This window comes from Carcharodon carcharias, chromosome 7 (genome assembly GCF_017639515.1).
Source record: "Carcharodon carcharias isolate sCarCar2 chromosome 7, sCarCar2.pri, whole genome shotgun sequence".
Taxonomy (NCBI): domain Eukaryota; kingdom Metazoa; phylum Chordata; class Chondrichthyes; order Lamniformes; family Lamnidae; genus Carcharodon; species Carcharodon carcharias.
In genome coordinates this window covers 65,160,373-65,232,461 of record NC_054473.1, presented here as the reverse complement: position 1 = coordinate 65,232,461, position 72,089 = coordinate 65,160,373, and positions in this window count along the sequence as shown.

The window sequence follows — 72,089 nt, the reverse complement described above, 5'->3', positions numbered from 1 at the left end:
TTGAATGGCGGAGCAGACACGATGGGCCGAATGGCCTATTTCTGCTCTTATGTCTTATGAAAAAAAAATTGATGGGCCTTCAATTGATGGTAAAGGGCATCTGTGACCTCCTTTATGCAGCGTTGTGTTGCAGATTGAGAGATGCCACACATGTCACCTGTTGATCCTTGGAAAGAGCCAGAGGCCAAGAAATTGAGTGTAGCGGTCACCTTCAAAGCCACTGCAGGGGATACCCTCCAACACCTCATGGTACCAGGTCTTCACGAAGAATGTGGCATATGTGATCTACAAAATCATGGGACAAGTGCAGATGTGCACAGCATTATATCTCACTCATTTGTAAATAGGAGACTCTTAGACGATAAACCCTAGATCTGGCAAGTTGCCCCCGTTGTCTGGGTCTCTCCTCCTGACCCTCCTGTTCATCTGTTGCTCTGCTTGGCCATGTTCCTCCTGCTGGAGCTGTGTGCGGAGTCACCTCTCCCTCCTTCACTTCCTCCATCACATTAGGACCCTGACAAAGGCAGCATTGAGCCATGGATCTATATGTGCTTTTGCCTCCTCTCTGAAAGGAAACATTGAAGACATTAATGATTCAAGGGCAAGAAAGCAAAGCTCAGAAGGTGACATGTTTGGAAACTGTAAGGGTCTATATCTTTTCCTGCCCTACTTGCATGGTGACTGATGCTGCCTTGTCCCTGAGACACTGGCACGCACATTGAGGGGACCAAGATGGCATCGCAGCTATGTAACAACTTGAGCCCTGCATGGGATGTTAAAGTTTAAGTGAAAAGATTGACCCAGCCTAGCTCTGTGCTCCAATTTCTGATGTGGCATATTAGTGACCAATCAGTTGCTCATGGTCAATGAGTGGATGATCTTTGGCCCATTAGGAGTGTCAAATCTGATAAACACGTGACAGGCCTTCATTGATGGAATGCCATATTTGATATAGCTGTGCATCCTTCACTATTGCCTGCATTCTCAAATTCTACATTCTCCTTGAGATGCAGCGACTGTGATGTGAAGTCACTCAAGTCTGAGCAGCACTTTAACAGTACTGAAGAAGCCATTGGCTTTAGATAGCTTTCATTGCATGGAGGTATTCCTCCTTCCTTTCTAAGCAGGCACCTGCTCACTCCTGAGGCAAAAAGAATTTAGAGGATGACCCCAGAAAGGCCCCCCTCATATTCTCCATTCCCCCTCATAGCTATTCCATAGCCTTCCCTCCCCATTGGCCCCCTCATGTTGACCCTTCCCCTCACAGCCCACCCCAGGTTGAAGTGCTAGCCTCTGAAAGTGGAGACCTGCGTGAGTAACATAGCACAGGGGTGATCCTCGGGACAATGAAAACAAAGAGAATGTGCAGTCCAACCCTACAGCCCCAGCAGGGTGGTGTTCATCACAACAAGGCCGGTGTAGCATTATGGCAGGCATGTTCCACTTATCTCGAAGTTACCAGTGAACTGAGGTCCGACTTGTGCACGCCACCCCTTTTCAAATGAGTTTGATGCCGACACAATTTCCCACTGGAAGATTGGAAGGCATGGCCAGATCCTGGTGAGCAACTGTTTTAATGAGCATTTATGAATACAAATGGTTTTCATACCACTATTAGGCAGGACAACTGATCTGCCACGAAAAGACCGTTGCGGGCAGGTTGGGAAAATTCCACTGAACGTTTCAGGTAGGTAGCCTTCCGTCATCTACTTTTCCATAAAGTGTATTCCTATTTATTTCTGTTTCTTCATATGTCCCATTCCATCATCAATAAGAAACAGAACAAATAATGACCTATAAATTGTTGAAACTTGAGAGAAGTTTAAGGTCTAGTTCAGTAACAAAGAAAAAACATGTTACATCTTTAGGTTGTTTTGAAATACAGCACAACCGTTGCTATTATGTAGGCAAACACACATTTTCCAACATTATATTCCAACTTCCAAATTATTTCCCACTCACTTAGCCTACTCATATCCATCTGAAGTTTTCCAATCTGCTGGGACCTCTCCAGAATCTTGGGAATTGCGGAAGATTTCAACTAATGCATCCACTGCCTCTAATGCAACTTCTTCTAAGATCCTAGAATTCAGGCCAGCAAGTTGAGCCTTCAGTCCCATAAGTTTGGCTAGTACATTTTTGCTTTGATAATGATTGTTTTAAGTTCTTCCCTCCCTTTCTCCTCCGATTTTCTCTTATTATTATGATGCTTTTGCTGCCTTCTACCATGAAGGCTGACACAATATATTTGTTCAAAATCTTTGCTGTTTTCTTGTTTCCCATTATTAATTCCCCAGTCTCATTCTCTAAGGGACTAATGCTTACTTTAGTTACTCTTTCTTTTTATATATTTGTAGAAACTCTTATTGTCTGTTTTTAATATTCCTGGCTAGTTTATTCTCATAATTTATTTTCTCCACCTTTATTCCTTTTTAGGCATCCTTTTCTGAGTTCTGATAACAAATTCCATCTCTAGATCATTGTTGCATCAAATTGGTCCCATGATTAATATTTTTTGAGTGAATTGAAAACATAATTTTGTTCCAATTTAGATAAGAATACCTTATCCTCTGAAAATAATATAACATGTACAGAGTGATATAATATACTGGAGTGTTCTTTCTTCCAGTTATTGCAATACTGGGGACAATTTTCCCTATGTCAGGCTGGCCGGTCGGGAGCAGGCACAGAGCCGAATGCCACCCATGATCGGCTCCGTGCCACCATTTTACGTGTGCGGGCCAATTAAAGCCAGGCCAGGCTCTTTCGCATGCACACGAAAGAGCGCAGAAATCTCCCTGACGCACAGAACTGCCTCAGAGAGATTGAGTTCAAATTGAAATCTTTAAATAAAGAAATATAAAAATTATTTAGACACATCCCCTCCTGTGACAATGTCACATGAGCTGGGACATGTTTATGAATTGTTCAGAAAATATTTATAGCTTTTATTAAACCTTCAGGAAACCTCATCCCGCCCATGGATGAGGTTTCCTGAAAATTGTGAAGGCCGCTTGGGCTCTTCGCCTGCCCGCCAACCTTAAGGTTGGACGGGCAGCCCTGTTAATTATCTGAATTAGTTTCTTAATGACCTTAACAGGCCTTTGGCAGTTTGACGGGTGCATAGCTGCCTCTGGCCCGCGCCCGCTGAACAAAAGATCTGAATGACCCGCGGTGACGCTGGAATGCACGCCTAATGTCACCACACGTCATTTTATGCGTTGGCATGCTGGGCCTGCCTCCGCATGCCTACGTGAAAATTCTAGCCTTAGACACAAAGCAGCAGCAGAAATAGCTTTGAAGTTATCATTGTAAAGAGCCTGATTTTGTGATCTTGCAAAGTGAATTCAAACATGGATTAGGATCCCTACTGTCAATAGCCCAATTGTTTCTAAGTTCAACTAACAATGAAAATTAGAATAATTTCATACCATAATAATAACCAAGCTAGGTTCTTTTAATAACCAATCTTTCATTGCAATTTACCATTTTGAAAATATTTCAGTCACACTGTTTTATGAATTTTCTAAATATTTTCATTCATATTTAATCACATGTATATGTGTTATGTCATCAAATTAAGTGAAATATATCTGGTTTAAAGTTATAGTTGTCAGGAAAAAATGTCAGAACAATCCCATCAAAATGGTGAGTGTGATGACTGAGCAAAATGAAGAGTTTGTTTGAACCTAAACATTTTGCTTAGTAGATCCACAGTATGTCTTAATGGTTTTTGATTTTTTTTAAATTATCATTGGGTTAATAATTGGAAAAAAGAGAAGCTTCCTTAAGAAGAAATGATTTCATAAAATAATTGCCTATTGTTGTGCAAAAGACAGATGCTTGTTTGACCTTTGCATTTCTCATTGATGCTCAGAATAAATCATGTGGAGCCACGCTTTGTTCTGGTAATTACTACAACACCAAACATACTTATGAACTGTCATACTGAACGAACAAATGCAGACTATCCCTTGCTTTGTTCACTTCTCAAGGCATCTTGGGCAATGTTTGATAATAATAGGTTTGACTTCTACTAGGCAGTTTCTGACAATGCACTCTTCCTGTAGGTACATAGGAATTATTGAATTTCACATTGCAATGCCTCACTGTGGTCAGCTATTTAACTTTTGAACAGGTAGTGTCATCTTGAAATACAAACAAAAAAACTGCGGATGCTGGAAATCCAAAACAAAAACAGAATTTTTTCCAGTGTCACCTTGAATCCTAGTTGATGGCTATATCTGTGCTTGAGCTGTAAAGCATCTTTCATACTTAATTTGGTAACAAATAAAATTGTGCACATTTTTTCAAGAGCAAGAGTTTTAAGAGTAGTTTACAAGTTATCACCCAGATTTAAGTAGCTCACACATCATGAAAGGGGAGTAGAAACTTTTACATTTGATTGCAGCATCTGAGATACTTCTCCTTTAAGGCAATAACAGAAAGTGCTTTCCTTTCAAAAATACTCATACTCCCGCTGAGGAAATACTCGGTTTTGATATGTTTTTATTAAAGTCATTTGAAGAACAGTCCTAATTAATCTAGGACAGTCTTCTCCAGGAATTTTGCTCCAGCAGAGGGCTTCAATTGGGAACTTTAGTAATCAATTGATGATGAATTTCAATACCTAATACAGGTGCTGTTCATTGTAATGCCATAACCAAAGGTACCTATTTTTCAGCATTATTGGAACCTTAGCATACTGAGAATGTGTCCCAATAAAATACGGTGCTATATGTCAATAAGAATAAGGTTTAGAATGGAAATTGCCTGATGAATATAATAATACTTTTCCACTGCTAACTTACATAACGATTCTTTGAACAGCATCACATGGGATAGAGTGTGAGGAGTCATCTATGTCTTGATGTATGTAGCATCTGTGACCATTGCCTCAGATGACATAGGCTCTTTGAAATAAATGCTCATGGGTGAAAATGCAGTATCTGACTTCCCCCTGATGACTTAATGAATCAGAGGTGAAAAATGTGGTCCTTTATCTTTTCCAGGTCCCACAGCATGGTGCCAGGTCACCATCACCTACCCAGAAAGATGCACTATCTTTTGAGAAATGGGGCATGGGATGCTAAACGAAACAATCCTGGCCGTCATCTCCTACAGCGGCATCCTTCACCAGCAATAGAACAAGGTGCTACACCACTCCATCATGTGTCACAAGACTTGGTTTTGTCACTCAACATTGGACTTCTTATGACTTTATGTGTGCCTGACATTTCTTTCTCCCTACTAATCCACCATTTCCACCCTACTTCCCTCACTCTTTTATCCATGACAAAGTCAGCCAAGGAGTCAGAATGCAATTTGAGCCTTTTTAAATTCTGTTAGAATTTTTGCCTTTGCATTTCTGCTTATCTTTAAGTGGCTGCAGCCCCTGAAATTTTAGCCAAAGTGTCATTTTGTACCACCCCTTCACTGACACCTGTAGCACCCCTCCCAGTCAGTGCCTCCCACTCCTATTGCTACTTGGCCTGAGAATCTGTGGTTGGGCTGTCTTGTTGAACTGATGAATTCTTTGCAGTGGTTTGATTTTGATACAACTATTGTTGAAAAGACAACTGGCAGCATTGTAAGTCAAATGAAAGTCATTAGTTTTTAATGTTTAACAATTTTGTGACTTCTGCAGCATGAAGATAAGGGGAAATGGCGATGTAGTGATAATGTCAAGGACTAGTAATCCAGAGCCCCAGGCTAATGCCCTGGGGACCCTGGCTCAAATCCTACCATGTCAGCTGCTGAATAAAAATCTGGAATATAAAGCTAGTCTCAGTAATGGTGACCATGAAACTATCATCGACTGTCATAAAAACCCCGTTTGGGTTTCCTTTAGGGAAGGAAATCTGCTGTCCTTCCTTGGTCTGGCCTACATGTGACTCCAGACACACAGCAATGTGGTTGACCCTTAGCTGCCCTCTGAAAGGACCTGGCAAGCCATTTGGTTCAAAGAGCAATTAGGGATGGGTGACAAATGCCCACATCCCATGAAAGAATAAAAAAGGGACGAAACAGAACTCTCCTTACAAGCACTCAATAATGATAAAGTATTTTAAAAAGTGTCACAACTGAAAGTCAGCAGGTGCCAGCTGGGACATTATTAACCAGTGCACGCTATAAGCTTGCTTGCTAAGATTCTGGCTGATCAAAGATCCAACAAGCATTTTAAAACGTATATGAACACAAGCCTGTTGACTCCCCAGGATTCCTGGGGCTCCAGCACATTAATGTACAGTTACTGTTGTTGTTGTATCTGACCCCCTGCTGGGTCTATTAACGTTCCAAAGGAGTCATTCGATGTGATGACACTTTCCTGATTAGGTGACTGCTCGCCATCAGCAAAATAAGCAGAACGCAAGACCATCAAAATCAGCAGAAGTTACTTAGGTATAACCCAGCTATTGGTCTCATTGTTGACCATCTCAAACAGGAAAGGTTTGCTGGAATGTAGGAGACTTCTATGACTTGAAGAGTTGGTCATACTTTTGGTGATTAATACCTGCAGCTAAGTTGTCTTATTTTCTGTTTCAAAACATGTATTCATTCTCAGATGTCTGTCGTTTCCAGGCCATTAGAAAAGCTGAGTAAAACATGGAGTTTCTATTATGGAGTTCCTGTTAAACTGGTGTTGTCACTGGTTCAAAAGGCTGCTGAGGTAGTTTGCAGCACTTTGGAGAAGAGCAGCAGAATGGAATGTGACTTGTTGACACTTGGAAGGTTGTAATGCTGAAAAAGGTGAAGGCAATAATTTATATTATTCCCAAAGCAGAGGTGCAGCTGTGGACTCAACAAGCAATCTCTCCAGAGTCCTATCTTCGATATTTGAGATAACATTGGGACAAGATTTGTGTTGTCACCTGCTGCATGTGTTATCCTCTCATAGTTTGTCTTCCCTTGAGAAAAGGATACCTCTTCCAACACTTCTCTGATTTCAAATACACACCCAGGATTGTGTTTCTTCTGTATCACTATAGGACAGATCCAAATTCTGGAATCTCTTCTGGACATTGTTAGAATGATTTGCTTCAGGTATTTGTCAGAAGTAGTTTATTTGGGAAGGAAATGAATGTATGAATGAATGGCATCCATCTGTCTCAGGAGAAGATGGACTGCACCCAGCATGTATGTCACTTCTGAACAATGTCTGATCAGGCAGTAAAGGCTGATTCGTGAGTGGCAGCCCCTCCTGCAGCTGGCGCAGATGAGTAGAGTTGGCCCGAGGTCCACTGGTATTTTTACTTCTGGTGGGCTCTCCTTTTCACCATCTAGTCATTTCTTTTGACCTCTGCTTTTTCCATACCCTTCCTGACTGCTTGTCTGCAGGCACTCCAATCAGCAGCGAGAACTTCCCATGCTTCGACTCTGAAGCCTATCAACTTGAGGTCACATTTACAGACGTCCTTGTATCGCAGACGTGGGTGACCTGTTGGTCTGCTTTCAATAGAAGCTCACCATTGAGCGTATCTTTGAGGGGGCAGCCATCATCCATTGGGCTCACATGGCCTAGCCAATGGAGCCACCATAGATTCAAGATAGCAAACATACTGGGGAATCTCCACGTGCTGGTGAACTTTCATACTCAGCACTCTATCTTGCCAGGAGCTGCCCAATATCTGTCTGAGGCACCAGAAGCTTTCAGCCACTTTTCTTGATTTGCATAAGTTGTTCATGCTTCACTACCATAAAGGAGGGTGCTGAGAACACAAGCCTGGTACCCACAGAGATTTGTATTATTAGTTAGTTTGTTGCTGGTCCACACTCAACTTTTAACTTTGACATGACAGCTGCGGCCTTGGCAGTCTTGATATTGATTTCAGCATCAAGGAATAGGTTGCTGGTAATTGTTTGTCCAAGGGACGTGAAGCAGTTGATGACCTCCAGAGTGAGGTTGTCGACTTTGATGGAATGTGGAGTCGCTATGACCTGAAGCTGATTGTCAGTCCAAACTCCTTGCAGGCCCGGGAGAACTAATCTACAAACTGTTGCAAGTGAACTTCAGAATGTGATAATGGTGTGCTATCATCAGCAAACAACAAGGTGTAAATCATGCCAGTGTAAAATAATGGCAGGATCATCCACTCCTGCCCGCCATGGCGGGTCGCAATTCCTGCCAGAGGCTGGCGTGAAACCGATTTGCATCCCACGAATGGGATGCAGATGAAAGCCCAACCAGAATCACCCCAACATGCCCAATCATCCATGATGCCAATAGGAAACCTTGCCGGTCCAGAACAAGCCTGGACCAACACGGCATGTAAAAGTCAGCACTTACTTTAAGAAGGCCTTTGGCAGCTCACAGAGATGAGGACAAGATGGAGGCCTCCAGCGACTGGACCCTGGAACACCACTTGCAGCAGTGGGGGGGTGGAGCATCACCACATGGATCCTCTCTGCGCAACAGCATCAGGAGGTCATTGTTCTCGACACAGCAACTTCTTCCAGGGATCAGATCTTCAGCCACCAATTTCTTCCAGGTATTGGGTCTTCAAACCAGCAACTTCTCCCAGGGCTTGGATCTTCTAGCTGCAGATGGAAGGCTGCAGGAGGTATTGTAGGGTGGCAAGGGTCTGTGCGGTGGGGTGGGGGGGGGGGGGGGGGGTTGCGGTTGGGGTATGTGAAAGATGGGGAGGAGAGGAATAAAGAGGTGGGGCTGATGTGCAGGCCTAGAGTGGTTTTGGGGTGCTAAGGGCAAGAGAGATTAAGCAGAGGTCTGGGGGTTTTGCAATGAGTGAGCTGGTACGGAGTGGGAGCGTGGGAAGGACCATGTTGGGTTGCTGGCGTGGGGAGGGGGGAGTCCTTGTGCAGATGTGAAGGGGCATGGGGGCTATAGAGGTGTTAAGGGGAATGGGGGCTGTTGAGGTGTGAAGAGGTTCACTGTGAAGGGTTGGTGGAGTCAATGGTGGATTCCTGGGGAGAAAACTGAGGGTAACCATGGTAGGAGGGGATGGTGTGGGTTAACTGGGCAGTGAGAGGGTGAGGGTGCAACAATGTCGTGTGGAGGAGTGCCAAGGGTTTTTGATCAGGATGCAGAAAGTGACTCGGATTCAGGGGTTGGAAGGATGAGGGCAGGCATGTCTATGGTTACAGGGTTGGGATTCTTAGGAAGGAAGGGGATCTCAACATTAACCTGGACAGGATGGAAGGTGATGGGGGAGGGTTGAAGGGTGATGATCAGGAGGTCAAACGCGATTCTGTGGTAGGGGGGTGGGGGCGTGGTCAATAGTTATGAAGGAGACGGTGTGGGTGACTGGAGGAGGGGAAAATGGATCGAGTACAAGTAGAATGTCACTACCACCATGGCTGGTTGCAAGCTTCATTATGGGGATCTCCATATGCTGCATGGGGATGGGGTCATCGGGAGTGAGCAGAGATGTACGTCATCTCAACTGGACAACTGAAGGGGATCCCCAGCATCTAGTCTTTACAATGCAAGGGCCCTGGGACAGATGAGAGTGTGAAGGGCAAAGGTTCAGTGTGCACGGGAGAGTTCTTGCACATGGCTTGCAAGGGCCCTGGCAATTACCTTTGCCTCCCTACAGATGCCTCATCCCGGGGGATGGGGTGTCCCCAGGAAAATGAATTGGGTGGGTGCACAAAGGCTTAAGGACTAACCCAAATACACCACAGCAAACATGATTAAAGGGCAAATGAAGTATAGTTGCAAAAGTTCAATATGTGTGGCATTATTAATAGAAATTGGATCTTACCCAAGCCGAGGAGATGGGAAATACTCCATCATTTATCAGGGGGAAAAAAGCAAATCAAAACCGCCTTTCTGTTTACAGATGGGTGGTAAGAGAAGAAATCAGGGATGTTTAAATTAAACCCCCTCTTGTCCATACCAATCTAGCTTTTGTTTGCTCGGAACTTGCTTGCAATTCATGAGGACTGTCCTCTTGGTTGCAGCAACTGGCTCCATTTCAGTCCAATAAGCCTCAATCGATTTGTCGGATCTCTTTGCCTGTATGCAGTGAATGCAAAATTGTAGATAGTGTTGTACAGATGACCCACACCACACTCTGGCCTTGGGCATTATTATCCAAAAGAGCCTGATTGGATGCCTCTTCCAACACTTCTCCAACTTAAAATACAGAAAAAAATCTTAGGTCTGTATCACTTGCGAACCATTCGAGACTCCAAAATCTCCTCTGGACGTTGTTAGAATGATTTGCCTCAGGTCTTTGTCAGAAATAGTTTATTTGGGAAGGAAAACTCATCTGAAAATAAAAAGTTAGACAGCTTAGCAATAGATCATCACCACATGCCAGGAAATCATTTTAAATGATGGCTCTTGTGATTTGCCGTAAATCTTATGCTGAAAATAAGTTGAAGTCAAAGCTGTCACTGGTGAGATTTGCAACATTTATTGTGCGTTACAAATAAGCATGAAGTGTTGAAAATGCTTTGAATGTTAGGCACATTGGGCCAGAATTGACTATTAATGGCAAACAAACAGTGAAGAAAATGCTGCTTGGAATCTCTAATGTAATTATCTAAAGTAATATAAATGCCCAGAGTTCTTTTAAATTAAAAAAAAATCTTTAGCAGCTTTCATTTACAAAAAGAAAGCCCCCGCCTGCTCCTGCACCACTGAGATTGACAGGACATCTTGTGTAGCTTAGGGAAAAAAAGTCTTTTTTTTTCAGTTTCAATAGACTACATTGTTTACATTTCCCAGAGTTTATTATTACAGCAATCTTTGGCTGGGTTTCAAAAGTTCCAGATCTACTTATCTTGGCTGAGGGTTCTGTTCACATTTTGATTCACAGTTTAAGAGTTTATTAAAGGATTATCTGTCTTTGATGTGGTTAGTGAATAGATGTTTGTTCTTACACAGATTGAACACTTGAGGGGTTTTACATTTTTTGGGTGGGTTTTATGAGTGAAAGCTTTTTCAGTAGGGAATCTATTTGATTGTTAGTGGTTTAAAATTTTTTTCATCCCCGTTTCAAAGAGATGGCTCCTGAGGTCTGCCCATAGCGGATACTGGGTAAATGGTTATGCAGGATACATGGGGCATGGAGGAGATATGGCCATTCAAGGAAACATGGGGTATGAGGGAGCATGGTGGGAACATGGAGAGGCCAAGGTGGAGGGGACATGGGAGGCATGGGGGTATGGGTGGGGGAATGGGGGCATGGGGGAGTATGAGGGATATGTGGGATGGGTGGGGGGGGGGGCAATGGTGGTAAGAGGTGAGGGTTTGAGGGCCTGACATTCATCATTAAAACTGGGCAAATATCCCAGTAAACGGGAACAGAAATACCTGGAAAAACTCAGCAGGTCTGGCAGCATTGGCGGAGAAGAGCACAGCTGACGTTTCGAGTCCTCATGACCCTTCAACAGAACTAAGTAAAAATAGGAAAGGGGTGAAATATAAGCTGGTTTGGGCGGGGCGGGGGGCGGTGGAGGAGAAGTGGTGGAGGGGGTGTTGGGACAAGCAAGCAGTGATAGGAGGAGATAACCAAAAGATGCCACAGACAAAAGAACAAAGAGGTATTGAAGGTGGTGATATTATCTAAAAGAATGTGCTAATTAAGAGAACAGTACAAGCAAGGTACAGATAGCTCTAGTGGGGGTGGGGTGAAATAAGACTAAAAGGGCATAAGTGGTATAGATAAACGATGGGTGGAAATACATTTAAAAATAATGGAAATAGGTGGGAAAAGAAAAATCTATATAAATTATTGGAAAAAACAAAAAGGAGGGGGAAGAAACGGAAACGGGGTGGGGATGGAGGAGGGAGTTCAAGATCTAAAGTTGTTGAACTCAATATTCAGTCCGGAAGGCTGTAAAGTGCCTAGTCGGAAGATGAGGTGCTGTTCCTCCAGTTTGCGTTGAGCTTCGCTGGAACAATGCAGCAGGCACGGACGGACATGTGGGCATGAGAGCAGGGTGGAGTGTTAAAATGGCAAGTGACAGGGAGGTCTGGGTCATGCTTGCGGACAGACCGAAGGTGTTCTGCAAAGCAGTCACCCAGTCTGCGTTTGGTCTCTCCGATGTAGAGGAAACCGCATTGGGAGCAACGAATGCAGTAGACTAAGTTGAGGGAAATGCAAGTGAAATGCTGCTTCACTTGAAAGGAGTGTTTGGGCCCTTGGACGGTGAGGAGAGAGGCAGTAAAGGGGCAGGTGTTGCATATTCTGCGTTTGCATGGGGAGGTGCCGTAGGAGGGGGTTGAGGAGTAAGTGGTGATGGAGGAGTGGACCAGGGTGTCACGGAGGGAACGACGGGGGCAGGAGTTCCAGCCTGCTGGTCTCACCATCTGCCCACCTCGGTTGCTACTACAGGCCTGCCTCTGATGGCAGCAGGCCCAACTCTATCCTACCCCTGCCTCCCTGATACGAATACGTGGTGACAGGGGCGTTTTTAAAGAAGAGTCTGCCAGGTCAAGAGGTTTCCCAACAACCTTCCCAACTCCTTTACCAAGATCCAGCCTAATGTTTCAGGACTTTGATCTTTCATCAGAACAGATCAGGTCTGCTGAAACGTCACAGACCTGATACATTAACTCTGTTCCTCTCTCCACAGATGCTGTCAAACCTGCTGTGTATTTCTAGCACTTTCTGTTTTTATTACCGCTAGTGGACAATCTGATCCATTAGCAGTTTAATGAGATCTGAATAGTCGCTGGGCTAATCCAATATTTATATTTACCATTTGACAACATCTTGGTAGATGGCTCATGTGTCTCTAAATAAATCATAGGGTAATGATATTGTAAAGGGATATCATCAAAACTCCAACTATGGATATGTTTCAATTGTTACATTGAAAAGAATAGAATAAGGTTAAAATCCTTGGAATTTTATGACAAGAAACATTATAAACCTTGAATGTTCCTGGTTTCTGAAACATCCAACTCCTTGCTCCTTCATTTAGTTATATTGAAATAAGTGAGATGCAAGGCTTCTCTTCATCAAGACAATGGATGTTATGATTCAGGCAGATGGGGAAGGCCAGCCTTTGGAGGCTTCACCATAAAGAGGAACATGTCAGAAAGCTGCTTGTAATGCCATGTTGAGGGACAATGAATATTCTGGTCCACTGTTCAATAATACTGAATTCTTATAACTTTTCCACTCAGTCACTGAAAGCAAGAACACTGTCTGCCTCAGATAACCAAACACGCTATCTGTCCAAAATAGTCAATAATGCATTTTCCGTGGACTGGCTTGGAAAGGAATGAGAATGCAAAGGTAGGAATATGGACAAAAATAGACTTGTTTGCAGGGAAAAAAACAGCATTTATAAAATGTAGACTAATATGATTTAAAATGTATCATTAAGATAGAAGTTTGGAGATCCCAGTGAAAAGTACTTGCCCTCATACTCGCTGTTGTGTTGTCAGCTGTGGTTTGATGTATTCATAGAAATTTTATCACATGACCACCCACCTTTAACTGCCCCACCCCCATGCTCCTGCCATAGGTCATCGTCATGGCACACTGCCTTCCCACACAAATTGGAAAGACTAAAGACTTTATTAACTGACAGTCAAGCAACCTCTTTCACAAATTTCAATATTTTTGTAATCATGTAAAATTGTTAAAAGAAAATGAAAAAACAAACATCTTTTCTAATGCGCCAGATTTATCTCCCAGCTTTCTCACAGTACTGTCCAGGAATTTAATCTTTTATTCCTGGAGGCTCCATGCACTTTATTTTAAAAACTTTCCCTCATTCCTACAAAAGACTTGTTTTTTGTCTTGGGTAAATGAGTTTGTTGGCCAACCGAACTCTAACAGCACACCTTCCGCCTTCCTATGTTCTCATCAGTTGTTGTTTGCAATCAATAAAGGGGAGAGGTTGAGGTAAGATTAAACAGTGTTGGTTTATTGGGACATGGGGCAGAGCACTAGATCATACATGTTCACTCAGAAACCTCCAGAACTAGACTTGCTGTTCTCAGTTGCCCAAATTGTACAGTGATTCATATATTTTTCATGGCACAAATTGGGAGCTGATTGAATTTTGTAGTGCACACAAGTCCCTTAATGGATTTTCCATTTCCTTTTGAAGGATGCTGACTTCAGCTTGAACTCTGCCCCGGTATAACAGTTCTACAGGCTTCTCGCATTGGGTCTTTGCATACTCATTTTTCAGTTAGAGCCTTTAAAATGGCCACATAGTCAGCTATTGTCTCCCTTGGAAACCTGTTCCTTGGATTGAACTTGAAGCACTGCACAGTGACTGAGGTGAGGGCTTTGGTCTCAGGTGGCTCTGTACAATTTTTATTAACTTGTCAAAAGTCTTCACGTCTGGGGCGCTAGGTGACATAAGGCTGCGGATCAGCCAGTATGTTTTGCTCCCGCATGAGGACAACAGAACTGCCCTCTTTATCTCCCCCACACTGTCATTAGCAGCAAAAAAGAACGTTTGGCGTTCGACATACTGAGACCAGTCATCTGAAATAGGGTCAAATGGTTCGACACACCCGAACTGCGGCATCGTGAACGACTGCAAGGGCACTGCACTTCCGATAGACTTTCCAGGTAATGATGAATTTAGGTGCTTGGCATACTCTGGAGTCTCCCTCTCTCTGGGGTCGCTTATAATTTTCTGACCATAGCCATTTTTCATGTATTACCCTTTTAAATGTATTGCCGCTTTAAGAGTAGTTACAGTTTTTTTAAAACTCTGTCTCTGCAGCTATTGACTTTTCTCTGTTGGGTTTCACACTCTTTTTGACTTTTGGCGGGATCCCCACGATCACGATTCTGCAGGGATTTTTTTTTATTTTAAATTTTAATCGGTGTTTTCTTCTCTGGTTGCTGGCTGTCACCTATTTTACAAGTTGAGTACAGATGTTCTTTCCAATGCTTTGCTCACCTGATTTGAAATTTGTTTTCATTTGTTCTTTATCCTCATCACCACTTTAATGTCTTGGATAAATTAATTCGTTGGCCAACCGAACTCTAACTGCACACCTTCCGATGTTCTTTTGAATTGCTGCTTGCAATCAATAACAGGGAGAGACTGATACAAGGTTAAACAGTGTTGGTTTATTGGGACATGGGGCAGAGCACCAGATTATACGTGTTCACTTAGAAACCCCCAGAACTAGACTTAATGTTCCCAGTTGCCTGCGCTGTACAGTGATTTATCAGTGCTGTCACATGATCAGTACACTTGCATCCTCTTAAAGGGACAGGGTACCTCACTTTACCACAACCCGTAAAGAATATGAATATGAACCTTTTGATCTCTACCTCCACAATACATACTAAATTAGAAGCAGTCAAGGAGACTGGACGTTTTCACATCATATCCTTCTACTTTACTTCAGGGCACTGTGAAAGTTTGTAGAATGAAAATTGCGAAACATAGATTAAAAAGTGAAATATACAAAATGACTCCCATAGAGAAACATTTACAGGTGTGTAATATGTGGAGCAAGGCCAGCAGTATTGAGAATTTAGTGCTTTGTATTAGCCGGAGATAATGATACACAGCAATAGGTACACTTGTTAAAGGCTAATTGGAGCCATATGCTGAGTCAATAAATCCTGGCTGTATACTGATGCCCAGTGGTGGAGTAAAATAATAATTGGAGTAATATGTTTAGGCTTGAATAGCATCCTCTTAGAAATAACAAAATTTTTTTTGGTTGTCTATGATTCAGAGAGTATTGGTAAAGAAATAAATATTTATTTGCTCAATGTAGACTTTTGTTTAAAAGCTACTTGATTGAAAGTGTGGGTCTAAAAGCTGGATGGAGTATTGAACTGACAATGGATCAGACGCCTTTTTGTTTTTGTGCATTTCTTATTTTGTTGGTGAACAGATGGAGCTTTACAGCATTAATATTCATGAGTCTACTCCATTATGTCTGCTCTGGTGAGGCCCTAACTTTGCTTCTATAAGTCTCTAAAGACATCAAATGAGCAATTGGATGCCCACCACCAATAGAGGCGTTGCTGTAGGAATCAAAGGAACAGTTAGATAAAAGAGACTGAACTCTCACCTGCCTTTCCTTCATGGAACACATGGCGTGGCACCACATAGTTTTACACACATTGAAAATAAATCGCAGCTCCGAAGGAAGGAAAATCAAGTTAATTAAATTGCACTGTGCGTTTCATTAGAGTTGAACATGGTTCAACTCTAATGAAACGCACAGTGCAATTTTAATGTACAAGTACAAAACAGCTGTGTTGACCAGATGGGAAAAAATGACTTGCAACCCAAACCCAAAGAATATATTTGCTCATTTTGTGCAAACAACAAAGGCAAGTTTCTAGACTTAGACGTGAACTAAATCTATTTATCGCCCTTTATAAAGCCACAATTCAATCAAGCAGAGAAGATTGATCATGTCATTGTTAGTATATTGTGGCTGCCTAAAGACATCATAACTAATTGTCTTAAAAGTAAACATGATGCATTGAGTTGTTGCTCGTGATATTTTGCAGGGCACATTAAAATAATCAGCTTAATAATAAACAATATTATGCCATACTGACTGCATTATGCAGGGTGATTTATTTGTAAAGCACATTGCCCTGTCTCTTTGTCATTCAGAATTGACCCTTGAAACACATCATAATTGCTATACAATTTTGCAGATACAACATTGTGTCTGCTGGGGAACATGTTAATCAGGTTTATCATTAAAGAGTGTAAAAGCAATTGCAAGCATTGGAATTGATGTAGGTATGTAGAGTGAGATACATTCGTGGCCAAAATGACTCGACACACTCCAACTCAGTGAGACTTGATATTCTGCATATAACACATATGTGAGACAGTGTTTTCTATGAAATAACAGCTCATTGTAATCTACTAATCCTAAAACTCTTAATTACTTGATAAAAGTGTCACAATCATTAATCACACATCGACAGCAGGAGTGCACGGAATGCAACAAGAAAACTGTTCAAGGACTGAGAAAACCCATTCTGAAGTTCAAACTTTATGGGCTGAAGTTTCCACTAGCTTGTGCTGTTTTGCTTTCAATTCTGCAGAAATCAGCCAGACTAGCTCAAAAGACTAAGGAGCTTTAAGTGCTAATTCTGCTCTGTGCAAATATAGTTTCCACAATCTTTTACACTAGTTTAAAAATACTATGCTAGAAGCTAGCCCCACCCAGAAAAAATGGCCCAATGCACAGATCAAATTAGTTAACATTGCAAGATTCAATCAATTCCAAATGTTCATTCGGCATTCAGGGAGCCTCATAAAATGAAACCCTCAAGTACAAGGGCACTAATAAGCACATTTTGAAAGCTTTTGGATGTCTTTTAAAAAAATAATGCACTAAAAACTGACTATTGCACAGTAAGATAACTAGCAAATGGTTCCATATATTGCTTTAAAGTCATTTTTTGATTATTTAAAATCATGGGCCGAACTTTATGGGCTCTTTGAGGACAGGTTCAGAGGTGAGGAGAAGAGGGCATAATATCACGTGGGGAAGCATCGGAGCGAAGCTGTGATGCCATCACATCACTTCAGGATTTTGCAAGGGGTAGATGGCATGGTTGGATGAAAGGGTGTTCAAACTCAGCATAGAAATATTTGAGATAATTAAAGTGCTAATAGAATGCTAGTTTATGGATTTGTGTGAATTTTATGGAACGTCGATGGCAGCCATGGAGCATCAGAGTCCCAGCAGGTTTATGATGTTATACTCCTGATAGCCAGTTGGTGAAGGAAGAAACCAGAGCCAGTCTTTACTTGGAATAGATTTATTCACAGAGTAAAATGTTGCAGGCATATATCTCTTGACTCCACTCTATCCTTGTGTCAGTAAATGTTTTATTCTCCTCTTTTGAACATGAGTAAACAAAGACCGTCAAATTAACAAAAGGTCAAATTAACAAATTAAGGGGATATCCCCCTGAAGGACAATGCAACTAAAAACAAAATCTCAAAGGAAACCTATCAAACTCAACTTAAAATGTGGTTTTGGGGGTCAATAATGCGCCCATTTGCCATGGTGCCCACTGATCACAGAAGGCCTCCAGCCTACCCCCTTTCCAGGCACACCCAGCTGTGAACATAGACGCAGAAGGGGGGCAGACAGTCATGGCGGAAGACCCCCCTCGACCTCACGCTGCCTGCACCTGTTAATGGCTAACTTGGCCAGGCCCAGGAGCAGGCTTACAAGGAGGAGTGTCTTTTTATACTCTTTTACTCTTTTGATTGAAACCAATTAAACTAAGTTAAAGAAAACCAGACAAAGTAAGAGGCAGCCCCTTAAAGGCATACTGCAAAAGAAAAACAAACCACAAAGGAGATTTACAACTTCAAATCAAAATGTGGTTAAAAGGGTCATTGGAGCACCCCAGTATCCGTGGTGTCCACTGAGCACAGAAGGCCTCAATGGTGCCAGTGGACACTGCGTGCTCCCTCTCCTGGGACACCCGGTCATGAACGTAGTCATGGAAGAGGGGCAGACTGTCAGGCTGGGCAACCCTCTCAATTGCCTGCTGCTTAGACTTGTTATTGGCCAATATGGCCAGGCCCAGGAGCCTGCTTACAAGGAGGAGTGTCTCTTTATATATGTCCAAGTAACCATCCAATCAATGCCCTTTACCTGGATGTACATAACCTCAATAGATACAATTAACATGTGAAGGTGGCAAAGAGGCAACAGATCAGTTCTAGTTTCACTCAGCAGCTGTTGGGTCAGGCAGCAGCCTAGATGTAAATGATAGAGAAGCAGGGGCATTATATCTCATTGTGGGGAGGGGTGGCTAAGGTACCAGCGCTTTGGGGGCATGTTGCCAGAGTGCCATCTGGGGATTGGTACTTGCATGGACAAAGCGGGGGTGGGGGGTAGGGGGTCATTGCTGCAAGTGTATAAGTGAGAGACCTTGCAGACAGAGAGTGCCCACCTGTCATGGGCATTATGCACTCATGAGGTGGGTTCTCTTGTGAGGAGGAACAGCTGAAAGGAAGAGAGCTGCAGCCAGAGGCAACAAGACAGCTGCAACCTTAGTGCCAACCAGAGAGGCAGCCTCAGATTGGGAAGCAGGGATAGGACACAAAGGGCAATGTGAGCATCCTCCTGCACCAGAAGTTACCCCGCACTGAGGGTCAACAGTGAATGAACAATCTTCAAATGTCTGAGCTGCAGTGTTGCCAAAGACTACTTCATTCCAGAGGGGTTATCAATGATCTGTGTGACATGATGGTGGATGAGCTGAGCCACCGAGCTGTTAGTGGATATCCATGGCCAGTGATGGTGGGGGGTCACAGTGGCGCTAAACGTCTAACCTCCAGTTCTTTCCAGGGACCCACTGGAAACATGTATGGAATCTCCCAGGTGGTGACCAATGCCCTTTTCACAATGTCCAGCCAATATATCCCTTATCTCAGTGATCCGGACAGTTAGTCTGACAGAGCCATCGGTTTCAAAGCCATCGCTGGACTCCCTCAGGTTTTGGGTGTGATCAACTGCGCATGCATGTGGCTGTTAAGGTTTCCATAAGTCAGACAGTGGCCTTCCTTAACAGGAACATTCCATCAATGTCTAACTGATCTGCAACTACTGCCAACAGCCTCTGCAGCTTTTCTGTTCAGTACCCAGGAAGCAGCCACTATACCAACATACTCAGGAACTCCCAGGTACCCAAACTTTTCTGTCGGCCTTTCAATGTTGGATTCTGGGTGACATGGAGTACATACAAAAGCGGTGGCTACTTAATCCTGGGAGAAATCCAAGGATAGATTCAGCCATGGGTCAACCTGAGCCATCGTTGAGCAGGCCATAGTTATCTTGAAGATGCGATTCAGGTGCCTGGACTGATCCAAAGGCACCCTTCAATATGCCCTTGCAAGGGTCACATGTATCATGGTGGTCTGCTGTGTCACTGCACAACCTAGGGTTGCAGAGGGAAGAAGGATTGAATAATGAGGATATAGTGGTGTGCAATGCATCCTAAGGTGAGGAGGATGTGGATGTGGAAGAAGCTGATGGCTAGGCAATGCATCATGAAGGACCCCAGGGACTGCAGGAAATCAGATAGGCACTTGGGAGTGTCAGGACATGCATATACTAGCACATTTCAGGTAACCCTTGCTACCTCATCCTTCAAATCTAATAAAGATCCACCTTTCTGCTGCACCCATAGTCCTGCATCCTGTGACACCTTGTTCTTTGGCAAGGGCAAAGCAAAAACCACACATGCTATGGTTCCTCCCAACCAGCCCTTGGAGTGAGACTGAGTAGTCCTGAAATACCAGCAGTAATGGAGAAAAATGTCAGCAGAACGCAGTACATATTTATTACAAAAATAAATAGACATAAGCAATAACTTCTTAACAATTTATTCATCCGTGAACCCCAAATTCAGCTTGTGGCATTCCTTAAATCTCTTACGTATGCTTCTATGAGGTTCTCCCCCTGTACTGTTGGCTGAGGTGGAGGCAGGCTGCTGATCCTGCTGACCCTTGGCAGGCAGCTCCTCTGCTATCTACAAAAAAGCCTGCCTCCACTTCAGCTGACAGTACAGGGAGACAAGCCTCGTAGAAACAAATATAAGAGCGACATTTTGTCAAAGCTTTTCATCTTGCACTCCTCAGAACAATCACAAGAATAACAATGTCAGAGGAAGCAACAACTTTATACTGTATGAGAAAGTGCTGATTGGTTGGCAAGCGGACTCTGATTGGTAGAGGCATTGCCATAGAGAATGCACCAGTTGATGGTAACTGACAGTTAGCTGCCAAGCATTGTTTGAAATTTTAAACCAGGCAGCTTGTCTTTGATTGGTTAAGGTATTGCACTGAGTAATAAACCAAATTGCTGTCACTTATTTTGTTTCGCTGAAACTGGCGCAATGTGTGTACATGTTCTTTCTATCTGCAAAGAACAGGGCCCTGTGTATTAATATATGTAGCTTCCAGTACAGCCAAATGTGACACTCTGTGACCCCAATTGACAATCTTAAATTGATTGTCAGCATAATTCTTAGCACACTGAGGATTATTTAGCAAATGTTGTCCAATTGCACAATCACATCTAATGTTGGACACTTTGTTTTGAGTTTTGCAAGCACAGGTTGGTTGGTTGTGGTCTGTACCTTGCCCATTATGAATAGCAGAAGGGACATGCTGTTTGATGTGATCTACTTGTCTTTGGTCACACTACCAGTCCCACTGGGGAGAGGCCATTCACCTGCTCCCAATGTGGGAAGGGATTCACTCAGTCATCCAGCTTGCTGACATACCAGTGAGTTCACACTGTCACACTTGGGATATACGGCCTACATACCTAGCATCACGCTGGCACTGAAATTCATATACCACATTACTCATTTGTGTCATAGGTAGAACATCTTTTTGGCTTGATGGCAGCATCCTGTTAGTGGCAAATACCACTGGTGTTGCTGCTACATAGTAGCAGCGTGAAACAGCTAGCTTCACCTGTTGCTCAAATTTTTGAGATACCTTACTCTTCCAGGATAATCTGAAGTGGACTGGGCACTTTTCAGGGCCAAAGGTGATGGCCTTAGGCCTGTTCAAGAGTTTGAGTGATATACAATACAGAATGATCTGATCAGGGTAGCCATTATCCCATATATGCCTTTGGTGTGCCCTACTTCAGCATCAAGCTTGCATCATAAGCAAATGGCTTGGGCACTATTTACAAGGTTGCGATAAGGTCAATCTTATAGTGCATGGAACTGTAAGAATCCCAGCATGTGTAGTGACCGGTGAAGGTAGGCTTGTGGTAGACCGTGGTAGAAAACCCCCAGTAGAGTTCTCAAATAGTCTGTCAAGAAAGGGGAGTTAATTTGACTGCTCCATTTCAAAGGTGGATTTGAGCGCAGGATGGAGCACATTAAGACATGTAAGGAAATTATTACATGCAGCTACAGTTTTAAGTATAGTGAATGTATCATCCACATATCAGAAAAAGGCTAGTGATAGGCGATTAGGTGTCATTCCTTCAAAGACACATTTCTCATGAAACCCAACAAAGGTGTTGACTAGCAAGCACCCCCTTGTAGTTCCACTGGTGTCCAGGGACCAGGATACCTGGAAAATCCAGCCAAATTACTAACAGGTGGTGGATTAGACACTCTGGTTAAAAATAGTTTTTTATGTGATAAAGCCACATTCAGCGATATTAATCAAACTGCACCATTCTTAAATATATTAAGGAATATTTTTGAAAGATAATTTCTTTTCAGAAACGCTGCCTGTTTGCATTTATTCATGGCAGATTTTACATTCAATGATGTGCAAATGAGTTTGAGTGAAAACTTTGAAAATGAGTGCAATTTTAGCTGCATTTTGTGTTCAGAATGCTGATTGTGCCCAAAGTGGAAACTCTACCTTTATATATACTAAAGTTTGCAATAATTCCATGGTGATTATTAAATCCCAAGGCTCCAGATGAGTCTTAGCTTCTGTTTACTTAAATAAAATGTCTAGTTTATAAACTCCCCTAGGGCGGTTTGCTCACATATCAACTTTGGAAACTCTAATGGGCTTTATTCTTCAAAAGCAGACTAAAAAGAATCTATATACCAAAACAAAAACACATCTTAACACATCTTCTCAAGGGCAATCAGGGATGGACAATAAATGCTGGCCTAGCCAGTGACGCCCATGAATGAATAGTTTTTTTAAAAATCAATTTTCAGATAGGAATGGGAGTAATCCCATTGAGCCACTTGAGCCTTGAGCCTGTTCCACCATTCAGTTAGATCATGGCTGATCTGTATCTTAACTCCATCTACTCACCTTGGGTCTGTAAACCTTAGTATTCTGACCTAACAAACAGCTATCAATATCAGTTTTGAAATTTTCCATTAATGTAACCTCATCAGCTTTTTAATGAAGTGAGTTCCAGATTTCAACCATCCCATGTGTGAAGAAGTTCTTTCTGACATCACCCACTGAATGGCCAAGCTTTAATTTTAATATGTGTTTTGGTCTTGCTGACTAAAAGAAAATCTGTCTACAGGAATAGTGTGAGGGATATATACAATGTTGCTGTCGTGGAACAGAGTGTGCCATGAAAGACAGGATGGTGCCGAGGAAGAGGCTGGTCTTATGGGGAACTGCCTGGCAACAATGTTTCAATTGGCTCCTGACCAGGTGACCAGAGTTTGTGTGAGAGCAGTGCAGCAGAAAAGCTCCTAGCCTGAAAGGAAAAAGACCCCCTCTCTCTCTGTCTAAGATTCGAGTAATTCTACAATAATAGCTAGCTGGCCTTTTCTCCTCATATCTCTGTAACCTGCTCTCTCTGAAAAGCCCTGTCAAGAGGAAAAGAAAAAAATCACTGTTAGAGACATTGAAAGGCAAGTGATGGACCAATGAACTAAAGACTGAAAGTGCTGGAAGATGAACTCGTATCTTCAACAAAGAACTGAAAGGAATTTGGAAGACATCAATCAAAATCAACCCATCTAATCCTGTACTGGTGCGATTAAACTGTTGTATCCCACCCTTAAAATCCATGTTTTTGTGTGTTTTATGTGTCTTGTATGTGTGTACGTAGGGATTTAAGAAGGGGCAGAGTTTAGGTTTTGGAAATTAGCAGTTCATATTTGTTTCTTTTGCCACTAGTTAAAGACAATTTGTTCAATGAACAGTTATTTACTTAGTATGTTTACAAACCTGGTGCTCGTATTCTGTTAACCTAAGTTAAACAATTAGGTGCGTTGAACAAACTTTTTCACATTTGTCACGGCTCAGAGAGCAATGGGGCTTGATATTGCAGTGCACTATAAAATACATATGTGTACATGGGGCAGAATTCTCCAGCCAGTGAGTGGGGTCGGGGCCTACTCACCAATGCGTAAAATGACGCGTGGGGCGTGTGTCCCAATGTCACCATGCGTCATTTAGATTTTGAGTTCGGCAGGCGCGCAGCTGACTCGGCCTAACTATCAAAGGCCTATTAAGGCCATTTAAATAATAATTAATTCAATTAGCTGAACTGCCCGTCCAACCTTAAGGTTGGCGGACAGGTGAAGAGACCAGGTGGCCTTCACCTTTTTCATGAAACTTCATTCACAGGCGGGATGAGGTTTAATGAAGTGTTTTAAAAGTCAATAATAATTTTAAAAATAATTCTTTCACATGTCACAGCTCATGTGTTTTAAAAGTTTTTATTTCCCTTTATTTAAATTTACACATGTCAAACCGATCTCCATGAGGCACCTCTGTGCCCCAGAGATCAGGGAGATCTCTGCGCTGCTTCCGGATGAGCGTCATGCTTGGTGGGCCTTAATTGGTCTGCCCACATAAATAGGCGGCGCGTCCCCGATCAGTGGCACCGATCTGGTTTGTACCCGCCCTGCCCGCCCCTGCACAACCCCCCCAACGGGGGGAAAATTCAGCCCATGTATACTATATACACATATATACAAAAATGTTGTTGTTAATTGATACCTTCCCCCTAGCATATAAGTTTTTCTGATTGAAACACGCCAGAGATCGATTGGCTCACGCCTATGATGCAACTATATCAATCATCATTGATTTGAGTTTTGATAGCCCTATAAAGGTTAACCAGTTTAAGAACTGGTTTTCAGTCCATGCCATTTTAAAAAAAAACTTGCTCCTATCTTTTGGATGACAAGTTAGTCTGAGGCCCCACACTGCAAGCTCAGGTCAATGGAACAGGTTCCATGGCACGATGCCAAGGAGAGCAGGGAGTTCTAAAGGTATCCTGGCAAATACTCTTCTTTCAACTCCACCATTTTCTTAAATCAACCTATTTGCTGTTAGTGGGACCGTTCCATGTGCAATTGTTTGTTGTGTTTGCTTGCCTTACAACAGTGGCTGCACGTCAAAAGCAATTGTTTTCTTAATATTTTCAAATGCTTTGAGGGAATGGTAAGGCACTATAAAAATGCTAGTTCTTTGCATAAAAATTAAAAAGCATCAGGAATAGGAAAAATAAAGTACAGTAGTTTCTAGTTAACATTTTAGAAAAATAAGGTGTAGAAAACATCAGGTGCAAGAGTTAAAAGTTTAAAAATTAAACGAGAAAAGAGCATAAAAAGGATTTAAAAACACTGTATGTAATACATAAAGAATGACAATACAAAATGTCAAATTTAAGGAATAAAGATAACAGCATTCCCCATTATTCTAAGGAACAAACTATCTTTTTGACTTTGAAGCTCTTGTTTCAATCTGCTGCTGTATTTTCCGGAGCTTTGGTGCCAGATAGCCGGGGGTTACAGGCCACATATGAATTGGATGGTCTCAGATTAAAGAATGTTGGTTTTGCCAGCAACAACTACATTTCAAAAATGAGTGAAAAAAAACAGTTGAAATGCAACTTAAATGGGTTTCATATCATAAGACACAACACAAAATACAGTGATCCATATGTAATTCCACATATCCCAGATAAGAAATCTTCAAATACGATACAATGGCAAAAATTACAGGCAAGACTATTCTTATACACACATCTAAAATGCTCTTATCAAACTTCTCTTTGTGCAATTTTAACCTAGATAGAACCCATTTACTTTAAATGATTTAATGCACTATTAAATAGTACAGCAAAGAATCTAGGATGTCAGCATTAAATATTTGTACAAAGAACAGCTCCAGTAACAACTTCGATTCCATGAAGACAGTGCACAAATAGACCTTAATGGGAATGGAAAGTTACTCTGGGAAGGATGTCCCTGTTCCAATATTTGGAAATATTGGAACTTAAACCAAAGTAATAACGAGAATAGTGGATTTGAAACTAAATTTCAAAATAATTTCATCATTGCCTTTCTGCAAAGTTGTCCACTTCACGCCAATTCTGTGATTATATTACAACCTCTTTTCTGTGGTATGGGGGTTTGTATTATTTGGCATATGAGTTATTGAGGTTAAAGGTAAATCTGCAGCCAGTTTTCTCAGGAATATCGTGAGCGATGCGCACATGTCTTTGCTAACAAATATGGGAGACTGTTGGAGTCAAATCTGACTTCATGTATATCACAAATCATGGAACCTTAAAGCAGAATTAAAAACAAAGTCTGGGAAAAATAAAAAACAAAAACAGAATTACCTGGAAAAACTCAGCAGGTCTGGCAGCATCGGCGGAGAAGAAAAGAGTTGACGTTTCGAGTCCTCATGACCCTTCGAAAGTTCTGTCGAAGGGTCATGAGGACTCGAAACATTAACTCTTTTCTTCTCCGCCGATGCTGCCAGACCTGCTGAGTTTTTCCAGGTAATTCTGTTTTTGTTTTGGATTTCCAGCATCCGCAGTTTTTTTGTTTTTATCTCTGGGAAAAATAATGTTGTTCTCTGACACCTTTCTATCTTTGTAACCTGCTGCATCCCTAAAACCCCCTTCTGAATTCTCCATACCTCTTACTCTGGCTTTGTTTGCATCCCTCTTTCCTTAATTTCCCCACCAATGTTCATTCCTTCAGCTGCTGAGCCTCGACTGATTTTCTTCCCTAAAACCTTCTGCCGTTCCACTTCCATATTTTCTATGAAGACCATTAAAATCTACCTCTTTGACCAATCTTCAAAAATTTATTGAATTGACTTCGCATCCATTTTTTTTGTTCATGCTTCTGTGAAGTTATTCTAAGTCCAAGGCACAATGGCTGGAATACTATCATAAAGATTGAACTCTCACTGCCAGAGTGGAAAGTGGAAGGAGACCAGCTTAGGATGGCAGTGGAACCTGGGGAGGCATATTCCCGTTGGTGGCCAATAAAATGGCTGCTGGGGATGCCATCCTGATTAAGGACAATGCCTCCCCCACTCAAAGCTGCGCCCTCCCCTCCCCCATCACCGACAAGAGCTTTCAGCTTAATACGAGGTCAGTAGCTCAGCAGCCTTACTGCTAGTGGTGGCTGTTGCTCAGGTTGCAGCTGCAAGAATGTCCAAGGTGCCTCAAAGAGGGATACATGGGGATGGGGGATGCCAAGGCCCCAGCAATTGGAGCAGCTGGCCGCATATGCATGAGGTGCCCTTGCCATGGAGGCAGCCCGGGGAGATCCTCCATGAGCCATGGAGTGTCCAAAAAGGAGGGATTCCTCCCCAAAACCTGCGAGGGGATCGGAAGATTTCACTGGACAATCACCCCACATGGCAGCAGGCACCCAAACACGGGCATATGCCTGCGAGGGCAGGAAGTGGCCTCTAATTGGCCACATTAGTTGTTCAACTGGGCACCCAGCAGGCATCCACTCTGCCAGCTTTCCTGCCACTGGCAGATGACATGGAAGCAGCCTTGCACCCACCAACCCCCCATAGCCCCACCCACCCCCCATGACACCTCCCCACACCATTTTGCTTGCCTTCCCAGTTTTGCCCCTCACAAGGGGCTGCTAAATTTCCATCCTATTTTAATGTTAAGTTGTTGTTGTTCATTGCTTCGAAGCTGTTTCATTTTCTCTGGCATGGCACTGGTCAACACATTCATGCAAAACTATTTTACTGCACTATTTCAACACAGTCCATTAATCCCTTTATTTGAAGTGATTAATTAACTATTTCCCCTCCAATTTTTTAAAAACACAATTATTGGGTTCATTAATTACAAATTTCTTATGACAATTTATTTTATATTACACCATTAAACTTAACTATTTGAAAATTATAATTGTAGAGCACATAAAATCTGTCTTGTCTTTGAGTAATATTTATTGGAAATGAAAGAACAATGTTCAGACTACTGGTTCATTAAATGCCTCCAAAGATAGCTTAAAATAGAAAAGGAAGGGAATTTAAATGGGCAAGTTAATCTGTTTGCTACCAGAGGAAGAGAAGTCCATCCACGTCCAGCACACAGATTCACTTGACCCTGCCCCTCCCCCACGCCTGCTTATAACTTAGTTGCATCTGCTGGGCTGTGCACTGCAGCTACTGGATTTTTGAGCCTCTCCAATTGAAGAACTGCTTGAAACTTACAGTGTAGAGCGGAGGGCCAGCCAGAAAAGTGGCCAGCTTTTGTATGGTGCCATTGGCTGGTCAAGATGATCACACCATCAATTCCTGTCAGTTGAAACCTGACACATTAAAATTACCCCTACACACCTGCATCTAAAACCAAATTTCTACAGTTCTACCAAAAAAAATGTCCACATGCAGTGCCTTAATTTTCTAAAAAGCAGGTTGGATTCAGCCAGAGAGCATTGATTTGCTCATTGGATGATCATCGAGTTTTAATGAAGACTTTTGATTAATTAGCACAAATGTGTGGGGCTCCATGATGAATTCACAGACACAAGGAGCTGCAGACGCATGCAGAATAAACTAAACAGCTGACCTGTGACAGCACATTCCAGGCATTCTTTTGCTTGTATGAAAGAATATTAGTCATGAGCAGATGTGCTGTCTCTTTTTTGGCTCTTTTATGCTTATGGAAGGAATGCTAAAACTGAATGTTAGCAGTGAAATGAGCTAGATACTGCTGAGTTACTAACAGAAAGACTCTAAACTTATAAATTCTGGGGAAATGATCCGAAAAGCTGCAAGGTTATAAGGTCATGTCGCGTTTGAAGAATAAGACTTACTGCCTAGAAATGTCCACATGACTTTAGCTAACTCTGTGGCACCATCTCCTGTGGGGGGTGGGTGGGGCTGTGTGGTGGGCATGGGGGGGGGAGGGGTGCAAGGCTGCTCCTGTGTCATCTGCCAGTGGCAGAAAAGCTGGCAGAGTGGATGCCTGCTGGGAGTCCAATTGAGCCACCAACCCCCCTACCTCATGCTCCAACCCCCTCTGTCCATCATTGGAGATAAAATCTTCAGCTGTTATACCTTTGCACTCTAGAATTCTCTTCCTAAACCCTTCAGCTTTCTACATCACTCCTCGCCTCTATGCATTACCTCTTCACTTTAGCTACCATACTTAACTCCTCCCCAAACTCCTGCATCATGTGAAGTAACTTAGTGATACTTCGCTATACTTTAAAATTGCGATTCAAGTACACATTATTCTGAAATTAAAAGTAAAGTAAATATTAGAGCAGTCTTAGGGCCTAGGGCAGCAGTCATTGTGACAAGAGGGCTCTTCAAACCAGATGAAAGATGTGGCATATATTTCCCCCCATGATCCTGTGTTGTTAGCAGGGCCTCACTCACAGCCCACGCACATCTGAAAATCACATGCTGACTTTCTGTTAATTATTTCAATGGGCAGATGATCAAAAACTGTGTGCCAGCTATTTCCTGACAACCTAGAGTGCTGCCTGATCTTCAAAAATTATTCCCAATTGCATCCATCCATTTTTAATTTACATAAAATTTGCAGCACAATCCGTCTAACATCTCCATGCTGTTGCTTATGCTCCATACAAGACGCTTCCCACTCTACTACATCTTACACTATTAGCATAATCTTCTATTTCTTTCTCCCTCATATATTATCGAATTCCTGCTTAACAGCATTTATGATATTTATCTCAAATGATGCATGCTCACTGTATTGGTTTTTGGTTTTATTTGTTTAGCTGTCTCTCAATAGAAACATAGGAACAGGAATAAAGTATTCAGTCCCTCAAGCCTACTCTTGCATTCAATCAGATCAATGGCCTCTCTGTCTCAGCCCCATTTACCTGCCTTTGCTCTAACTCCCTCAACACATTTACCTAGGAAAAGTACAAATGCATTTCTTGTAAGGGCCTCACAGCAGACAATGAGCCAAGGAGAAGCAATTCACTATTAGCAGCTGCATTGAAATTTGGGATCCAGATGTGAAGGGATTTGTATTCTGACCAACTTCACCATACAATCATCATAAGGATACTGCATAGTATACATCTCAAACTGACAGCAACTCCAGCTGATCTCTAAGCAGTTTCCTTGAGGGTACTATAAAATAAAATTTAAAAAGCAATACTATAATGGGATTCTGAAGTAGACTTTGTAATGTATCTACATTAGCTTTAAACCAAAGTTAATGGTCCCATACAGAATTGAAGAACAGCTGAATATAATATAGTGATAGGATGGACGAGGCTGCCTCTCGGATGGTTACTGCAGGCTTGAATTGCTTATGGAGTCTGGGTAGTTAAAGTGAGCTGTTTTTATTCCTAACAACCTGGAGCTGCTGTAGGTTCCCAGCTTCAATCAAGTGGTCCAGGACAGCAAAACAATTCTTAAACTAAGCTGTAAAATCTGCAGGGGAGGGGCAGAAATTAATTCATGTAGTGCTGCTTAAAAGTGGCATTATGCAGACTATGTTGAATCCCTGGGATGGACAATGCATTAGGTCACTATATGCGTGGCCTGTGTGACATTTTTCAATGATATCAAGGGAGAAAACCACATGGACTGCACGGGTGGCAACCTGGAGTGCTGTCTCTCCTGGGCTATCAATCTATTCTGTGTAGCACCACTTGGAAGCAGCGCTATGCAAATTCTTCTGCCTGCCATTTGCTTTCAGGAGTTTTTCCGTTTGCACCTTAGCCCCAATGAAGCAACTTAGGTTTTAAACAACAGGATTGTTTTTAATATCACTGGCTGCAGTTTTGGGAAATCACTCTTAAGACTCAGACACATGCAGCAATCCATGTCTGTTAAATATATATCCCATTTGATAGCATTAAACCCGTCCAGAGAGTGATCGCCATCACCTCACTCACTGCCAAGTTTTGATTCCTCCTGTCAAAGGCACACTTATTCCCCAAAGTGGCCCATAATTGCATAAAACCCCAGACACTTTCCTGTTTCTGCTAATTCTCATGTTGACAGTTTTCAGCCATTGATCGGTTTAGCTGTTAATCATTGTGTTAGATGATGTGGATTTTCTTCAAGATAATTATTGTCTTAAAAACTCTTTGAAAATGGATAAACAACTTGTATTTATATTTGCAATGTTCTGCACACTAGGACTGGTAGTTTATGGCCAGGATTTCCGGGTCGGCGAGCAGGGGACGGGGCCTGTTCGCCGACGTGTAAAATGACACAGGCGGAATTCCCGACCTCATCCAGCCTCATTTCAATTTTCAGGTCGGTGGGGGCTCAGCAGAATCAGCTGTGCACCCACCGACCTGTCAATGGCCAATTGAGGACATTGACAAAGAAGTTGAAGTAATTAATGGACCTGCCTGTCCAACCTTAAGGCTGGCGGGCTTAGGAGAAAGCATGAAACCTCATCCACGGGTGGGATGAGGCTTCATGTAGGTTTTAAATTTTTTAATAAAAGTGTCAATGAAAGTGATGGACACGTCCCAACTCATGTGACAGTGTCACATGAGGGGACATGTCAGGGAAATTTATCTGTTCTGCTTTTTAAATTTTTTCAGTCAGGAGCCAATCTCCCTGAGGCAGCACTTAGCCTCAGGGAGATGAGTGCACTATTTTGCACACATGCGTGAAAGAGCGCACTCTCAGCTCAGGGAATTTCCACCCCCCACCCCCACTGTGCGCCTAGGGAGTGCATAGCGTTTCCTTGCAGACATCACGCTGGACGAACCTTAACTGGCCCGCCCACATAAAATGGCGGCGTGCCCCTGATTGGGGGTGGTTATCGAAGGTGTGCCTCCACATGCCCGCTCCTAGACATTGCCCCATACGGGGGGGAAAATTCTGCCCTATGTAAAGTACTTGACCATGAGCCTATAACACAACTGATAATTTGAATTGCTCCTTTAATGGAAACAACTTGTCACCTATACACAAGGGAAAGATATTTTTCTGTGCGCTATTTGTAATGAAATCTGAAAAGAGATTTTATAAGCACATTTGTGATTTTACTGCAAATAGCAAGGAGGAAAAAACTCACAAAGTGACCTTTAGATTCAATCTAACATCTTGAAATTTAAATTTTACTGAAAACTGTAACCAGAATATAACTGTGGACACATTGGCAATATAATATGGCATAGACATGGTTAGCTGTTGCAATCTGGAATGTTCCTGACACCATCGCTTGAAGGCTGAGAATGTAGAGGTTTCCTAAAATCCTGTCAGTCATGAGTTTATGCTTGAATTTTGGAAAACCACATCCTTAAAGAATTCTTGTTGGTAATAAGTTCACATGGCCTGATCAGCACATTTGCATTTACAATAGTTTTTGAAGTTCCACCCTAGCTTGAACTCAGCTCAAAACCCATAAGTGAAAACTCATTGGAGAGAAATTGGATAAGGCTCGAAAATGTGTGCAAACATCATGCCGCCTGCTTGTTTAAATGATAGAAGTGTGCAGCCCAGGGGTAAGTGTGCTGCTGAGCAAGTGCACTCCTCAGCCGGAAGCCCAGGATTGTGTGAAGCTAGCACCATTTAAAACTAGCCTGCATAACTTAAAAACACTCTGAGTCTCTAAAAGGGCAGGCACATTTTGGTTGCAGCAGATTCTGGAAGGGGCTGGGGAAGAGTGTCTGACATTAAGAAGAATGTAAATGTGCATCAGACGAGAGTATGGGCTCCAGGTTCTCCCTGATGTCGCACTGGGGCCTCAGTGCAGGAGGGGACAGGGGGCCAGAAGGCCCTCCATAAACCCACAGTGAAAGCAGTGGGAGAATTAAGATATCCATAGAGAGCAATGCCAGCAGTGTAGTTCCCATGGCCTTGTTGCAGTGCCACATGAAGTTCAGTCACGTCACACTAAAGTGATCAAGGTTAGTGAATGCATCTTCAAATGTCAATACTTTGCAAATGAACTAATAGCCTCACACACTGTTCCACTCCCCATCCCAGCATCACTCATCTACCAACAACATCTATCAACCTCAACTCATATTTCATATTCATTGGTTCACCTCACCTTCACACACTTAGCACTGTTGAAAGACTCACAGCCACATTCCACAGCTTGCACAAACTGCCAACTATTAAACCATGGCTGCCACATCACCCAGGTTCTTCCACACTGAGCGACACACAACTGGAGATGCCAGCAGCTAGTCAGCAGGACAGGCATGGCTGCATGTCCTTACTCCCAGGAGGGGCTAAAACAATTGACCATGACAGTACGCTCCTAACTAATCCACGTTCTCACATCCCACAGCCAATGAGTGTGTTGCGGGCAAGGGGACATGATTGTACAGTTGCCAGTTACTCAGAGAGAGAGGTTGCACATCAATTCTGCTGCAGAGGACTCACATGAGGACTTTGATTGAGAGGTGTTCAGGAAAAGGTTGAAGGACATGCATATCTAAATGCTTGATGCATTGACAGGCCTGAAAGACATGTGCTGTCACTGTCACTGTCAAGGAGCATGGAGGAGTCTGGCTCCAATTTGGCACAGGGTTTCATGCGGAACTTACCCATCTTTTCCAGCATGGAAGTGGTGGCCAACTTCATGAGAACACTTGCAGACCAACCCCCACCATTCAGTGCCTGAGAGCCGATGTCTCAATTTCGATTGCAGCACAAGCAGAAACTACCAGTCTGAATGCTGCCAGCTGGCGCGAGTGGTTGAAGATAGCAGCATTGGCATCAAATCACTGTTCCACACTGATTGGTGTCACAACCTGTCTACTCTGCACACTTCCAGCATGCACCACTAATGCTTGCACTAACGTCCTCACCAAAATAGCATCCAACACAGGTCACATTGGAATTCTGTGCACAGAGCACAGATGCCAGTTTGGTGCCAAAATGGTACCTGCAGCACTGAAATGATGTGTAGTGTTCAGTTATGCTGAAGGGTCAAGAGGACTCGAAACGTCAACTCTTTTCTTCTCCGCCGATGCTGCCAGACCTGCTGAGCTTTTCCAGGTAATTCTGTTTTTGTAGTGTTCAATAGTTTGTTTCATCTGTGTTTGATTATGCTAGTCTGGTAGCCAATCTTTGTACAGTTGCTTGATTGCTTAAGTCTGTGGATGGGGCTAGAGAGTTAAGAAACCTGAGAAAGCTTCAGAAAAGATTTGGGGCTCCCTACAAAGACCATGTGTGTTGAAACCCCTGCAAGTTCTAAGATGTTTTAAAGTTCTGTAAATAAACTGCTTGGATTTAGAACTTAAGTCATCTCTGCATTGCTCTAAGCTATATTGAAACCTGGGGAACACATGACACTATGGGAACTACGGAGTCAAATTTTGCACACAATGTCTGGGATTTTTTGGCCCTGCCCAGGTGGGTCATGCTGCGGGGGATGCAACGGACCAGCCAAAAGCCCATTGACTTTCCGCGGGAGCAGACGATCCCAGTGACAGGCAGAGCTGGATAATCCCACCCCATGGGTAATGCTCGGAGCAGAATGATACAACTATGAGAACAATGTTATTGCATTGTCACTTGGCTCATAAATTTCAATACTGCCTTACAACTGTGTTTAAATGCTACTTTTGCAGGCACTGATCTCAGTTTTTGTCCATTGCCTCAGTGAGAGAAATGTCCTTAAAACAAAATCAGATTTCCGTGCTGTTTCACTTTTGTTTTTTAAAATAAGAATTTGCTGACTTAGCCAATGCCTGGTGTGCAGACCAAAGCACCTAGTGTGGAAGATTTAACACTGAGAATGTTGTGTGCTGCAGCTTTCTCTCAGTGTCTTCCCTTCTCAGTGTTTTCCTTTCAAAGGCCTTGGACACAACATTGAGTACTCAAGAGAACCCCATCTAAAATGTGTTTTGTACAGGAATAACCTCTCCCATGGGAATGGGGCAGATGAATGGAGTAGAGCCAGAAGGTTAGGCAACATCAGTGATTTTATTAAGTCTGAATCTAGGGTCTTAAATCTATACAAAGCAAACAACATTGGCATGAGGACTGAGTTGGCTAAGGTAAATTGGGAAACAACATTAAAATGTATGATGGTAGACAAGTAATGACTAGTATTTAAGTCAGTAATAGATCATTTGCAACAAATATCCATTCCTTTAAGGCACAAAAAGCCCCCAGAAAAAGTGGTCCAACAATGACTAGCAAGAGGAGTTAAAGGTAGTTAAAGAAGTTAAAGGTCAAAGGTAGAGGCTTAAAATGTTGCCAAAAAGATTAATAAGCCTGAGGATCGAGAGGATTTTAGAATTAAGCAAAGGAGGAACAAGAAATTGGTAAGGAAAGAGAAAAGAGATCATGAGAGTAGACCAGCAAGAGACATAAAACAGATTGTGAACCTGTCTATTAGGTATGTAAGTAGGAAGAGATTAGTGAAAGTAAGTATGGACCCACTAGAGGCAGAGAGAGGTGGAATTATTACAGGGAATAAGGAATTGGCAGAGACATTAAACAAATATTTTGTACATGTCTTCACAGTTGAAGACACAAAAAAACCAAGGGCAGAATTTTCCCGTTAGCAAGCGGGGGCAGGCCTGGCATGCAGGCGTGTAAAATGACGCATGGTGACGTTGAGTGAGCGTCCCAATGTCACCACACACCATCGAGGTATTTCGTTAGGCAGGCACGCGATGATCTCAGATGAGCACCCGCCATTAGTTAAGGGGCCACTTAAGGCCCTTGACTCACCAATCAACCATGATTTTTCAGTGCCCGTGCGATCTTCAGGTCGGTACACAGGCGCAATGGGCAGGCGGGTAGGACACATTTGTATAAACCTCATCCACGGGCAGGATAAGAGGGTTCAGTGGGGTCGCAAATGTGCACTGTCAAATATTGATGTTTCAAAATTACTGATACTTGCCTGTGTGACATGCAATACTTCAAAATGCATACCAGTTGCTTGGTCCAGACTCACAACCTTCAGGTCAGCCCTCTGCAGTGAGGAATCCTTTTTGGGCCTGCATGTTTCAGGAAGCCTTCCCTTCGCCTGGGAATGGGAGCTGAACTCTCCACTGGAGGCAACTCCTCTGAGGAGGAAGGGAGGGCGAGAAGGGGGAAGAGGCCAGGAGTGCACACTCAGCCTCCAGGGGAGTCACCTTTGGGAGGTCAGGTGCAGGCACAAGGATGCAGGGCCAAGCGGTAGTCCAAGGCAGAAGGGGTTGCAGAAGACACCATTATCCTGCTGCCAGGTTATACAGGCTGCGAAGCAGCTACCTTAATATCTCTGAGGTACAGTGCCGAAGGAGGCTCCATCTCTCAAGGGAGACAGTCAACTATATCTGTCAGATGATTGGGCCTGAGATCTCTGCTAACTGTGTGGGTGGACATCCTAGTGGCTCTTAAAGGACGCAGCTGCCCTCAACATCTATTCCTCTGGCTCCTTCCAGGGGTCGGTGAGTGATCTTTGCGGTGTCTCCCAATCAGCTGTCCACACTTGTGACTAGCAGGTTACAGACACTCTGTTCAGGCATGCATTGAACTTCATCTTCTACCAGGCAAGCCAGACACAGTGAGCTAGAGGCTTCGTGGCATTGCTGGGTTCCCCCATGTCCAGGGTGCAATAGACTGTACACATGTGACCATCAAGGTGCCGGCAGGTGAGCCCGGTGCCTTCATCACCAGGAAGGGCTTACACTCCATGAACGTGCAGATAGTGTGTGATCACAGGATGCTGATTCTACAAGTCTGTGCAAGGTACCCAGGCAGCTCCCATGACACCTACATCCTCAGACACTCCCAGATGCCGGGGCTCTTTAGTGCTCCAGCCCGGCTGGATGGTTGGCTGCTGGGTGACAAGGGCCATCCCCTCAGAAGGTGGATCATGACGCCTTCCCACCATCCAAGAACAGAAGCTGAGCAGCGGTACAAGAGGAGCCAGGGCACCACAAGGGCTGTGGTGGAGAGAACCATCGGTCTTCTCAAGATGCACTTCTGATGCCTGAACTGCTCAGGGGACGCACTCCAGTACCCCCCAGATTGAATGTCGCTGATGGTGGTTGCATGCTACACTCTCCACAATCTTACACTGGAAAAGGGGGACGCTGTGGATGATGAAGACGTCGACACAGTGGCTGCAGCTGCACACGATGAGTCCAGCAGTGAGTCCGAGGATGAGCATACAGAGGGAAATGCTGAGGGGGTAGACACTGACCTGGGCATACTGCAGGGAGGCAGGGTCACCTGAGAGGCTTTAATCCAACGACCCTTCAGGGTTGCATATTGCATATGGACCTCCAGGACAAGCCTGGGCTGTATGCTCCATATTCGAGACTTAAGTGCAAAACCTGCCTGGTTAGGAACATTAACTAAGGTCCTTGTTATTAAAGCTGAATGTCCTACAAAAGCACACATTACATTATTGGAAACCATCCACCTGCAGAACAAAAGAGGCACCCTCCGCCATGGTGACATGTCTGAATTTAATAGTGCAACCAAAGAAACTTAATGAAACAAAATGAAAAAGTTGTTAAAAATCACACCAACTCATAAAGACCTCATTGCGGGCTAACACAAAAGCAACAGTGATAAACCCGTACTGTACCTAAGGTGCCTTATGTTTGCATTTTTGGTTGCTACATCTAGGAGCTGACCTTTCACTGGGTGTAGCACCTGAGACAGTCTGCTCACTGTGCTGTCCTGTTGGTCTTGATGACCTTGGTGGTTGTCCTCTGGCCCTTGGAGCCTGTGCTGGCCCCGCCTGGGAGGGAGCTGCCAGTTCCACAGCTGGCATCTCCCCAGTGGTCGCAGCCTCACTGGATGCAACGTTCACTGCCAGAGGGGCAGAGGAGCTGCTGCCCTCATCTGGTGCGCCCTGAGAGGTGCCCGCAGAGATGACAGGCAACTGCTGCGCTGACGTGAGGTCACTTCAGACCTTCCTGCTCACTGTGGATGGATGGACACCGAGCTGGGAAACTTGGTGCCCAGACCATCTCACAGATTGGCACTGACCAGCTGAGGTCAATGCCGATGTGGGCGCTTGATGGTCCGAGCAATCCCCAGGAATCCCTGATGGGTGTCCTGGAGGAGCCTTTCCACGAGAGTGGCCACTCACTCCATGGAGGACACATGGCGCTCGGACATGAGGTTCATTGCTTCAGCGATAGTCCAGGTAGATTCCTCCAGCACAGACATCAAGCCAAGCATAGCCTCATGTAGCTCCCCCAGATGCTCCCACACACCTGGCCGCATTTCCTGCCCCTGCTGCATCGCAGACGACTCCAGAGGCACATCATCATCAGGCACCGACTGAGCATGTGCCTGGTGTCCTGCAGCCCTCCGACTGCTGGCGCCATGGGCACTCTCTGTCTCTGCCAGTGCCTCCAGCAACTGTGAAGTGCCCTCACCCCTGTGCCCTGAGACACTAGCCAATGTTCTAATTCCCACCGAGGTGCTAGTATCTGTGCTGGTACCTGCCTGGCAGAGATGGTGTGAAGCTGGTGAGACTTCAGGACCCTCAGGTGTGAGAGTGGGCCTCTGCTGCTCCTCCTCACAGCCCTGCTCAGCTGATACTGAAAGGAAGAACAAGGACATTGGATCAGTTAATGTGGAGACAATGTCAATGTGCATCCTTGTCCCCCGGATCATTATGTGCTCATCCTTCCATAAGCAATGGTCAAGCCATGTTGCAAACTTCAATCACTGAACATTCAGCACTGCCATGGCTTCTGGAAGAACAATGGTGACCTCACTGCTGGGCAAACATACCTGCCTGTGGTACCCCAGCCTCACCGACACCAGTGGACCTGGGTGCATGGCGCCTCTCCAAATCTAGGGCCTCCTGCTCGAAACAGCTGAGAATTGCTAACAGTGCCGGCCCTCCACCAGTCCTCACCCGCTCGGTGGCATTATGTGCATTCTTCTCCTGAAAAGGAGAGAAGAGCATTGATTAGTGCTAATTGTCCCTGGACTCACTTTGCGGATGGCCCACCCCAACCAGAGTGGGACATTGCAGGGCTCCAGATTCTTCTCACCCCACTGCTGTCGAACACACACAAAGATGCTAGGCCTGTCCACCCCAACCCACCACCCCCTTAGCCAAATGATGCCTACATCACATCAGGCACCAGGCAGTCTAACCTTCCATAGCAAGGAGGCACAAGCGAGTGGAGGGCAGAGGGCAGCAGATCAATCGGTGCCAACACTACCTTGAAGCTCCCATCCCAGCATGTCATCACCCTGACTTTGACATGTCCTGGAGTTCCAGCACTGCGCCTAGGTGCAGCTCCTCCAGGTTGCCCCCAGTACAGTAATGTGGGTCTCAGTGTGCAACAAGCTGCAGGTGCAGAACCCATCTCATCACCACCCTCTCAGGGTGACCTCGGCATGGACAGTATCTGCTGGCCCATCCAGCGAAGGACACATGCCGTCAATGATTCAATGCAGTCACTACACTCAAACTTGTGTTGGGGGGTGGTGCGGACACCAGGAGGGAAAGCCTACCTGCTGGGTTAAGTGGCCATGCCAACATGGTACTCACTCTTCCTGAGCTCCACAGGTTGTTGAAGCGCTTGTGACACTGGATCCAGGTGTGCCGCACCACGACATGGGAGCTCACTACCCCCGCCACCTCCTCCCAGGCACATTTGGTCATGTGGGTAGCCTCCTCCTCCTGTCCTGGATCATCGGAAAATGAAGGGCACAATGCGCCCCTGCCATACCGTCCTGTCTGGCCTGTTCACCAGCAGCACCCTGGGGAGCCTTTCTACTGGCCATGATTCGCATCCTTTAAAAGGCTGTAGCAACTTTTCAAAACAGGATGCCGGGTCGCCATTGGACCAGTGGTCATTGCAGCCCGCCCACTCCTGCTGTCCTCGGGAGCAGTAATTCATGCTGGGTGGGCCTTAATTGGCCGGCCCGTGTAAAATGGCAGTGCAGACCTAATCGCAGGTGACGATCAGGTCTGGCTTACCTGCGCCCGCTCCCGCTCTGCCCCCCAGAAAATTCAGCCCCAAGTATCTAGCACAAATGAAAAACTTAAAGAAATCAATGCAAGTACAGAAATAGTCCTGGAGAAATCCATGGGATAAAGTGGCACCAAATCCCTTAGGCCTGACGACATGCATCCAATGGTTTTAAAAGGAATAGCTGCAGAGATAGTGGATGCATTAGTCATGATCTCCCCAAATTCCTTAGATTTTAGAACTGTGCCCAAGGATTAAAAAATGGCAAATGTAGCCCCTCTTTTTAAGCAAGGGGGAAGAGATAAAACAGGGAATAATAGGCCAGTTAGCAAAGACAAAATGCTAGCATCTTATTATTAAGGACATGGTAGCAGGCCATTTAGAAAATTAAACATGATTAAATAGAGTCAGTACACGTTCATGAAAGAGGAATAGTTTTTGGCAAATTTGTTTCAGTTTTTTGAGGATGCAACTAGTAAGATGGATAAGGGATAAGTGGATGTAGTGTATTTGGAGTTTCAAAAAGAATTGATAAGGTATCACAAAAAATGATTGAATAAAATTAGGGCCATGGGATTGGGGCTAATATATTAGCCTTTATTAAGGACTAGTTAATGGACAGAAAACAGGGAGTGGGAATAAATGGGACATTTTTGGGTTGGCAAGCTGTAACTAGTACCATATACTTAGGGCTAAGCCATTTACAATCTGTATTAATGACTTGGATGAGTGAACATATCCAAGTTTGCTACTGATACAAAGTTGGGTGAGAAAGTAGGTGGGGAGGAGGATGCAAAGAGACTACAGAGAGATAGAGACATGTTGGATGAGTGGGCCAGAACTTGGCAAATGCAATACAGTGTGTTGAAATGTGAAGTTATCCACTTTGGTAGGAAAAATGAAAAAAAGCAGAACATATTTTGTATGGTGAGAGACTGGGAAATGTTTGCATTCAGTGGGACCTATCACAGAAAGTTAACATGCAAGTACCATAAGCAACAATGAATGAAAATAGTGTAATCGCAAAGCCATTGGAGTAAAGAAGTCTTCCTACAATTATACAGTGTGAGACCACATTTGTGTGTAGTTTTGGTCTCCTTACCTAAGGGAGGGCATACTTGCCCTAGAGGAATACGATGAAGGTTCATTAGACTGGAGATTACGTAGACTCAGCCCATATTTACTGAACTTTAGAATGATGATACCAGGCCTCATTGAAACACATAAAATTCTTAAGGAGCTGGGATGGGTAGATGCTGAGTAAGATCTTTCCTCTGGCTGAGCAATTTAGCACATGGAGCTGCAGGGTTTAACGTGGTGCCAGGATCCTGTTGATGAGAAGGTAGCTTGCCCTGCAGGCATTTAACACACATAGCTGTGTTAATTGGTTTAGGGCTGGACTTGCACCCCTATCTTGGCCTGAAGTCATGCCCCAGAGAGCTGCGAGCCAATCAAATAGCCAGCAGCTCTCTTGTCCCAGCAGCGCTATCAGGAGTGGTGGCCATTGCTAGGACTACAACAGTCTCAAATGTTGAGAAGCTGGAGCCAGAGTGAAAGGTAAGTTGGACGGTGGACTATCATTGGGCCCAGGCTAGAAGGCTTGTCCAAGAGAGTGATATGTGTGCGGGTGGGGGGAGGGGGGGGGGGGTGCGCGGTAGAGGGCTGAATGATCTAGGTGGGGGGGCACTCCAATGGGCTCAGACATATGTTAAGGAGGCCCTCCCCCCCCTTGTCCACCACCAGCTCGCACAGTGAAAGATCCAAGCCAGACGCTTGGCATGGACTTCTCCATGTGGAGAATCCCAATGTGATGGTGGGATGAGACCCTTAATTGGCCATTAATAAAGGGCCTTAATTGGCCCACGCGCTGACATGCCACCCACTTCCTCTCCCGGCGCTGGTACAATTGCTGCAGCAGGGGAGGGTGGGTATCCAGTGGGCACGGTGTCCATGGCATTTTACGGGCATCCCCCACATGCGTCTCAGAATAAGGATTGGCTATTTCAGACTGAGATAAGGAGAAATTTCTTCACTCAAACAGTTGTGAATCATTGGAATTGTCTATCCCAGAGAGCTGGAGATGCTCAGTTTTTGAATCAGTGGTCAATAAAATTCTAGGTACTAAGGAAATTAATGTAAATGGAAATGGTACAATAGAAAATGAACTTTCTGAATTGCAGAGCAAGAGCAAAGGGCTAAATGGCCTACTGCAGCTCCTTTTTTTGAATGTTCGTACTATTCTTATCTTATTGAATGATGGATTAGGTTCAAAGGGCTGTCAGGCCTTCTCCCACCCCTATTTCATTTCTTCTTAAGTTCCCCTTCTACTTGCCTGTACACCATGATCAGGTCACTCTGACTTGTGGGAACTTGGTGCCTGTGATCCTAAGTGAATACAAGAAATAGAAGCAGGAGTAGCCCACATGGCCCATCAAGCCTGCTCCACCATTCATTAAGATCACGGCTGATCTTGGGCTTCAACTCCATATTTCTAGCCACTCCCCATATCGTTTAATTCCCTGTGAGACCAAAAATCTGTCTATCCCAATCTTAAATGTATTCAATGATGGAGCATCCACAATCCTCTGAGGTAGAGAATTCCAAAGATTCACAACCCTTTGAGTGAAGAAATTTCTCCGCATCTCAGTCTTAAATGATTGGCCTCTTATCCTGAGACTGTGCCCCTGTGTTTTAGATTCCCCATTCAGTGGAAAGAATCTCTCAGCGTCCACCCTTCGGGATCTTGTATGTTTCAATGAGATCACCTCTCATTCTTCTAAACTCCAGAAAATATAGGCCCAATTTACTCAGCCTCTCATAATAGGGCAACCTTCTCATCCTAGAGACCATTTAGTGAACCTTTGCTCGACTGCCTCCAATGCAAATATATCCTTTCTTAAATGTGGAGACCAAAGCTGCTCACAATACTCCAGATGTAGTCTTCCCAAAAATCTGTACAATTGTAGCAGGACTTCTTTATTGCAAGGAGGCTGGAGTACAGGGATAAAGATCAACATGCCATTTGCCTTTCTAACTGTTTGCTGTACTTGCATATTAACTTTTCTGCATTCCTTGTCCAAACACACCCAAGTATCTTTGAATATCAACACTTACCAGTTTCTCGTCTTTTAAAAAATATTCTGCATTTTTTATTCTTACAACCAAAGTGAATAACTTCAAGCTTCCCTATATTATATTCCCTCTGCCATCTTGTTGCCCATTTACTTAATCTGTATATATCTCTTTGATGCCTCTATGTCCTCCCCACAATTTACCTTTCCATCTAGCTTTGTATCATCAGCAAAATTAGATACATTATTTTCTGTCTCTCCATCAAAGTCATTAATATAGATTGTAAATAGCTGAGTCCGCAGCACTGATACCTTTCATTATTCATGGCCTGCCAACTTGAAAATGCTCTATTTATGCCCACTGTCACAACAATGTGACATGTGCAATATGGAATATTAATCATTAGTTTCATCAGCTGGTGTAATGCCTTGGACTGTTTGTCTTTAAAATAAATAAACAGCAAGAACTTCCAAGGCACTGTGTTTTAAAGTGGTGGCAGAAGTCATCTGCCCTACAAATTGATCAAGTTTCTAGAAGCCTCTAAAATGGATTATCAGGGACATATCTAGGTGGTTCCCTGATGGACGTCACACCTGCCATTGTCTGAACTCTCTACAAACCACAAGGACAATGTGCACCGGACTTCATGACCCCAGAAACTGCCAGGAACAAAGAAGGACTAATGAAACTCGTTATGCAAGGAGGGTGCTATCTGTTTTGATGGCATTTTGATAGCTTTGACAGCGGGAGATTAAAGCCCCTTCATTGATAAGGATTGATCTCTATCGTGTGCCTACAGCAGCTTTCACTTGATTGGAATTACACTTGTGAAAAGTTATGATCATAAGCTCATCTGTTTGTTATAGCAGGAGAGTCTGCAGAATGCACCAATAACATTCAGAGAAGATTGCAGAATATAACATCATCTCTCTCTGCCTGGTATTCTCATTTTTGGACCCTATATCTGATACATTTTGGAAAACATCACGGAGATAGAGAGTTTTAATTGAAAGGAACTTCAAGTGTCATAGCATCCACTTTGGAAAAAGACGATTACAGTTTAAAAAGAGACTGTCTTCAGAAAAACAACCAGCTTACATTGGCCACAACACCCCTGGAATTTTAAGGCCACCAAAGGAATTGGAACCTACATCTCTTTTTTCCTTAAAGAATTTAATTCTTATCAATTCATCTCCTCCACCCTGTAACTTATTCTGTTTTGCATGCTAGTATGTATGTGTATGTCACTGGGTTCAGGACATGTTCTTACCTTTTAAGTAAGTCTTATACTTCTACCTGAGTGAGTTTTTTTTAACAATAAAGCTAACTCCTTATTTGTTAACTTAAGAGATCTGTCTGGCTTATTTCTTCATACAGTTTTGCATACAGTCGAGTGCATATTGAATTGAAAAATCACAACTTTCAAAAAATTCTTATCTGTTATAACCAACTTAAGTAGTGGAAAAGAAAGGAATTTATTCACCCCTTGGGACTTGGTTGTAGCACCACTCTCTGCTTCCTGTCTATTAACCAATCCTCTATTTATGCTAATATATTGCCCCCAGCTTCATGAGCCCTTATCTTGCCTATAGACCTTTTGCATGGAGCCTTATCAAATGCCTTTTGGAAATCCAGGGGCAGGATTTTTAGCTCAGTGGGTGGGCGCGCGCCCGACCTAACCGAGTGTGAAATGACGCGCAATGGCGTCGGCCGAGTGTACCTATGTTAACGCGCAGTCGTGCAATAGTTCAGTCGGCGGGCGCGTGCCAGAGCCGGCAACGTGCCTGCCAACAATTTAAAGGCCTATTAAGGCCATTAACTTATCAATTGTGCTGAATTTTTCACTGCCTGATCAACCTAATTGTTGGCAGGCAGGCAAAAAGGCCAAGCAGCCTTTGCATTTTTTTGGAAACCTCATTCACGGTCGGGATGAGGTTTCCAAAATCAAAAACAAATTAAATAAAAACTTTAATTTTAAATTAAAAATGTGTCCTGCTCATCTGACAGAGTCACGTGAAGGGACATGTATCATTAATTTTTTGTGCTGTCTAACAATTTTTTTAATATACTATTTAGCACTCTTTCACGTGCATGAACGAATTGCCCGCTCGCCCTCCTCCCCCCGCCTGCACAGGCAACACTCAGCTGCCACTCACGTATCATACTGGGAGGGCCTTAATTGGCCTATCCACATAAAATCGCGGAGCGCTGCCGATCGCAGGTGGCAGTCGGCTTCCCGACTGACCCTGCCGATCCCACACGCCAAGAGTAAAATCCTGTCCCAGGTATACTACACCTACTGGTTCCCCTTTATCTATCCTACTAGTTGCATCCTCAAAAAACTCCAATAAATTTGTCAAGCAGGATTTCACTTTAGTAAAACCATGTTGACTTGCTCTAATCATACTGTGCTTTTCTAAGTGCATTGTTAGAACTGCCTTAAAAAGAGATTCCAACATTTTACCAATGACTCATGTTAGGCTAACCAGCCTGTAGCTTACTGTTTTCGTTCTCTCCCCTTTTTTGAAAAGCGGGCAATATTTGCCAACTTCCAAGCTGCTGGGACCATTCCCGGATGCAAGGAAATTTTGAAAATTATAGCTAGCATATTCACTAGCCCTGCAGGATATTAGTGGTACTATTTCTGGTATAAGTCAACAATGAGTAGAAAATAGTTATAAAACAGAAGATATATCCCTGTTACTTAGGAAAGCAGTAACATAATTGCAAACTCCCTCTATTATTTTAAGGCAATGTTCAATTTTCAAATGCTTTCACAGTCTTATTACAGATCTGCAGAGTAAAGTGTTCGATTGAAAACAATTTGACCTCTGTGCACTACTGTGAAACAAGGGCTCTAGGAATCAAGAGATATGCAATATCCATAAAGGGGTGGAATCTGACTGTGCATGTCCACTGCTAATTAAGATAGGGGAAGGGAAGACAAGCTTCCCTGAAGCTCTGAGAGGTCAAGGTGATGAATAATACCATTATTTAAGGCAATACAGTCTGAGGCCTCTAGTGTTTGAGCACTAAAGTTTAATTATTTACTGTTTGATGGTTTTTCTTGAAATTCTACCTAACGCTGCTCACTTCTTATTATTTTACAACTTCTAATTGCACTATAGGATCGATTTTAACTCCCCCCACCTGGCATGAGTGTGGTTAAAATGGAGTAGGTGGCCTATCCAGTACAATCACCCCCTCTAAGTGGTAGGGTGCAATTTTAAATTGCAGGAGGCAAGAACATCTGCCCCAAGCTGGCAGGCTGACTTTTAACCAGCTCTTTCATTTTGAAAATGACTATTGTTAAACATTTCTGTAAGGAAGCCACATTGCAGTACCCCCATCAGCTCACCATTTCCACTTGCTGCAAGTGACAACTAACAGTGCCACTCAGCACATTCCGATTTGGATGCCATTACTTCTGGTCAGTAGGTGTAAATGTATTGCCTTGGACAGACAAATGTCCATTTAGAACGTGCTGCATGATTCAACGGTAAGAAATAAGGGTTAATTATGGATGGCTGAATGTCGTGGATTTAAAAAAATTGCTTTGAAGATCACTCATCATAACTTGCAGTGAGTTACATTTAAGGGCAAATTGTTGCTGAAACAGCAAAGGAAAACAGATAGGACTGAAAGCATGCAATGTTCAAAAACAATACAATACATCAAACACTCCATGAGTGTCCCATCTTGTGAAATGATTGTGCCACAGTAAATGACCCTGACAGTGGCAATGCCATTTAACTCCACTGCCTGCAAGTAAATTTATAGCACACCCAGCTGACCAACTTGTCATGTGTCTAGAAGAATTCATTATTTGTGGCATCGAGTTGCATGTAACGAACTACTCTCTTAATGGATTAACTGGTTAAAATAATGAGCAGCTGAGCTGGAAGGGCACCAGCTAGGCTATGATTCACAAGATGCTTGTGACTCTTTGGTATCTAGGCCAAGCAACCATCCTTCATTTGTGAACGGAGAGTGAATGTTGACAGACTATTTACCCATAGGGTGTAGGTCCAATCCAATGCTGACATGATGGGTAAGGTAGAGGAGTGACTATGTTACTGGACTCATAATTTGGAGACATGTGCTTTGATCCCAGTATGGGAGCTGGGGAATTTCAATTGAGTTAAATACATTTTTAAAAAACTGGACTAAAATAAATAATATCAGTAATGGTAACTAATGAATTGTTGCAAAGACCTGTCTGATTCATAATGCCCTTTATGAAAGCAAACCTGCTGCCTTTACCTGGCCTGGACTATATATGATTTCAGACCTATGGCAATGTGGTTGCCTCTAACTGCCCTCGAAATACTTAGCAAGGCATTTCGCTGCATCAAACTGCTATGGAAAAGTCACAGCGGGAGTTCCTTCACTACAACGGTGACTGTTGCTCAAGAAGGCAGCTTACCACCACCTTCTCAAGAGCAATTATGGATGGCCAGTAAGTGCTGGCCTTGCCAGAGATGCTGATGTACTATAAATGAATAAAGAATCACCTGCTGCAAGCTTGGTTTGGCAGATACGCCCTCTAGGTATCAGTCAGAATCAGAGAGCCACACTTGGTGATGGGCATTGAAGTCCCCCATCCAGCATACATTTTGTGCTCTTGCCACCCCCAATGATTCTTCCAAATTGTGTTCAATACAGAGGAATACTGCTTCACCAGTTGAGGGTGTTAGATGGAAACCAGCATGGGATTTCTTGCCCTGAAGCCATGAGACTTCATGAGGCAAAACTTCGCAGACCCTTACTGGTAGGTTTACAGGTTGCGGGGGGTATGGGAGGGCCTGTACAATTTCCAGGGTGGCCTCCCCACTCATCCCCGACCTGTCCTCAATTTTATGGTGGCCAGGCAAGGCCTCACCCAATTGAGGTTTTAAATGGCCAACGATTGGCCACTTAAGGACTGATTTCTGCACAGCCTTAATTTTCCAGCTGGTGGGTGGAGTTTGGAGCCAAGGGAGAAGCCAGAATGTCACCCTGCTAGGGCCTTGGGCGGGAAAGGGTACTACCTCCCAGTGGCACCCTTTCCACATCAGACAACCGCCTCCCACCACCCCCCCAAGGTCTGCAACCCAGCCCCAGTGCCCTGCACAGCATTTATGACTCCACCCCTCTTTCCTAATGCCCCCAGGCCTTCACTCCGATTCTCGTTGTGAGTCACCCACACTCACTTCCATCCTGGCTGCAAGACTTAGGGTGGAATTGTCTCAGATTTCCAGAGAACAACATCTTAGCCATTGGCATGATGGCGGATTTTCAGACCGTATCTTTCCAAACCCATTGCATTATTTAAGCATTCCTAGGAAAAACGGCATTTCCATGGCGGACAGGCTCTCATTCTCCTGCCCGCCATCATCTTATCACTTCATCGCGCTGGGCGCCATGTTTAAAGTCCAACGCTTTCAGACCACAACTGCTGCAGGAAAGATGTCCACGAAAGGCAAAAAGACTGAAGCCCCCAAATTCAGTGACATCTCACTGGAACGCCTGTTGGATGCCATGGAGTCGCCCCAGAATTTCTTCTATCCCCACTCTGCCATTAGATGGGCAGCGGCGTAACCAACCAGGCTTAGGAGGCAGCAGTGGTCAGCAGCAATGCCCCTCTAAAGAGGACAGCCACCCAGTACCACAAGAGGACAAATGATCTCCCTTCCACCAGGGTAAGTAACTCTTCTCATCACTCTCAACTCACACACTCACAAACCCATCACACACCCATAGGGCCCTCACTCACTTCCAGTTCAAGGGATATCACTATTAATTCTCTCACACTCACCATCATTGTCCTCATCTGGTCCATGGGACTACTCACCACCCACACGTGCCAGACATACTCATCATCTGACCTGACAGGCATCCTGCTTACACTGTCTCCATCTCTATTCATGCAGAGACACACACCTCAATGGGACCCAGCTTTAGAATAGCCTTGGGATCACAATCTGATGAGCATATCACACCATTGATCTGACGGTCAACAGCAGGTGGCAGAAGGGACTTCTCAGGTGTCCAGCACTCAGAAACATCAGGAAGGGATGTCCACTGCACTTCTCAGATTGCAAGGCACGATGAAGGAGTCAATTCGTCTTCAGGCTGAGGGTGATAGCACTGGCATTGCAACACACCAAGGTCAACACTGATAGGATGGTGGCCGCCATGGAGACATTGGTCTAGGACATTGCTTCTGCGTGGGCTTAACTCCATTGCTGATGCCGTAGTTGGCCTCCAACAGTGTATATGTGAGAGGGGTGGTGAGCACCTCGATCTCACTCCAGCTGACCCTTCCACTCACGGAGTCAGCCAGAGACCCTCAGGCACCCATAGGGATGGGGATCAGCAGGTACACACCTGGGGGCCATCCACTGAAGGGTTCTTAAAATTCCTACATTTTTCATATCATCAACCAGGATATGACTTTTGGACTTTTATGGCAGAGGACCCAACTGCTGAGTTAATTGGAGAACCCTGCAGACAGGAGGCTAGGCCCATGAAGGCCTGGGACTGGACATGCCTGGACTTGTTGAGTGCAGTGTGGATTGTTTCCTGAAACCAGACAACGAGAAGAGACAGAATACACATTCTTCTCTTAAAAACAATCAACCCAGAGAAAGACTTCATCTTACACAAAACTAAAGCCCATCAAAATCTTGCATAATTAATCGCTACTAACTACTAAGGCAGGAAGGCAGCAATCAATGCACTTATGCGAAACTATCAATACTCCACATATACAATGGCTTTCAGTTCAAGACTAGTTACGGGGACAGGAAGACAACGATAAACATCATGCGAGCCCATTAAAACCAACGAGACAACAATCACCTGAAGAAGCCCACCAAACTCAGACAGAGAACTAACCTTGATTTGGATTCAGATAAAAAATTCGAAAAACAGTATAACTGGGCCACCAGTTACAAAGGGGAGGAGGGTGAGCAGTTTTGGAGCAGTTGAAGCAGAACTATAGCAGGGAGAGGTAGCTGAGCCAAGCGGATGGAGGAGATCTGGAGGTTTGCAGGCCCGCAGGCAACATCACGGCAAGGGGCACGGGGTGGCAGGCTCAACCAAAGACAACAAGGCCGCAATCGCAGCCCTCCATGAAGATCGACCACCCACAACCACACCCTTCACCCAACTGAAGAACCTTCGCAGATTCCACATACCAGGACCACGTGGGGATGGCAGGCCCCAGAGGACACAAAGAGCGTACCCCAAAACTGCAAACGGCTTACCTGGCTGGATATCAAACTGTCAAGGAACCCTGGTTGGTGAGCATGATCCCTGACCTCTCCTAGTTCAATTTAGTTAGATTTTGGGGGTGGGACAAGGGTAAGGGGATTAGTAGCGTGATTTTCCCACATTATGCCATGTGTTCGCCATTCTTAATTAAGTGTACTTTGTTGGTCTGTATAATCTCAGTGTAATCTTAACATTATAAATTCATTTGTGACTTCAATAAACCCAGTTTTTTTGTCTTGCACCAAAACCAGTTATCTGCTGCACTTTGTCACAACCCCCAAATAAGTTCAAGGTCTAGAACCCAGCGAGTGGGAGCGATTCAGACCGCTCAGAAGTCAGAGGTGAAGTTGACACACACCACCACCCCCTACACCACCCAGGTGACTCCGGGAATGTCTGGACCATCTGAATCCCCTCTTCCTGTGACCTCAGCAGCTCCAACTCCATAGGCCGAGGAGAGTGCCACTACCAAATAGCAGGAACCCGAAAGCGGGCTGGGGTCCTCCAAGTCTCGACCCTCCAGAGGATGCCTGCCAAAGTCATCACGGACAGGGTGTGGCAGTCAGCAGACTGCCTCCACCTCTGCTGTGGATGTTCAGGGGGCACCAAGAAGTAGCAGCAGGGTTAGGGAGGTTAAGAAGAATTAATTGCACAGCCTGGGCTGTGTTAATCAGTTGTGCATACTGTTCACTATTGTAAATAAACTCTCAGCAATATTTTCCTGCCTATGGCTCCTTGTTCTGATGAGCAGTGTTCTTGCCACTCACACGTGAAACCTTTCTGCATGAGATAAAGGCAGGTGTCTCAGTCCAGGGCCCCTTCGCTGTGCTCTGTACAGCCTTCAAACCAAGGTGATGGTCCAGCCTCACACTCCTTGCACACATTACTGATGCCTGCACCTTGACAGTGCTGGTCATTGCTGCCAGAATGATGTGGGCAGGTGTCACAGATTTCCATCATTCTCTCTGTGTGCTCTCAGCGCCTTGAAACCGGGAATGGCCCCATCTCTTCAGCAGCGGTGACCAGTGACGCTGTGCTCCTGAAGGGCTCAGATGCTGAAGGCAGACAAAGGATCAGGTGCTTCTAAGGTTTCACGGCAACATCTCTATGATATGACCCTGATCAAAGAGCGCAAGCGAGATTCTCTCAGCCAGACAGGAGTCAAACATTCACAGAGGCTATTTGAAGATCTATGGAGTGTCCTCACTGCATGTCGTCATCATTCTCCAGCAATCGAGTGACTCCACTGCGTCTCCATGACAGGACCATTCTCACAGAGACTATGTGCGCTGCCATAAGCCAGACTTGAGTCAAATGTTCATAGATGCAACGCAAGGATCTATGGTGTCTCCTCACAGCATGCCATCGTCATCCTTCAAAAATCTGGCAGATTTGAGTGCCTCCCGAACATGCCTGCCTGCCTCATCTAGCCAGTGTGAGAGCCTCATCCCTCCCGTCGTCGCCAACAGGATGAAATAGAGAAACGTGGTTAGCATGGGTGTAATAAGAACCTGTCCTGGTTAAGTCTGACAGCCCCTTAACCTTATCCTGGGGAGTACTGGCCACTACTTGGATGACCAGAGATTAATGCGCTGCATGGCTGCCCAAAACCTCACCAACCTCTGCCCCACTCCACCCGATCAATTGATGGCTGCTTTGCCCACTGGACTGCATGCTGTGCTCCCAGCTCATGTGCAGGCATCCTCCTAACCTGCACTGCAAGGCTGCACTGTTAGCTTGAACCATGGGGGAGACTGGCCCAAACCGGGATGCTGACATTGCAAGGGGCTGTGAGAACCCCCACCAGTGACTGCTCCATGGCCAACGTTAGCGAGGAATTATACAACATGTGCAGTCATCCAACTGTTCTGCAGCCCACTAGAAAGCTCATTACTTTGAAATTTGTGCTGGTGGTGGTGGAGGGGGGCGTTGGGGGGTGAAAAGCTCTGGAGCACTTGGTGGTACTTTGATGCCTCTGTGTTGCTTGAGTGGGCAGATAAGCTAGGAGCCCATTTCCAATCATGTCAATGTGGCTGCATCTGGACTGTCTCAGCTACAGAGGAATGGTCACTTTATACATGTTTCCTTAATGCGTGGCTGCTTCCCTCGCCCACAGTACTCCTCACCCCGAATGCTTGTGCGTTACATTCAATGGCAGGGCTGCCCTTGCCCTCCCCACCACCCCACCCAACAAGTTGTCTCAATGACAGGGCTGACCTTGACATCCACCCGGCCCTCCCAGTGCTCCTGAAGCTTGAAGGCCAACGGGTGACCCTGCCGAGTGCTGCACATTGTTACTGTGTAGTCATCTCCGAGATCCCCTCAGACTGCATGCCTTTTATATGCCATTGTGAAACACCTTGACGTGCTTTCCTGCTGATGCAGATGGAGATTCCAGCAGAGTGAGGAGGGAGGAACGATTCTGGCGGGCTGGCCTAATAATGATATGCAGGCATATTACAACGAGGTTCCGAATGTCCTATGGAAGGAAATGTGGCATGCCATTGTTGGGCTGAACGGTCGATCACGAACTGGTTTCATGCTGCCATGTGGCACTGGTGGTCCTACAGAGCTGACACTCTCTGAGGGGGGAATTTCTACTGTGAACAGCAGGAAGCCTGCCTCCAGCCAATTAACACTCTTTAGAGCATTATGTGGCTGCAGGACAGCTGACATCAGCAGAGATGTGTTCCCCACTAACTCTTCAGTGACGGAGAGGGACACCCCACTATCTGTAAAATTGGGTCCTGAAATCAAATTGAGGACCTTCAGGACCACACCATCTTGACTATATACCACTGTGCCAGCACCTCTGGTGGGCCTGACATGCTGGTTGGACAGGACATACTCAGGTATGGTGATGGTGGTGCCTGGGACATTGCCCGTAAGGTATACTTCGCTAAGTATGACTCTGTCAGCCTGTGCGACAGCTCAAGTCTCAAAATGTTAATCGGGAAGACTTTGTAGGGTTGACTGGGCAAGATGGACCTTTCTCATGCCCAGTGCCTAGTTTGATGCCATTGTTTTTATTGTTGTTCAACTTTTCTGTAGTGGCTTGCTACAACTTGGTGTCTTACGAGGCCACTTCAGGGGAAATGCTGTGCATCTGGAGTCACATACAGGCTACACTGTGTAAGTCCAGCAGATCTTCTTCCCTAAAAGACAGTAATGAGGACTTGCAGGCCTGCCTGTCCCCTGACAGTTAGCTCCTGCTGCCTTTGGTTGTTTGTCACCATATCCTGCAGGAAAGGGGAAAATGTGTGGTGCAATCTTTGTGGGTAATGAGGCTGCCATGGTTGAATATCTGGTGGCATGTGCAATCTGTGATACATGGGTGTAAGGCTTGCAACAGCGCTAACTATTTGAGGGTGAGGTGCAGCTATATATGTTAGGAATGAGTTGATTGATAGGGATTGTTGATAGGTGAGTGATTGAGTGATGGAGATGTGGTGCATTGAGCAGTGTCAGAGGCTACTTGATAGAATATGGCATTGAAGATGCATGCACTGTTCCTGACCACTCATTTGAGGTCACTGAACATTTTTCTCCCAGCACTGTATTTCTGACATTGACCTCTACACTGCCCCTGTGGAAACAGTTCTTCCCTTTTCACCTCCTCCAATTAAAGCCTCCGGTACAGTTTCCAAGAATCTTGGAAAATGTTCTGTCCCATGTTGTGCCATTACATAATTATTTTCCATGTCAGACTGATTTGTATAAGGATCTCTAGCATATGCTCCAGCCAGAATATGTCTCCCATTTAAGAGATGCAAGCTGGCTTTAAGTGGTGCAGATATAGCATTAACTGGTGCTAACCTTGCATAATTTTGGGCCTCCCTGCTGAGGGGTGCAGCATTCGCCAGCACGGTTAGTGCTGGCTGCAAGTTACAATCATGGCAATAATAATGCAGCACAAAGGTGGCATGGTGTCTCCAAGCTATTGAATGGGCATGGAGTGTTGTGTTATGGGTTTGTTTGGCGTCTCATTGATAAAATCTTGAGACTTGTACATTTAAACACGAACCATTTATTGGTAATCCTTAACTATGTACATACAGATCCTAGTTACTGCCATGCATGGTGCTGCTCCCATGCAGGTTCCTTCTAAACTGCTCTCTGAGTCTATTACCATTTGACTCCATACATCATACCATGGTTGGTGCCATTCTCCAGTCCTATGTTAACCCTGGCTCTGCCGAGCACCTTTATATTACAATGGCATGCAGATATGCACAACATGGGGTAACCACACATTGTGAGCCTCGTGCCTCATTTCCAGGGCTGGCTAATTTAATTCCCCATAAAATCATAGAATTCTACAGCAGAGAAGGTGGCCAACTGGACTAATATGCCTGTGCTAGCTTTTTGAAAGAGTTGTTCAATTAGTCCCATATCCCTGTTCTTTCCCTATGTCCCTGTTAATATGTTTGTCTTCAGTGAATCCTCTGGTGATGGCACTCTCCTGCCCCCACTCCCATCCCATCCTTCCACTCATTGGAAGGGCAGCTCAAGTTCAAAGATAAATTTTATTGCCAGGTAGGTTCAACACACTGCTCTGAAATAAATAAAACAAGGCCTGAATTTAAATACTTTCACAAAGTAGGTCACATCCACGTTACCATTAAAAAATCAACATCCTAGCAGAGTTTTTGAATGTTGTCTGTCAGAATCTGTAAAGAATAGTAAATGTGTTTCAAATATGTTGTAAGAATTTGCTTCTTCTGGTTGCTATCATATTATGTGTCAAATAAAACTTTTATTCTCCTTTTGATTTGTATCTACATTATTTCCTTTTATTTCTACAATTGCTGTTCCCTATTTCCCCATCAGTGCTGTCTCTCTCTCTCTCTCTTCAGTTACCATGCCCTAAGAGGATGTTGGCGACCATGGACTTCCACGTGTCGGTCCATGCTTATGCCTGGTAAGGTACAGAAGTGGCTTGCTGTTGCCTTCTGCAGGAGTGTCTCTTGCTCTTACCACCTGTGTTAGACATATTGGAAAGATCTGCAGGTTGATAATCAACCTGTTAGACCACGTTATGAATTCACTTTCGGTGGCCATCAAGCCCCAGAGTGAACTCTGGGACTTGAACCCGAAGCTTCTGGCTTGGGTACCACCACATGCCACAAGACACCACCCCAACAATGCTACAATGTCAATACTTTAACGGTGCCCTAAGATTAAAAGCTTCTGGCAGTGTTTTTTCTAACTCCATCTCCTCATTATCATTTTACTTCTGCATTTCCCATCCAATTAGCAACAAAAAAATTGTACATGCTGAAGGCCCACAGATGATGATATCATTGCTCATGTTACTTTTAGTTTTCCTATCCCCTTTTTTGCTTTCTGTGGTACAATTCCATGAGTATCTGCCACCCTCTGGTACCCAAGTGGTTATTGTTAATGGGAAATAGAAATAGCTAGACAAAAAATGACCAAGGTCCACCTATCAATTAGTCTACACTAATAATGCCAAAAAAAATTACAAGTCCTGTCTGAACCTACTCATATACCCTTTATATATGAGTCTTGACATGGAGTATTTGCAGACTATTCAATCGTAAGCACACCACAGCCATCAGCTATCTCAACCTCGCAAAAACAGTACTCATTAGTAGCAGTCACCCAGGCCAGTGTTACCCTTCTAAACCCAGAGGCTTTGAGCCTCTTGATGAAGAACTGGATGGGGTTACTTTACTCACAACAGACTGGGACATTGAATAAAAAAGCAAACAGTTAATGACAAATCTCTACAAACCGTTGATCAGGCTGCAGTTAAAATATTGGGCTGGATTTTAATTTGCTGATGCCAGTGGGATTGCAGTGCTCAAGAGTACATGCGAAACCTGGGGGTATGTTCAATGTGTCCATCAGTGACTTTTTAACTCGGTCACTTCATTATCATTTTACTTCTATGTTTCCTGCCCAATTATCATCAGTGGGTGTGATGACAATCTACATGATGTAATCTCAACTCCAGTATTTAAAGGAACACTCCAAACATGCAAGTTGAAGCAATGGAATTTGACATGGAGAGACAAACAAGTCTTGGACTGAAGATAATTTGGGGAAAGGCTGTGCCCACTGCTTCACCAACACCTCCCTGGATGTGCTGATTGTTGCTGTGAGAACCTTAAGGGAGATATTGTTTTCTCGCAATTGGAAGAAAATGCCAGCTGCTGACACAAAGAAGGCATGGTTGAAGCTTTCCAAAGAGGTCAACAACAAGACTATGGTGCCATGCTCCTGGGTTCAATGCAAAAAGTGATTCAATGACATAAGTAGGACAGGAAAAGTGAGGGTAATTGCACATTGCCCACATCGTGATGTTGTGAAGGAATCCACGTAAATATGTGCATCACCCTAACCCTCTTCACTCTGTTTTCATAAGCCTCACATCAGCTTACGTTCACCCATTTCCCTGTCTATGCACATCCTCATATCTCCATATCCCCATCTATCTATCCATTACTGACCTTCATCTTTATCCTAATGCAATGTCATGCCTTTCCCTCATAGCCACTCTTCAAAGAATGCTCTCCATTCAACCATTCAACACATTCAATTGCTCTCACTCATAGGTCTCTTCTATCTTGCCTTGCAAAAGAGATTACAGAGCACCAGGGAGAGACAGAGAACTGGATGTGGCCCCCCAAGGATCTCACAACTAACAGCTGCAGAGGAGGAGTGGAGCATCCATGTACCTAACCGTCAGTGGTGGGAATATAGGAGCTCCCCAACTACCGGTGAAAGAATTAAATATCAGATAACCATGTGGCATATAACTTGATGTCAACAGCAAGTGAATTATGATGATGTTCATAATGAGGACTTTGAACATTCTTACCTTAACTATATTCATATATATCGTTTATCTTGCACAGAGCTATCACACATCCCACAGGTCTATGTCACCCATGATGATGATGACTCTTCTGAATAACTCAGTCCCTCTGAGGGCGTGTTGTCACAGGACTCATGCAGACTATGCACCAGCTCAGATACTTGCACATCGGTGGCAGTAGTTGGAGAGCTAATTGGGATTTTACATGGCGGTGAGTCAGAGACAACAGTGGAGAGTCTGCATCGGAAAACATAGGACTCTCCAACAAAAATAGAAAATGCTGGAAAAACTCAGCAAGTCCAACAGCATCTGTGGAGAAAAGAAGAGTCATAAGGACTCGAAAAGTTAACTCTTTTTTTTCTCCACAGATGCTGTTAGACTTGTTGAATTTTTCCAGCATTTTCTGTCTTTGTTTCAGATTTCCAGCATCCTCAATATTTTGCTTTTATGATGGGACTCTCCAAGTTCAGCTCAGCAAGACACATATGTTATATCCCAGGGGCCAGCAATGTTACTGATGCTGCTGCTGTTGGTGTTACTGTTACTGATCAGTTCGCTCCTCATCTGAGGTCTCATCTAAGACAACACAAGCAGCTAAACTGATAGGTCAGAGCTCCAAATCGCAGATCAGTTTTGCAAACCTCCAAAATGTTGACAAATCCTTAAAAGTGTGTGGAGTAAACTCTCAGCACAATTATTGTGAGCAAGCCATTTCCCACAAGCAGGTAAGAAAGCAACTGTAAGCACTGGGTATTTACTGGCATGTTTCCCTGTCGAGTCTTCAGCTCCTTCAATTGCGTTGCATTCCTTCCTTGCTTCCACTGGTGAGTTCCAGGAAGCCCAGGAAAACTATGGGTTCAAAGGAGGGTATTTTATGGAGATGTTGGCCTGCCAGCTGAAGAGCCGGTGAAAAGTTACCTCTCCGGGAAGGCTCGCCAGTATTCAGTGCCCTTAAGTGCCACCAGTGAGCCTTTCCTGGGATCAAGGATCCTGGGGTGCAGAAATCCTGCCCACCAAGGGCTGCTGGCTGATCAGAGGTTCACCAGCATCACCAGGGAGGCCATAGCTGCTGTGGCTCAGGATAAAGGAGCGATACAGGCCTGAGGTAAGTCATGGTGGGAGGTGTTTTATCGGGGGTGGGGGGTTGGGGGGGAGGGTGTTGCTGGGGATGGGGGTAGCTGTGGCTCTTAGCAGGGCCCCATCCCCTCTTCCTGATGCATGGTCCATCGATCTGGCACTTAGTGCCTTTGAATAAGGGATCTCCCCCCACCACCCATCCCCGGGACTTTATGTTGAGAACTTGAATAGGGTACAGAAGAGATGTATTGAGATGATAACTGAAATGAAAGCCTGAGTTGTGTAGAGAAACAAGAAAATCTGGAACCTTCCCTCGATGCAAAAGTTTATGAGGAAAGGGTCTTAAATTAAGAAGGGTTTGGATAAGATAAACTTGGGGAAAACTATTTCCATTATTAGGTGTTATGGACAGGAGGGGTTTTAATTTTAACAGCCTTGATTTCTCCTCTCACCACCCGTCTGCAAATAGAAAAATGTTCTGATTTTGATTTCCCCCTTTATAGGTGGAAGCATATTTCCCAAAGCCCCTCGGTTTTGGTGTGATCCAATTTTTCAATTAATAACCCCACAGCAAACTCGAGATAGGATAAACGTAGGGGGTTAGTTTATTTTACATACATGTTGCAGAGTCTTTGCAACATCGCCCCCATCTCGGCACACTACCTTTTGCATTCATAAAGTAAAAGAGGGATACAGGAAAGAAGAGGTACGGGGCAAAGACCACAGAGAAAATACAAATTATTGTTTCACGTGAGTCCAGAGTCCAGAATCAAAAATTCAACAGTGTATTCCTTCACAGAGGTCAGCAGGCTGAAACAAATGCAGGATAATCCACTTTCCCAGTAGAGATGATGTCCATGATGAAATGGCACAAAGCAGTGAATTGGTCTTGTCGACGATGGTACAGAAGTTCTGAAGTTCCAGTAGAAACAGTGTAGATGGGGCCAGGCATTTAAACCTGGACTCTAGTTCTAAGCAGCTACTTGCTAAATGGAAGATGGAGGCTGAATTTTGCAGCTCCACAAGGCAATGTAATTAGTTCCACCAGCTTGTTGGGTGGGGGGGTTGGTCTGCTGTAGCTCACTGGGCCATTAGCATCTCTTCAGAGGTAACAAGGTGGCAACTTCTCGGAATGCCAGAAAGTTCCTTTTGTTTGAGTCATTGCCAGCCATGGCTTCAGTCATTTTAAAGACTTTGTCCAGTTTTTAAAATTTTATGAATTAATCATGATATATATATAGAGAGTGAAGTCTTAGTCCCCTGATATCAGTGTTGCATGTCAGTAAGCAAAGGATGTCAATTTAAGATCATCATATTAGGAGAAATGTTTAACATTGAACATTGTTAGGACTTGGAGTTCTCCACCATGAACACAGATGGAAGCAGAATGCATATAAGTGTTTTAAGAAATGAATAGATACCTGAAAATTAAAATAAATAAATGAAGAAAAGGGAGAAAAGGCAGGGGAATAAATGGATAGCTCTGTTGGTGAGCACACAACACGATGGGAGAAACACCTCGTCCTTTACTTCTGTAAAATTCTAGGATGCTATTAATGTCTAAATCATTTTCTTGGGGTAATATCGATTCATAAAAGAAACGATTATGAAACTTAAAATATCAGCTTCCAGCAAGTACTCAAGGTTAAATGGTATCATCAAAATGCAGACTTCAATGTTTCTTGTTGTGAAGAATGTAATTTATGAGCCAGTTCTGTTATCACCAATCAACCATTGTTACAGGTGACGTAGATATATGAATGTCTGTATGGTCCAGTCTGCTGTTTTGACTGAATGCTGCAAATTATAATAAGTCTCTCAGCATGAGAATGAGAATCTGCACATTCTCTGCACAAGTTCTTGTGAACAAGAAAGGAAGCAGTTTTTTTTTTATCTTGATTGTGCAAATACAACTTAATTCCAAAAGAAGCCAAAGCAGTTTAAAAAATGTTACTGGGGATAATTACTTGGGCAGTATTGGAAATGGCGCTATAATGGATCACCTGTCTGTGACACACCTCTTATTACCTCATCATCCCATTCCTGTCTCATTAATCATGCATTCCCAGGAAACATGCCAGGTCGCTGGCAGGGTATCCTCTCATTTGCCTGGCCCGCTATCAACTCAGGACTTCAGTAAAACTGGCGCCATATTTAAAGGCTGCCCCTGCAAAGGGATAGGAGGCTGCTACAAATTGATGGCTGCCAAAGGGAGGAGACATGCTGCCCCCAGATTGAGCAACACCTCCCTCAAGTGCCTATTGGAGGCCCGTTGCAATGCTTTTTACACCCCTCCCCCCCACCCTCTGGGTGAAGGCCAGCAAGCAATGTCACCAATCCTCCATGGGAGGAAGTGGTAGTGGTGGTTAGCACCAATGCCCTGCAAAAGGCGTCAGCCACCCAGTTCCTCCACCAATGCTCACATCCATTCCACCAGGGTAAGTTACTCTTCTCATCACTCTCATCTCACCCTCACAAACCTATTGGGCATTCACAGGGATCTCACATCTCAAGCTACATCACTATTAACTCTCACACACACACTCACATCTCCATCAGGCTCATACCCTCTCAAGCTCATGACCTCATCCTGTCCATGGCTCCACTCACTACACAAATGTTCCATGTAGTGCCTTATGTCCTGCTCACACACTCTCTTCACCTGCTTTCATGCAGGAGAAGCCTGCTCACATCAGCAGGGAGAAGTCCCAGACCGGGGTGGAGTGGCCCACGTTAGGCCCCGCACTCACTATGAGGTGTGTGCCATCGCACTGCCTGGTGAGGACGTGGATCATGTCTGTGGTAAAGGTGTGTTTGGTTGCGAGCACTCTCACGAGGAACCTGCACCACATCATCTCTCCCTCAATGGAACTGAGGGCTCTCTCTCCTGCTTTTGACTCTGCTGCTATGTACGAATCATCTCTACTTTGGTTCACAGAGAGCTCTACCAAGGGACAAAACCCTCATCTAGCCAGTCCCTCAGCTCCATCCACGTCTTCACCTCCAGCCAAGAGGACACTTCCTCCATTGAAGAGCTGGAAATAAGCAGCCTGGACGCCTTGTCACAGTGCTTACCCACACCCTCCACCAGCGCAAAGACACAGAACTCAATGGGACCTAGATCTAGAGCAGGCTCAGGTTCACAATCTGGTGTTCACTGCATGGACATGTGTCTGCAGCAGGAGGAGGCAGGTTCAGCCGAGCTCCCCGGAACTCAGAGGACCGCTGGGGAAGAGGCATCCGTGAGGTCTGAGTTAGATGATAAGCCTCTGGATTTGACCTTCCAACTCACCGTGGAGAGTCAGCAGAAGGCATGGGAAAATCACGCAGAGCTGTGGGAAGCCCCCGACAGAGTGGAATGCGAGTCAGAGGAATGCATCTGCCCAGTCTCTGATGAAGTGGTGCCCACATGTGCGTGTATGGAGGTCTCCATGGGGAGGATGGCAGATGCCATGGAGACCCTGGTCCAGCAGAATGCAGAGATGTGCGCAGACTTGCACTCCATTACGGTAGCCATGGTTGAGTTCCTGCAGTGGCAATGCGAGAGGGAAACGGGGCACCTCAACCTCCCTCCAGGTGTTCCTTTCCCTCAGGGGTTCAGGCCGGAACCCTCGGGCACTCAAAGGGAGGAGGAGCGGCAGCTGAACACCCCTGAGTCATCCACTAAGGAATCTCAGAGGCTGTCCTCTCCCCCTGAGTCCCCCTTGCCTTTGACCTCCCTCAACCTCATTCTCTGCCATTGCAGAAGGAGCAGCTGGCCCATAAGAGGACAGCCAAAGCAAACTAGGGCCCCAAAAGCCTTGGCTCTCCAGAGGACCCATGCCAAAGTCATCAGAGGCAACAGGGCCAACCATTGCACAGGCTTTCTCCACCCATGCTGTGAATGTCAGGGCAGCACCTGGTCATGGGTGAACACATTTTATCACTTTATATTCTGAAAATATATTCAATTTCACTGAATAATGTGTGATGGTGTCTTTCAGCTTCATTTACAGGCTCCACGAGTGCTCCCCCTGCATCCCTACATGCAGCAGTTCAGCTGCATGCAGCTGGCCCACAAGTGATTTTGGAGAGAGAACCGTGTTTGTGTGGCAGGGCCTTTCAGAGCCTTGTGCAAGCACTCTCCCAAGCACGCAGATCCTTCATCTATCACACTCATCTCACTGTCCTGACCATTTTCAATGCTGCCTGCGAGGGTTCTCTTTCAGTTGTCCATCTGAGCTGACCTGCATCTCCACCCACCCACTGATCACACTCCCATGCAGCGCCTGTTCCCACCCAACACGAGGCTGCGCTCACTTTTGAATATAGAAACACGGTACTGGTGAAGTATGTTTTCAGCTCCCCCGTCCTTTCCCCTTTCTCTGACCTGAAAGAAGTTCCCAGCAGAGGCTCCCTGGAAGTCCAGCTTCAGAACGCAGACTCCACAGAGCCTGCAAGGGTTGTAGCTATTCTTGAGAGCCCTTTCACTAATCCAGAGTCAGAAGCGCTGTTTGAACAAAACCCATTGCTAAACCCCGATCCCCGACTCAGAGCCTTAGCACGTGGCCCCTGAGCTAGGAAAAGAGAGAAAAAAAAATGAAATCTCTCAAGAACATCATGACTGCCCAACTCAGAAAACAGCAAGCTTACGTTTAAATGTGAGGGTCTCATTACTCGGAAAAGCAAACTGCTGAACAACAGAAGTCAGCAGGCAGCTGACCCAGGCAGATATTATTAAAAATTTTCTTTCAAGAAGTGCACCATCGCCATTTTATGGAGCTTGCCAAAATCAACAAGCACAGGAAATCCTTTGCATCGTAGTGAACAGCGGCATCACCTTGAAAGTCTGTTAACTTTTAAAGCTGCACTCACAATTTAAAAATCTTTAATCTGGATCACAATTCAACAGTTCTAACTCAATTTGAACTAACCCAAGTTCCAGGGCAGTCGCAAAATTGTGGTCTTTGGACGAAAAGATTTTTAACCGACAACATCGCTCAAGACTTCAACAAAAAGTCTGCAGACCTACAAACTAAAGATGAACTGACCCTGGATAAGCCAATCCACATAGTTAGACTGTATGAACTACATATCGTCTAACAAATTTTAAATTAGATTCAGGTGCCAGTGTAACAGTCTTGTCAGACAAGGAACCATGGCTCAAAGACCTCTGGCTTTAAAAATGCACATTCCACAGGAGGAGTATGACTTCCAGTCATTGGCATGATCCTGGAATCACTGAGGTATGGCAGAAAACAGATCATCGTACATCAACTGTAACTAGCCTTTCCCTCTCCTGAGCAGGAATACCAGCATAGTCTTGGATCTCCTTCAGACAACAGAGAATGTCAAGACTACCACTGTCATTAGCCAAAAGAACTGCACAGTCCCGAGTACTCAAACACTAAAGACCTGGACTTCAGCTCTGAACTCCCTTCTCTCTTTTTGGAATAGATTATTCCGTTCTCATTGCAGATTCCAGAAAACTCCCAGTGATCAGGCCAGCCTACAAGATAACCACAACATCTCCAGTGGAAGTGGTACAAGAGAGTGATCAGCAGTCCGAGAAGTCTCTATCTCCAACAACAATGATGGTCAACACAGCAACCATTATGCACATACTGCAGCTTCCAGTCAGCATGCCATGACTACAAGGGATGCTGGAACCTGGAAGCAGTCCCCTAACATGGTCAGCAAAAAACAGAGGTGAGCATAACACTACACCCTCTTCTCATTGCAGGAACACTCTTCCTCAGCCACAGAGGATGTCAAGATGTTTCACACAATGAAAAAAAAAGAGAAAAAAGCACCAAGGAGACAAATTGTCCACCCCTTAAGGAACGATTTACAGTAGCAACAATCACTGACAAACGCAACTGCCGAACCAACCAACTGTGGTTCAACATGAAGCAATGGAAGTAAAGAATGGAAGCATACCCAAATGCCAGCCCAACCTCTAAGTCAATAGCAAGAATCCGAACCAACAGGGCCTACCATTCCTCCAAAAGAACAGCAAACAACATATTATAAGGCTATAAAGCCTCCAGACTGCCTGAACCTGTAAATTCAAGGACTTGAAAGGGGGATAAGGGGTAGTGATAATGCTGTAGTAGCAATAATATGTTTCTAGCAGTAACATGGTAGCAACAATGTAAATGCATTACACTGATAATAATGTAAGAGATGTAATAAACTAGTGTAACTCCACATACATTGGATAAAGACTTGGGGGAAGGTGTAGTATAAGGGCCTGACACATGCAGGGTTAACGTGGGACTGATTACAGTACGGCCCACACAGTGATGTAAGAAGGCACATGACCCAGACTTAGTTTCAGTGTGGTGTTGAGCAGAGACATTTCAAGATCAAGATACGGAGGTAGCTCCTTGGCTGGGCCCTTTATTGTACAAATATATATAGTTAGAATTGTTAACAAAGACTTGCTGTTAACCTACTGAAGATTATGAAGATTTCTTTAAGAGACACCATTCTGCAACCAACACCCTTCCAACAGTATGTCTGACTGATGATAAAATCCCTAAGACAGTCATGAGTTCACAACTGAAATTTGGACACCAATTGCAAGGTAGGCCAAGATTAAGTTACAAAGATACCTTACAGACAAACCTCAGAAATTGTGGCATGTTCAGCACAGACTGGGAGAAAAATGCACAAGAAAGAATTATCTGCGGAGCGATCTTAAGTAGTGGTTTTGTTTCTTTCAAACAGCAAAGAATACACACTGCTAAGGACAAAAGGCAAGCTAGAAAGACCAGGCAGTATCAGCAAAATCAAACAGTTCATCCTTAATCAGAATGTGGAAAGCCATGTAGGTCTGCAATCAGGCTCCAAAGCCATGTTAGATCACACAACAGATGACCACGTATGCAAGAAACAGTCACCTTCAATAACAAAGGGAAACCGATGATGATGACTAGACCTTAGGGTCACCTTCTTCTTCTTAGGCAGTCCCTTGGGATCAAGGATGACTTGCTTCAGCTCTGGTTCAGTGGGTTCTGAGATGGCTGATAAGACCAATGCATGATCTACAACATGGTGCTTGAAATGTTGGGTGGATGGATTGTTAGAGATTTCTGCACTCCCACCAACACCTCGACCTTGTTTCTGCATATTTGCAACAAAGTCTGTAAATGTGTTCGGTGCCTTACTGGATGAGCCTGCTCCATTTTGGTCACTCACCAGCCAGGAACTCGCATGAGTCACGAGGGATATTTGACCTCTTCAAGTATGCTTTGAGGACACCCCTAAAGTGTTTCCGCATCCTCCTAGGAGCCTCCTGCTGTGACCGATTTCCGAATAGAGCAGTTGCTTCAGTGGTCTGGTGTCAGGCATACAAGATACATATCCCACCCAGCAGAGCAGGCTTTGAGTGATTAGTACCTCAATACTCGGCATGTTGACTTGGGAGAGAATGCTGCTGTTGGACCGCCTTTCTTGCCACTGGATTTGGAGGATCTTGCAAAGGCACGGCTGATGGTAATTCTCCAGTGCTTTGAGGTGCCTGCTGTAGTTTGACTAATTCTCCAAAGCATAAAGGAGTGCAGAGATCACGCTTTCTGGTAAACCATGACCTTAGTCCCACATTTGAGATCCTGGTCCTCAAATACACTTTCCTCAGGAGGCCGAAGGCTGAGCTTGAGTACTAGAACTTAGGGCCTAGATTTTAAGGCATCAGCACCAATGGTGGGCTGAAGCAAGTCAGGGATCCACAGAAGGTTAAAGGCGGAGGAATGCAGAATTCTCCAAAGGTTGTCAGATTGGAGGTTATGGAAATAGTAAGAAAAGGAAAATTGGCAGATGAAGAACAAAGAGCCATCCAGTGGAATGATCTGAATGATTACAATTGACTTAGCTGGAATATTGCGTACAGTTCTGGGCGCCACGTTATAGGAGGGAAGTGAATACATTAGAGAGAGTGCAGAAGAGGTTTACAATAATGGTTCCAGGGATAAGAAACTTCAGTTACAGGAATAGATTAGCGAGATTGGGACTGCTGTTCTTGGAGAGAAGAAGGCTAAGAAGGGATTTGATAGAGATATTCAAAATCATGAGGGGGCTGGACAGAGTAGATAGGGTGAAGCTATTCCCACTTGTAAAATGATCAGGAAAGAGAAGGCACAGATTTAAAGTGATTTTCAAAAGAAGCAAATGGGACATAAGAAAAAACCTTTTCACACAACGAGTGGTTCAGGTCTGGAATGCACTGTCTGGAAGTATGGTGGAGGCAGGTTCAATCGCGGCATTCAAGAGGGTGTTAGATGATTATTTGAATAGAAACAATGTGCAGGGCTACGGGGAAAAGGCAGGGCAATGGCGCTAGATCATAATGCTCATTTGGAGAGCAAGAGCAGACATGATGGGCCAAATGGCCTCATTCTGTATTATTAAAATTCTGTGATCCCGTGACTTGACAGTCAGCCTCTGACAACAAGTTTTACTTTGGAGTCCACTGCATTTCATTGAACAAACAGTAAAAGCTTTTCTCATTATCATTTTGACATTGGATTACAAACCTAAATAGCACTGACTCTATTGCCCACTGTACCTCAGGATAATGATATTTCATTTTCACTGGTGATTCTTTTCTTTCCCCTCCCCTGGTGTTGACCTCAGCAGGGTATATTCTATGGGCACCAGCTAAGGTGCCATGATCCATAGGTGAGCCCAGGTTGAGTGTTGGCAGACTGTTCATCCACTTGTTCTGATCCTGACCTCACCCAGCACGCACATGTAAATATTTCCAGCAAGGGTCACTGAATAGTGATCAGATCCAGTAATTCTGCTTCATTTTCCTGTTCCTAACACAATGGTTCTTATATCAATGTTATTGCCCCTGCTGCCTCCCTGGCTTATATCAGAAAATTCAGTACCTGAAAAGCTGGAAGTTCTCTGCTATGTGTTGGAAAACAATACTTATTACATTATTATTATTCAGTCTATTGTTAATAATCAATTCCATTATTTGACATTACATGGAATGGAAGTGGCATTCTTGAGTCTGTAGTTGTTTGTGTGTTCTTTTATTATCTTCTTTGAATGTTTAAAAAATCTTTCACTGGCAAGACCAGCAATTATTGCCCATCCCTAATTCCCCTAGGGGAGGTGGTGGTGAGCTGTCTTCTTGAACCGCTGCAGTCCATGTGGTGTTGGTACACCCGCAGTGCTGTTAGGGAGGGAGTTCCAGATTTCTGACCCGGTGACAGTGAAGGAACAGTGATATTGCTCCAGTGTGAACCATACTGGCCTCTTTCTTATCTATTGCTTGTTTCCCAGTGTCCAGTGATTGCCTCCTAATGGTCATCAGTACCTCACAAATCCTCTCCCCAGTTTCTTTCAGCAGAATGGGATAAATGCCATTAATCCCTTGTGACTTATTTGATTTTATCTCTTTTAGCTGGTCTAGAGCTTCACCTTCATTTACATTGGCTAGGATTTTCCCCTCAGCGATTTGGGGGTGGGGTTCCGCTCACCGAGAGGAAAGGGACTCAGGATGACGTCAGGAGGAATCCCCGACCTCATCCCGGTCACTTTAAATTTTTAGGAAGGTGGGCAGACAGCGAAATCAGCTGTCCACCCGCTGACCTGTCAAAGGCCAGTTGAAGCCATTGACAGGCTAGTTAAGATAATTAAAGACCTTCCCATCCAAGCTTAAGGCTGGCGGGCAGGCCAGGAGCCCCAGCGGGCTCTAGGTTATTCATGAAACTTCATCCACTGGCGGGATGAAGTTTCATGTCCGTATTGTAAAAAATTAATAAAGTGTATGTGTTCTTTATTAACATGTCCCATCTTGTGTGACATTGTCACATGAGGGGGACATGTTAATAATTTTTTTAATGTTTTTATTTATAATGTTTTTGACACAGTCAGTATTCTCCCTGAGACAGGACTTTGCCTCAGGGAATAGTGCGCTCTTTTGCGCGCATGCGTGAAAGAACACACTTTGGCAGCTGGGGATCCACCCCCCTGCACCCCCCCCCCCACCGCACAGGAAGTGCTTCCCGCCTTAATTGGCCCACCCACTTAAAATGACGGCGGGCCCCGTTTCAGTGGTGCGGGTTGGCTGCCCGCCTGCCGTCGAGCCGGTGGGGCTTACATGCCCATGAAGGGCAAAATTCTGCCCATTGAATTTATTGCTTCATAAAGATTATCTCAGTTTGGAGAGTACATGTTGCCTTATGAACATGTTGAGGAAGTAATCAGTCAGTGCATCTAATAGCTTGTGCTCATCCTCCATTTCATGCTAGTTTGTATCTTTTATTGATTTCACTTTTTCTCTGACTAACTTCCTACTGAAATGGTAAAAGCATTTTTTTGCTGCCATGTTTGTTCTCTAGGTCTCTCTTTGCCTCTCTGATCAGCGTTCACACATATTTCTGCATTTTCTTATATTCATCCAAGTCAACACCTTCCCTGTTTTTCCCTGCAAAATTTACATATTACTTTGTCTGTTAGTGCACATTCGTTCGCTCTGAGCTTGTTCCTTTTTGACACAAATTTATCCTACATCATTAATATAATTTCTTTAAAGGTGCTCCCCTTGTCCTCTATGGAAGTGTTAGAACAACTTCTCTGATCTAATTGCTTCAGTCGTTCCACTCATTTCCTTCCATTTGGGCCTTTCAAAGTTATATACCTTGCTCCTTGCCTTAGGTATTTCTGACTTCTAGATTATATTGACCTTGATCATTATGTGGACACTGTCCCCCAAGGAACAATAACTTCCATTTCTTGTACATGCTTTAGATTATTTATGAGCAGCAAGTCCAAATGAGTGCTGTACATGTTGTTTCCTTTATGTACTCAGTTATAAAGCAGACGTGCATTGCATTTACCAATCCTGATTCAAAATCACTTGGGTTTACCAAGATTGCACTTGGTTGGTTGAAGTGTCCCATTAAAGTGACTTTTCTGTTCTCGTGTATCCTTCCCATCTTTTCAGAGAGCAATTTATCTTCCTTCATATCCTAACCTGGCTTTCTGTAGCATGTCAGTGTTCGTTTGAAATTTGGATATATCTACCAAAAGTATTCCATTCGTTATCTTTCCCCCCTCCCTCAGGCTCAACTTAGTAGATAAATTCATTGAGCCATCAGGTGAGTTTTTAAATGCAAAAAGTCAATTGATCAATTTTAAAAAATATATTTTGGGAATCTAGTGCTAGAAAGATGCTTACTACCAGAATCACAGGCCATTAGTTTATATAGCAACAATAGCTCGGACTTATATAACATCTTTAATATGGAAAAGTTGTCCCAAGATGATTCAAAGAGATATAGGGGAATAAAATGAAACCCAGGCCAAAGAAAGAAGTGTCATTGCCAGACAATGGTAACATGAGGAAATACAAATATCTGCTTCCATTGGGAGCAGCTGGGAATATCCAAGGACAATGCTTGCAATTAACCTGCTCCACCTTGTTATTTTTAATACATGTTGGGAGTAGGAAAAGCTGAGTGAAGCCTTGAAGGGTGCAACCTCCCCAGACGCATTTGCTGTAAATTAACACTCGCAACAAAGCTAGCTCAGGATGTTTATTAAATTGCTCTTCAAAGAATTGTAAGTCCTCTCACAGGTAATTTTAGGTTTCCCACTTAACTACTTGACAATGTGATTGTTTATTTGGCAAGCAGAAAATCAATTCTTTAAGAATAAACATTTAAAATGAGAGCTTGACACACCTTTCGATGGCAAGTACAGACTGTGTTGCTATGCTGCAATTCACTCACATTTTTAATTAAACTTACATTTTTTAAAATTCAAGTTCAATTGTTGCAATTTTTCCCAAATGCAATTATTCCTGCAGAATGCAATTATAAACTAACTTGAAAAATAGGACAGTAATGCCAGATGAAAATCAGTGGCCTAAAAATTGATAGCGAGATATGGTGCTGATTATGATTCTTTGACAATATCTGTGATTCCTAACTTCAGCCTTCACTAGGATCCAGATTCTATTCATGAAGGTAGCCTGTGTCGTAGTGTAAACCAGATGATAGTGAGTCAGCTATGATAAAAGTAAAATACTGCGGATGCTGGAAATCTGAAACAAAAAATGCTGGAAAAGCTCAGCAGGTCTGACAGCATCTGTGGAGGGAGAAACAGAGTTAACGTTTCGAGTCTGTGTGACCCTTAAAGGATCATACAGACTCGAAATGTTAACTCTGTTTCTTTCTCCACAGATGGTGAGTCAGCATTGCATTTTACATCTTTTTGAATGGAAATAAAAATTGAGAGATGTAAATTGGGCTGAGGACATTCTATTTCTTATTTTACACTCTCGCACAAAGTCAAATGTCTACTCCATGGATTATAGAAAAGGCCCTGAGCTAAAGCTGCAAATAAAAGACCCACTTTCTTGCCATGTTATTAAAATGGTCAATCAGTGCCAAAGAAAATTTACTGAACTGTGCTCTATGGAAATACCTTCCTCAGCCCCTCAGTACGTCTATCTCTCTTGGTTGCTCGGTCTTGCAAAGGACAGAAGCTGCTCGGGCAGGCCCTACAGGGGAAATTCTAACCGTACAAATTCAGATGACTTCCACAATCCTGCATCCAACTACTAAATTGGATCGATATAGACAAGTTCTCATAATGCAAACTGTGCAGCCTTCAAAGCCCTACATGGAAAGCTGCCTGACTAAACAATAACAACTCTACTGCAGTGTCTTAACCACTTCACTCCCTTTAACACAAAAATCACTCTTTTTCCCCTCTACTTTCTCCCCACTTGTCTTGTTGGTGGTGATGTTTGCTCCATCAGTCGTGCTTTGGTGCTCTGGGACAGGATTTTCCGCTCAGCATGCAGACATACGCCTGACACGCCCGAGCATGAAATAGTGTGCGATGAATTCAGGTGAGCGTCCCGCCATCATCGTGCACTCGCACAATATTTCGGTCAGCGGACGCTCACGAGACTTGACAGCGTGCCTGCTGACAATTAAGAGGCCTATCAAGGCCATTAAATTATTAATTAACTGCTATTTTTCACTGCACGTCCAACGTTACAGTTGGCGGGTGGGCGAATTGGTCAAGCGGCCTTTGCATTTTGAGGAAACCTCAACCACTGAGGTTTCTGACATTGATTAAAAAAATATATATATTTTGGTATTATTTTTGTTATGTTTCTGTTCATGTGGCGACTCCTATGTGGGAACATTTTTTCCCATTTTCAAAATCTTTATTTTAAAATTCTTCAGCTCCCTGAGGCAGCTCCCCGCCTTCAGGGAGCTTTCAGTGCACGCTCCCCCGCACCTGCACAGGCTTTTATGCTGGGCCTCCTCCCACCCCCATTCCAGTAGCACTGACTTTCTCAGTGCGCCTTTCGTGCCAGCTGACTGTTAATTGGTCAGCCAGTGTGAAATCACGGTCGGCGGCCGATCGTGGGCGGTGGACCATTTCCCTGCTGCTCCCAGGCCCGCCCACCGACACAAAAATCCTGCCCCTGGTGTCAAGTTGACCATTCTACATTTATGAGGCTAAGTACTGGTGAGCTATTCTACCAAAGCAGTAAGTTGAACCTTATCCTCGTGTTGGGATTGACAGGGAGTGGTGTAAATTTTTCCTGTGGAGCTAACGGGGTGGGGATCACTGATCTTGCACACTAATGTAGCTGGAAGCAAAGAAATAGAGTAAATTGCTGTGTTTCTCTAGGGCTTTGGCTGAATTCTGGAGGGGACTCTAAGAACCGCTTGTAGGAATTACTGACTGCGCTATCCTTACACAGAAACCTTTTCCAGCAGGGGGTCACTGCACAATGATCAACCTTGTGAGCCTCTCTCTCCATCTGGACTACAGCCAGTATACTCACCAAAGAGTTAGCATCTGGGACCCTCACTGTGTGTAATGCTTTCCCCTGTCCTAGGTGTATTCACCATTCAACCATCAAGCAAGGCACGTAATACAGCCCTTTTAGAAGAACACAAGAAACTGTGGAATGAGATAAAGCCATTCAGCCCACTGCACAGACTATGTACAACATGTCCTATCATGGATTTTACTCAACGTATTTAATCATTTGAAGGAATATACTGGAAAGCTTATACCTGCCCACCCCAGAGCAAATAGGTCCAAACTTAACCATTTCAATCTGTACTTACTGTTAAATGAATAAAACCTGGCCAGTTGCTTTTGACAAGGCCGGTTTGATGCAGAATCACTGCAGCACCAAGAATACTGGTATTCCCTACCATACTAGATTATCTTTGCTGGAAGGCCACACAGTTCTGAAACATACCAAAACACAGGGCAAAACTTTTAGTTGGGTGGGCGGGTGCACGCCCGACCCACTTGAATGTAAAATGTTGCACATTGGCATTGGG